This window comes from Nuphar pumila, chromosome 5, assembly GCF_984573655.1.
Source record: "Nuphar pumila chromosome 5, dmNupPumi1.hap1.1, whole genome shotgun sequence".
NCBI lineage: Eukaryota > Viridiplantae > Streptophyta > Magnoliopsida > Nymphaeales > Nymphaeaceae > Nuphar > Nuphar pumila.
In genome coordinates, this window is record NC_143253.1 from 26,440,246 (window position 1) to 26,512,334 (window position 72,089).

Genomic DNA, 72,089 nt, shown 5'->3' on the forward strand with positions numbered 1-72,089 from the left:
TTGATAAAGCCTCTAACCTTGTTGGGTGTAAGTGGATGTACAAGATTTAAAAGTACTCAGATGAAACCATAGCTCAGTATAAGACACGTCTAGTGACCAAGAGGTATAATCAACAAGAGGATATTAACTACTTTGAAACCTTCACTCCTGTTATCAAACCCGCTTATGTCAGGATAGTCTTATCAGTTAATGTTAGTTTGGGTTGGCCCATTCATCAATTAGATGTTAATAACATCTTTCTTCATGGTATTTAAAAAAAATATATGAGTCAACCCTTTGGTTTTGAATATAAGAGTTACCCTAATTTTGTATACAAGTTGAAATGTCATTTATGAAATGAAACAGACTCCTTGATCAGGGTTTAAAAGACTTTGTGTGTACTTAGAAAAGTTGAGGTTTATTGAATCCAAGGTTGATCCATCCCTTTCATTTGCCACAATACTAATTTTTATATGTTTGTTCTCATATAAGTTGATAATATCATTATCACATAAAAATTTTATGAGAATGTCAAGCATGTCATTCGCGATTTTGGAAGTAAATTATCTATTAAAGACTTGGGTCCAATATATTATTTTCTTGAAACTGAAGTAGTTCACGAGTCCTCTGAAATAGTGTTGTGTTAGAGATCAAAGAAAATATATTTTGGATCTCTTGCTCATAACATGCATGACAAAATATAAACATGTGGTTACTCCAACTGCTCGTGATGTGGTTATCTCTAGGCATGAGGGGACATTATTAGATGGCACCAATACAGAAGTATCGTTGGGGCCTTACAGTATGTCACATTTTATAGACCAAATATAGGCTACTCTATTAACAAGGCCTGCCAATTTATATATGAACTTACTGAAGGCCATTGGGCTCATGTAAAGTGAATTATGAGATATCTCAAGGGAACCTTAAATTTGGTTATGCAATCAAGAAGTTCGAATGCCTTTGCTTGTCTGCATACTCTGATGCTGACTAGGTAGGTTGCCCAGATGATCGTAAGTCCACCAATGGCTATTTGATGTTTATAAGACCAAATTTGTTGTCTTGCAGCTCTACCAAGCAACGTATGGTTGCCAGGTCCAGTATCGAAGTTGAGTATAAGGCAATAGCAAGTGTCGTTTCTGAGCTTAATTTTCTCAAACAATTGTTGGCAGGGTTGAACATAGTTTCAAAAGAAGCCCCTAACCTATGGTGTGATAATTTAGGCACAACATACCTTGTTGCTAAACCTGTGTTTCATGCTGGAAGCAAGAATATTGAGATTGAATATCACTTTGTCTGTGAAAAGATCTCTTAAGGAAATATTAATGTGAAGTTCATCTCCTCTCAAGATCAAGTGGCTGACATCCTCACCAAACCGTTGTTAGGATCTAAGTTCAACCAATTTAAAGACAAGCTCAATCTCAAGAAGATCGGCTTGAGGGGGCGTGTTAAGGTAATGAACCGTTAGCTGCGTCCAGCTGATCCAGATTCAACTTATCCATGTTTAGAGTCCAATGTGAATACCTACTCAGAGTCCCATATGATAGGTCCCAGTTAGGGGTGTCGACGAGCCTAGTTTACACAGATCTGACCTGAACCAAATTAACCCTATAGGGTTCTGCTTCGGCTAGTGATAAATAAGAAGACCTGATTAAGACTCAAGTCCAGATGCAAAGGTCCAATTAATACATGGACGTGGGTATAGTTTGTGAAATTTTATACCAGACTCATACCCGACCCAAGTTTCTATTAAGACCCATAATGTTTCAATTTATAAATGATAATAAAAATATGGTTTTAATGGGTATGGTCTGGGTTTGGTTCATGTAGTTCTTATTGGGTTTAGGTATGGTTTTTCTTATAGTGGACCCGATTAGACCCAAGTTGAGACCTGATACCATACCCGAAAATCTAGTCTAAGTCAGTTTTCACTTGGGTCCAAACCAAACCCGACCCTTTGACACCCCTAGTTTTAGTGAGACGACTCCCAATAAATTGAGTCGTCTCATTGAGATTCTTGATTAGAAGACACCACCCCGTAATGGGATGACAGGCATGGCCTGTTTAAATGAACTCAGTATGGACTCTAAGAAGATCAGTTACATGAAGAACCTCCCTCATGTATATGCCTGTTTAAATAAAGAGCACCTCCTCCCTCTTTGCATCTTTAGCTGTAGACTTGGGTCATGCTGGACAAAACCGCAAAATATCGTGTATGCCTATGTGTGTGTGAGTCCTAGATTTGGGTGAGTGTGAATCTTTTTATAGACATCTTATCGTAGGTATTTTGAAGGACATAGATCAAACTTCGATTATCCATCATCACAGGCCAAACAAGATTTCCTTTTGGGTGATATGGCTTTTCCTTTGCTACCACAACCTCAGACCAAGAGCGATGACGGGATGGCCCTTTACTGGGAGAGGACAGGCCAGGGCCATTGAAAGTTCCCTGGAAGGTATGACAGAGGAGTCTGGGGAGGAAGTGAGGCATGTTAATGGCGATCATCCTGACCCAGGCGACCCTCCTTTACTGGGAGAGGACAGGCCAGGGCCATGCCTGTCCCCGTAGCGCAAGGAGGGTCGCCTGGGTCAGGATGATCGCCATTAACATGCCTCACTTCCTCCCCCGACTCCTCCGTCATACCTTCCAGGGAACTTTCAATAGATTAGCTGTTATCTTTGAACGTCACCATTAATCGTTCAGTGGTGTATTGCTACCATTTGCAAAATTAAGTCACCACTATCCAATCTTTGATCCTTAGCAAACAAACCATGCCTAACACATCTATGTTCTACACTTATTTCGAAATTGGTGAACAGGCGCAACTGCCTCACTCGTACCTACGGTTATTACACGCCCTGTTTGCTCAACTTTATTGGAATGAAATTTAGGAAGTAATAAGAGTGCAGATCCAATAAAACACATTACTTAAAAAACATTTCTGATGGCGAAATCCTTGTTATTCGGTGCGTGAGGTGAACCACTAGGGAGCATTATTAATGCCTGAGCGAAATAAGCCGAGTGAATCCATAGAGGCTTGAATTTCTTCAAGGGTTCGCCCTTTGGTTTCTGGCACCAATGCCATCACAAAAAAGATTGCAGCTCCACAGAATGCAGATAATATGTAGAATGTTCCTGCAAAGTTTGGAATGATAGAAATGAGCTTTCATTCATCTTGATCGCAAGTTGATACTAGCAGCAATCAACAATAGTAGTCCTACTAGTGGCCTTAGCTTGGGGTGCAAACTGATCTGATTTGGGCCAAATCAGAAATATGCAAACAGTAGATCCTATGAGGTAAGGTTGAAGATGGCTTTCAGATCAGACAAGGTTGTTGTTTTAATTTCTTATGAAGCTTGACTGGGAACAGTAAGGCTCTGTTTGGAGCCTTTGTTGGGACCGGTGATGATGACATCAGTTGATTTGGCAACAGCATCCGCCTGAGGACGTTATTAAAATCCACAAATTTATAACACCATCTCCCCTCCCAACACTTCCCTCCCAAAACAGTTACAATCAATGGAGACTTTTTGGGATTTGGTGAATCCCCCCATCACCTCTTCTTGATATCTTGACCTATTTCTGGTTCTCAAGTAGGGCTGGTAAACAAACCGAACATGTTCGGGTTCGGCTCATTTACTAGTGGATTGAGCTTGTGGCTCGGCTCGTGTTCGTGTTTAGCCGAGCTTGAGCTCAGCTCATCCCTGAATGAGACGACCAAGCATGAGCTGGCTCGAGTAAAAACATTTCATGTTATTTATACATAATATATATATATATTTATATATTATACTTGAAAATATATATAGTTTTTTATAAATTATACTTAATAGTTCATATTTTATGTATATATTTTTCTTTCATCTTTATTTTTTTTATAGTTTTTATGCGTTCTTCCTTTTATATATTATACAATATATATATATATATATATATATATATATATATATATATATATTATCTATATATATATATTATCTATACGAGCACTATCGAGCCGAGCCGAGTTGAACACCTTGTGCCTCGACTCGTTTAAGTTAAATGAGCTTATAGTGGCTCTGCTCGCCAACTATACGAACCAATCATGAACGAGTTCATGACGAGCTGATCGAGTCACTAGCTGCTCGGTTCGTTTACCAGCCCTATTCTCAAGTGCCTTTGCATTAGATGATCACATTCCTTTTTAATTTATTCTTTACCTGCTTCACTCCAGTCTTCCATAAAGCTGAAAGAATAGGTAGTCGCCCAAGAACCGAACCAGCTCACTAAAGTCACCAGGCTCCCTGCTAAGCCCTTTATGTTTATGGGAAATATCTGCAATGGAGGGATATAATATTAATTAGCTGTTACAATTTGTTATAGACCAACTGTCGTGCCTTCCTTTCTTTGTTTTATATTTTATGTGGCGTTGACAGCCACCCATCTTGGCATTTCTCCAGATGGGTGTGGTATTCATCTTGAGAAATGTTGAGATGGGTGGCCCTCGGAGGCGCGGCAGCGGCGCTGCATAAAAAATGCCCTCTATATAAAATCTCAAATTAACTCACCTCGGACATCATAACCCATGGTATTGTACCCATGCCTGATGAGTTGAAGGCAACATACATCTGTTTACAAGATCCAGGATGAATCAGCAAGCATATACATGGTTCTCATGTCTGCTCAAATAATGGCTAGCTGTGGGTCATTACCAACATGCCAGTTAAGTTCATGATTGGGATCGACTTCTTCAGCCAGTTATTTGCCTACATCACAACCACAAGCATGAATGTGAGCCTCTCTCTCTCTCTCTCTCCTTTATTGGTACCTTGAAGAGAAAAGATGTTCCAACCAGAAAGCTGCCAAAGCATGTTCCGGCAGCAGTAATCTGAAGCATAATCATGAAAACAAAATCTGCAGAGTGTACTTCCGAAAATGTTCAGGTTAAAAAAAAGGTGCAAGGTACAGTGCCAAACACGTATTGCTATCTTATAAGCAATAGGATTAGAACTCTAGACTTATTGCTAGCTTGCCAAACACGTCAACCATCTTCAATATTCGATAATATAAAATATGTGTAAAATATATTTATTATTAATAAACGAGTCTATATGAGTCGAGCTGAGACGAACATTGGTTGTTCATGCTCGAGATCATCAAGCCTATTTCACAAGTTCGAACAAGCACTTTAAGAGCCGAACATGAGCCCATCAACGAGCAGCTCATCTCTTTTCTTAGCCCTACTTCTCAGTTTCCCAACGCTACCTATTTCTTGCTTCTGTGATTTAGCTGCTATATTTTACCTAATTTGGCCTTGACGTTATGATCTCATATGCTTCCCACATGATAGTGAGCAAATACAAGAGGTGCATGAGGTAGCTAGTTTAATGATCATTTAAAGATTTTTGTTAGCAATATCTTTCCACTTTTTAAAATAAAATTTTGAAGTAAATGAAAAGAATATTTCTTGAAAAGCAATGTTTATAAAAAAAATTATAATATATATCTCAAAATCATATATTTAATTAATCTATTGTGACATTTTTCTTTCAACATTAATATTTAATTAAAACTATTTACATGAAAAATAACATGAAATTTGATGGTTGTACTTTTGTTTGCACACGTGGAAGTCTTAGCATAATTAGTTCAAAGATTTGGGGCATTTGAAGTGGTGATGTTTTTTTCTTTGAAACTTATAGTCTTTGCTGGTCTTTATCAATATTTTAAACTTTTAGTCAAAGTTTTTTTTTTACTTTTCTCCAAATTGTGATTCTAAGCTACTCTAAAGGGAACCCTTTTTTTTATTTTACAGTCAGCCATTCTGGCTTGGACACTTATTGCTGCAAAAGCTGGAAAAAGGAGTTGGGAAATCTTTTACCATTTCGTCTACATTGAAAAATATTATGAGGAAATATTTGGTTTGTTTTTCCCTCACAGGTGTCACTTTGCTGTAAAGATCGAGGAAACAAATGATCAGTTGTTTTTATTTTGTAATAAATTTTGATCAGTTATTTTTCTTTTGTAATAAATTTTTTCTCTTAATCCGAAAAAAGAAAATAACTTATTTTTCATGTGTCTCTCTAAAGCACAATTTTGGGCACTTTCGGTACTGGGAGGTGGGCATACTTTTGGGCCAGGGTGGGCACTGACCACCCTGGCCTAAACCCCCATGTTGGGGTTTTTCAGGTCAGGTTGGGCACCCTAGCCCCAACCTGCCTCCTCCCCTAGTCCAATGGTCTATATAATGTGAACCTTTTTTCTATTGGCTAGGCCAAGGGAAAAAACACTCATCACCGACTGCACATTGGCAGGCCTTCGGTTGATAAAACCCTTCACACACACACACACTGGGGAGTACATCCAGGGGTTTCAAACTTATGACGTCCCGTCAACTTAGTGATATTCACAAGCCTCCCTTACCAGATGAGTGGAGCCGTTGTGGGTTATGCATAAACTTGAAAGTCATGTGTGAGCTAACTCAAGGCATCTAATAATTCTCTGAGCCGCAAGTAGACTTGACACCTCTATGAATTCCCTATAGGTGACTTGGTTAAGCCGTGTAAACTCAAGATTTCAGTTCACGAGCAACCAGAGCAATACAACCATAGAAGGTCCTTTATATATTGGGCGATAATTGAACCACAATAACCAACCTGCGGATACAAAAATCTCTGTTGCATAGAACACAACTGCACTGGCTCCTCCAAATTGTAGGAACACCATCAGACCGACTCCTACCTAGTTACCAAAAAAATTCAAATATCAGCCGCTTTATAAATTTCACATAATTAACTATTTGACAGTGAGAAATGGGTCGTACAAAAAACCAAAAAGAAGAGAGAAAAAAGAAAAGCTCACAATGACTGAGTGAGCATATTTCCTTTGAAACAGATCCCTTATTTCGGGCTTAGGAAGGAGTGCCTGGCTTTCTGTATATTCCTGCACATTGACGGTGGCAATAAAGTAAGCAATTTAAACTCATGTTTAACTTATATTTACCTGTCATTGATTGAATAATAGATACACCAATAGACACAAGGAATGGACACCTGCCCAGGTCGCGGAGTGGCAGCCGGGCTATGGGAGAAGGTGCAGACCCCTTCATCCCAAGTTCGACCCCCACTGGGCGTACAAGTGCCTTTAACTGGTGGGTTCCATAAGAGCTTTTGGGTGTCTGTGACCCCACCTAGGGATTACCCGCTTCGAGAGGAACTCAGTCATCAAAAAAGAAAAAAAAGACGAAGGAATGGATGGGAGTCCCTTCCCAAAGAATTTTGAATCGAAATTCTAGTCCAGTTTCCGGTTCTAATGTTGAGAACGACTGTTCATAAAGTTAAGAATGTGAACCAGAATTTCTGCTGCTTCTTGAGAAATATCAGCTTCTTTCCCCCGATAACTCTGTAATGCTGTTTGGAACTCATTTTTATTGCCAATTTTTGCCTGCAACACAGTCATGTATGTAAGTCATTGCATGAAATTAAATGCATTAATATATATTGCGTGATATATATATGCACATATGGAATGGAAACTAACCAGCCATCTTGGAGACTCAGGAACAAAGAAGAGGCCTATGAATTGAACCAAGCATGGAATGATTCCTGTACATAGGAAAAAAAGATTCTTAAAATCTATCATAACTTGAATCTGTTCTGATCTTTGGCTTCTTTTTTTCTCTTCAGTCTGCTCAATTCTTTTAACAAACAGTATAATCACTTTCAAATCTCCCAATCCATGTTCCAATTAGCCAATGTTGTGGGACCATGAGTTCCTAATTACAATTGAATGCATCCAAAGCCATTGTTTTCATGCATCCTCAACATAATTGCTTCCCGTGACTTTTAGGTTTCTTCTTTATTTGAAAAAGTATGTACGGTTACTCTTCAAGCTCTTACTTTTGGGAGAACATTTATGAAGTGCTCTGCCTAACGGGAGCCACGTAGTGGCTGCCCCCTATTAAAAGAAAGGGCACCCCCCATTTAAGAGGAAGGCCCTAAGTGTACTGCCCCTTCTTAAAAGGGTCAAACACTTTATAAGTGTTGGGAACCACACCTCCTAACTTTTTTTATACCACAGCACGTGCACGTGACATTGATGGACCTGAGAGAGGATCATATTGCACACTTTTAGTGTGTTGTTGCACTTGACCACCAACCATCTTTGGGATATAGCCTGTCAGTTCGTGTGAATGTGTATGCATGCATGTGTGATTTCTAAGATAATCATACATATGGTCTAAGGAAACCAATTGTTGGTGCAAACTGATCAGCAGTCCTTTCAGTATCTCTACAAGACTGGACTTGTGTTGAGTAATGTGCTAACTTAGGTAGTTGAAAAGTGATGTTAATGAGTTAGTTGGCAAGCGACTAGTCTAAAATTATCTATGAGTATTTCAATGAACCTAAAATGTTGTGACTAGTCTAGAATTATCTCTGAGTATTTCAATGAACCTAAAATGTTGTGCCTAGTCTAGAATTATATCTGAGTATTTCAATGAACCTAGAATATTGTGACTAGTCTAGAATTATCTTTGCGTATTTCAATGAACCTAGAATGTTGTACTTAGCTATAAATTAGTTTGAGATAAATGAATCAAGAATGAATCTTGGCTCCAATCAATTCTTCTCATTTCTTGGCCGAACACCCAACAAAATTGGTATCAGAGCCCGATTCCACAGCCTTGTTCATCCCCTAAAACTAAAAAATTTGAGTAATTTTTCATCTACATAAGATGGTCAATCATACTAGTGATGGTCCTCCAATTCTTATATTCTCCGGTGAGCATTATGATCATTGGTTTGTAAAAATGAAAATAATTTTCAGATCACAAGACTTGTGGAAATATGTAGAGAATGACTATAAAGAACCGAAAGGTGAAGAAGGTCTCACCAATCAAGAGAAAAAAGCTCAAAATGAGAATAGAAAGAAGGATGCAAAAGCTCTTTCATATATCCAGCAAGGTGTGACTCTGGATATCTTAATTCTCAAGAATCATGGGAGCTAAAAAAGCCAATGAAGCATGGAAGATTCTACTAAAGAAGTTTCAAGGGAACATCAAGGTAAAGAATGTCACCCTTCAAACTCTTAGAAGAGAAATTGAAAATTTAAAGATGAGTGATGTTGAAAATATTCAAGATTACTACACAAAGATCATTAAAATTGTAAATAAAATGAAAACCTTTGGTGAAGAAATTAATGAAAGCAGAATTGTAGAGAAGATTCTTGTTAGTTTACCCCCCAAATTTGATCCAATGGTGTTCATAATTGAAGAGACAAAAGATATCTCCTTAATGAGTGTTCAAGAGTTGTTGGGATCCTTGAAGGCTCATGAGAGAAGGATGGCTAGACATGCTGAAAAATCTATTGAAAGTGCTTTTCAATCAAATCTGAATTTCAACCCCAAGACCAATGAAAGAGAGACCTCTACTTGCTATCAAAGAGGAAGAGACTCACAAAGAGGTGAAAGATATGGCCGTGGAAGAGGTAGAGGTAGAAATTCAAGAGGAAGAAGCAACTTTCAAAGAACCTCTAATGCAGAAAATTTGCAGCATTGCAGCCATTGTCGCAAGAGCAATCATCTTGAGAAAGATTGTTTGCACAAAGGCAAACCAAAGTGCTATTATTGCAAGAGACTTGGCCATTTGAAGAAAGATTGCAGGTTCAAGACCAACCAACAAGCACAATTTTCAGAAAAAAAAACAAGGAGAAGGAAGCTTGTTCTATACCTGTCACATGGCCAACAAAATCAAGAATGATGTGTGGTACCTTGATAGCAGATGTAGCAATCACATGACAAGAGATAAAACTAGTTTTGTGGACTTGGATGAATCTGTAAAACATAAGTGAAGATGAGAAATGAAGTCATAGCTCAAGCACAAGGATTGAGAACCATTGAAGTCCAATCCAAGCAAGGTACGAAGTTCATTTGTGATGTTTTATTTGTTCCTGATTTGGACCAAAATTTATTGAGTCTTGGACAGCTTCTTGAGCATAAATATGCACTTAACTTTGATGATTATGAGTTTTGTATCTATGTCAAAAAGGATGGTAGACAACTTGTAATGAAAATCAAAATGCAAATCAATCAAAGTTTTCCAATCAACTTCAAATATAGTGGAACTCAAGCATTGAAAGCACATGTCATTGAAGATTCATGGTTGTGGCACAAGAGGTATGTCCATTTGAATTTTCACAGCCTCAAAGTACTTCAACAAAATGAGATGACGTATGACTTACCAAGGATTGATGAGAAACATGAAGTGTGTGAAGGTTGTGCACTTGGAAAACAACACCGGCAACCATTTCCTAAAGGAGTTGCATGGAGAGCCAAGGAAATTTCGAGGATAGTGCACAAGGATGTTTGTGGACCTATGAGATCCACTTCCCATGAAGGTAACAAGTATTTCATCATTTTCATTATGATTTTTAAGAATGACTTAGGTTTATTTCATGAAAGAAAAAACTGAAGTGTTTTCAATTTTCAAGAAGTTCAAAAGCCTTGTTGAAAAGCAAAGTGGCCACTACATTAAGACGTTAAGAAGTGATTGTGTCAAGGAGTATACTTCAAACAAATTTCAAGAATTTTGTGAAGATGAAGGCATGGAAAGGCAGCTGACCGTTGGCTACACGCCACAACAAAACGGAGTTTTCGAAAGAAAGAATCAAACAGTGATGGAGATGGCAAAATCTATGTTGCATGATAAAGGTTTGCCAAAAGAATTTTGGGCCGAAGCTGTTTATACAACTGTATATTTGCTCAAGCGAAGTCTCACAAAGGTTGTGTGAAATCAAACTCCAATTAAAGCATGGAGTGGAAGGAAGCCTTTGGTGAAACACTTGAAAGTTTTTGAAAGCATTTGCTATGCTCAAATTCCAAAAGAAAAGAGGTACAAGCTTGATGAAGTAAGTGAAAAATGTATTTTTGTTGGTTACAGTTACAAGTCTAAAGCTTATAGATTGTTTAATTTGAAGACTAACAAAATCATTATTAGTCTAGATGTTTTATTTGATGAAAATGCTGCTTGGAATTGGGATGAGAAAAAGATTGAAAAGTAGGATGTTTGGCATCATGATGAACAAGAAAATTCAGCAAATAAAGAAGTGATGATCATTCAACTCCAACAACCAGCCCAACTTCATCTCCAAGTTCAAACTCAAGTTCCTCAAGCTCAACTTAAAAGAAAATGAGGAGTTTGAGTGATGTCTATGCAAGATGCAACTTTTGCATTCTTGAACCAGAAAATTTTGAAGAAGCATACAAAGAAAAGGATTGGAGAAAGGCAATGAAAGAGGAGATAAATGCAATTGAGAAGAACAAGACTTGGAAGCTAGTTGAGAAGCCTTAAGACAAGAAAATCATTGGTGTCAAGTGGATTTACAAAGTCAAGCTGAATCCTGATGACTCAATTCAAAAGAAGAAAGCAAGACTTGTTACTTAGGGTTATTCACAACAGCTCAGAATTGACTACAATGAAACTTTTGCACCGATTGCAAGATTTGACACAATTAGAGTCCTCATTGCCATGACAACCCAAAAAGGTTGGAATCTCTACCAACTTGATGTCAAATTTGAATTTTTGAATGGAGAATTGAAGGAGGAGGTGTATGTTCAACAACCTCAAGACTTTGTCAAAGAAGGAGAAGAAGGCAAAGTGTACAAGTTAAGAAAGGCATTGTATGGGTTGAAGCAAGCTCCAAGGGCTTGGTATAGTCAAATTGGTTCTTACTTCATGGAGCAAAGATTCAAGAAGAGCAAGAGTGAACCAACCTTGTTTGTGAAGACTCAAGGTAACTCAAACATTCTCATTGTTGCTTTATATGTTGATGATTTACTTTATACCGATAACAATGAGAAGTTGATTGCTGATTTTAAGAAAGACATGATGAAAAGATATGAAATGAATGACATGGGACTGTTACATCATTTTCTTGGCATGAAGATTTATCAATATGATGATGAAATATTTATTTGTCAAAAGAAATATGCTGAAAATATTCTTGTAAAGTTTGACATGGCTGATTGTAAGCCTATGTCTACACCACTTGTTGTAAGTGAAAAACGTGTTTAAAGAAGATGAAGAAAAGAAAGTTTATTCTACTTTGTATAGAAGTTTGGTAGAAAATTTGCTTTATCTTGAAGCTACAAAGCCGGATATTATGTTTGCTTCAAGCTTATTATCAAGGTTTATGCACAATCTTAGTCAAATGCATCTTGGAGCAACCAAGAGAGTGTTAAGATACATCAAAGGAACACTCAACTATGACATTAAATTTAGCAAAGGAGTTCTTATAAACTTGCATGGTTATTGTGATAGTGATTGGGGTAGATGTCATGATGATATAAAGTGCACCTCATGCTATTGTTTTTCACTTGGTTCAGGAGTGTTTTTTTGGGCATCAAATAAGCAACAAAGTGTGGCACAATCATCCGTTGAAGCTGAATATGTCTCAGCAAGTTTGGCAACATCTCAAGTCATTTGGCTTAGGAGAATTCTTGAAGACATTGGTGAGAAGCAAAAGCAAGTTACAGTGATGTTATGTGACAACAAATCAGCCATTGACATTGCCAAAAATCCATTTTTTCATAGTAGAACTTGCCATATTATCATCAAGCACCATTTCATTCGAGATGCAATTGAAGAAGGTGAAGTTTAGCTGAAATTTTGCAGGAGTGAAGATCAAGTTGTAGACATCTTTACCAAGGCACTTTCAAAAGACAAGTTCAACTATTTTTATGAGATGCTTGGAGTTCAAGAGCAACACATTAAGGGGGAAATATGTTGAGTAATGTGCTAACTTAGGTAGTTGGAAAGTGATGTTAATGAGTTATTTGACAAGTGACTAGTCTAGAATTATCTCTGAGTATTCCAATGAACTTAGAATATTGTGACTAGTCTAGAATTATCTCTGAGTATTCCAATGAACCTAGAATGTTGTGACTAGTCTAGAATTATCTTTGAGCATTCCAATGAACCTAGAATGTTGTGACTAGTCTAGAATTATCTCTGCGTATTTCAATGAACCTAGAATGTTGCACTCAGCTATAAATTAGTTTGAGAAGAATGAATCAAGAATGAATCTTGGCTCCAATCAATTCTTCTCATTTCTTGGCCGAACACCCAACAACTTGGGATACCTTGATGATCTTTATCTTTGAATATTTTTGAAAGAAGTACTCCAATTTTTTTAAAGGACTACCCATCATGGTTAGATGAAAGATTAATGAGAAAGAAATGAAAACATTGTTATGTACTAACTAACCAGTGAGCGCCAATACACGCCAATTAACTATTGTTCCCAATAAGTAGGCTACTGCAGACCCAAATGCCACCATTACCTGCAAGATAAGCACGATGTAGTAGGCAAACAATATTAGTGTAATGGCTGAGAATTTGAAATTAATTACTGGAGTCTTTTGTTGATGTGAGTGCTCTATGAGAGAAGTTAGCACCCCCAGCAACTCAGACTGCAGGTCAAATCTTTAATGGTACCTACACCAACAGAATACTGCAGCAGTACATCTCAACATAATTGGTAGCCATGTTTGAATTGAAAGAACTGCAAATATTCAATTTGCTAGCACAAACCAACCCAAGGTTGAGAGGAAGGGAAACCGAAACCGAAACAAGAAAAGAGACTTTCTAAAGTTAATGTAAGAGGGGAAACGTGATATATATATTTGTGGAGCAATGTGGATGAAGAATATTATAAGTTTATGTAAACTTTATTTTTTTACTAATATAACGATAAGTAATAAGGATTGATATTTGTTTATAAAAAATATGATTACGTTGGTTACAACTAAAATAAGTAATTAAAATTTTGAATAACACAAAAATCTCATCTTTTTATTGAAAAACATGCAACACCCAAATAAGAGAAATGTGTGTCCAATATAAAATAAGTAGGTTTCCCACGTGATGTGAAATTAGTTTCTCACTCCATTGGGAACTGGTCTTTAATGCATTTTTAGAAGTTTCTCACAAGTTTCGAAAATGCATGGTTTTCCGTTTCTGAAATGGTTTCTCAGGAAACGAGTTTCCTACATGTAAGTGGAGTTTCCCGTAACCTTGAACCAAATTATAATGTAGCTTAAATGTATGAAAGAAATCCAAGGAGAACACATATTTCAAAAGCAAACAACCAACCAAGCACAGAAGTCTGCTAAATCTGCAACAAAATTAAAGCTTTGAGATGTCTAAGGTGAAATGGGTCTCTTATCTGTTGATGCCACATATGGAAAACAATGATAAAACAAGGTTTCCAGTCATCTTTACAACTCAATGACTGGGTCTCAAAATATGAAAGGAATGTTGTGTAAGATGTTCAAGGAGAAAGTTTTGTCAGTCAATGATGGTAAGCATGATTTTCGGAAACACCTAAACAAACCGACTGGAAAAATGGGTTTGGTTGGTTAGCTATCATGCTTGACAAACCTTGGGCGCGGGTCATCAAGCAAAAATTGCATGCACGGATGGCCTTGGGAATGGAGAGAGGGATCCAAATGGGTTGGGGTTCCGGTATTTGGAAATGAAAATTGACTACAATTATTAATAAAAATCTATTTCATGTGGACAAATCAAACTATTTGCTGCAGTCAGGGCTGGGCTAGGACTGGGATGGGCTACAAAAATGGATAAAAATCTATTTCATATGGAATCAGGGCTGGGCTAGGACTGGGATTTAAAAAAAAAAAAAAAATTTAACTGATTCGGGAGGCAGGACTGGGCTACAGCCCAGTCCTGCCCCCCCCTAGCTACGCCTCTGCCGGAACCTGTTTGAGAGAATTCTAAGACACATCATTACTATAATTGTAATATCACCACGGATTTTGTAGTTCATTCACGACGCTTCCTACAGTGAAAAGTATAGTAATTGTGTGGCCAACTGACACGAATTGAAACGGAAAAAGATCAGGTGTAATCGCATTGTACATTTCAAACGTGGTGCTGCACTTGAGCACCCACATATAAAAAATGTGGAATGTGATTGCACCTGATGCAACCTCACTTGAAATCAAGCACCTTCTATGTGCTAGACAAAGTGATAAACCCTGAAAGCTGGGGGGTGTTTGTCGAGGATGTGCCAGTCACACAGTTGCTTCCCACTGAAAAATGAACGGGGACACCTTTCCAAAGATCCCTTTTCTTGGCTTTTGCTCTCGGTCGTCCGATCTATATATTCCCTAGTTGGAACACGGATCTCATCGTTTGAAATAAGATGGATTTCATCGTACATTCAATTCTAGCCATCCAGAACCATCTAGTTGTTGATTGGATGACTAAGATTGAATGTATGATGCAACCCATCCTATTTAGAATGATGGGATCGGTGTTCCCCTAATTGCCGTTCATCCAGAGCATGAACGACTCTGAAAAAAATTTGTGAGACCCATCTAGAGCATTAGCAACAAAACCAAGGTGGTTACATGCCGTTGATTGTGGATCTGCAAACTTCATAGGCCTTTCTATGATGTGATGTTGGTAAAACTAGAATGGATTTTGTCAAGCAATGACATATTCTTGAGCTTGACCTAAGCCAAGACGACAGGAAATCGGTTCAAAAGAATGGGATTATGACTTGTATTCACATTATATGGAGCGTTGCCGCAAGGTGGGTGTGAACACCCCAAATTTTTCAAAGTTTTGTAAAAATGACCCTTCTACCCCTAACCCCGTTTTCTGAGAAAATCAAGTCATTTCTTCAGATTCTCTGAATTAAAATTCATATTGATATATTCAAAATCAACTCCGGATCCGAATCCAGCACTTTAAATCCATATTTCCTCAAAATCCGGATCAAAACCCATTTCTGAAAAAATTTTCTCAAAATAATTTTTAAATTCTCAGAAAAATTCCCTTTTGTAAATATTTTTGCAAAAACACAAAAAATTAGTTTTAATCTTTATTTTCTCATAGATTTTAGGATTTTATTCTAAAAATACAAAAAAATTGAAAAGATAACGCAAAAAACCAAAAAATTGAGAAAATTATGAGAAAACCAAATGAGTGTAAAAATCGATTTTTTTTTTGCTAAAGACCTCGGAAGCCCCTTTTTCGTAAAAATTTGAAAACTGAAGGGGGTCTTTTGCAAAGTAGGTTTTAGGGTTTTTCCTTCGTAAAGAAAAAAAGGGAAAGATAGCCGCCCCCCTTCCGTTCGCCCTTCTCTTTCTCTCTCCTCCATGATCGATCACGAAACCCTCTTCTCGGATGGCTTCCTCTCTCCATCGCCCTCTATCTCCAAACCATCTTCATCCTCTGCCCTTGATCCTCAACGGATTTCCTCCCGAACCTCCTTTGTTCCTCCTTAAAAGGGGATTCAAGAAACCCTAAACAGCCATCGTTTTTCACCCCTCCGCAGCTTCTTCACGCTTCTCATTTTTCCTCCTTCCTCTTTCTTCTTACCCTCTTCTTCGCTTCACCCTCCTCATTGGCGTCAGCTGGAGGAAGTAGATCAATCATCCCAGCAATCAGAGTGCTTCCTCTACAAGAGTTGAACGGGCCCTCTTCTGCAAGCGGCTGCTATCGACCCCTCTCCACGGTGTTTCCTCTACAGGTAAGTGACCTCATCCCTCTAGTTCTCTTCTTTTCCAGGAAAACATTTCTTCCCCTTCATTTTCAACATCTGTCTGTTAAGATTTTTATTTCTTCTCTTTTATTACAAAGCAAAAGGGGGGAATCGACCTGCAATGTGTGTAGGGTCGATCCATCCTGTGCAAGATTAACAGGAATGATCTCATTCCAACATTCCTTTGTCGATTTTTTTTATTTTTATTTTTTTTATTTTTTATTTTATTTTTAACGATCATCATGTCATCCACGAGCATCGCATTCCATTGCATTTCCCCCTCTCAATCTTCCTCTTTGATTCAAGAGAACCATGCCTTTTCCCTGGATTGACTGCATAGATCGGATCCCCCATTAAGCCGGCTAACAAAGGGGCATCGTATGGTAACAACATACTTGATATCGATGCTTTTCTTTCAGAACTCCGGAGATCGGTTTCCATCTTCCTCCGTTGAATAGAAAAGCTGAAGAAGGGTCGACCTGCCTATTGCCATGGCTACTGTGTGTTTTCTACTCCAACATTTATTCCTGTTATTCATAAATCATATCCAGACCTTGCTGATTTCGTATTTATTTGAACCTCATCAAATTTTTTTAATCATCATCCCATATATCACAAAATGTTTTAACTCCCTGTTTTCGTTTTTTTTTTTTTTTCATTATACATTTTAATCTTCAATTTACACTTGATTTCTTGCTTTGATTCTCCTTCCAGTTGCATTGGGTTCATTCCAGTCATTATATTTCATTAGTTGAGATTGCAGTTTTGCCTCGTGGTATTAGATTATGCACAGCACTTAACGCCCCTTTTCAAATTGATTTTTGGTCTGTATTTAATTTTTACATTTTGATTTCCTGCTTCACATCATCCATCCTTTTCAAACCTATTTCAGACCAACATTGAATGCTTGAGCACCAATAAACAGAACTACAACCGCACCTCAGATCTGCATATTACCCTTTTAGAAGTTTCTCACAAGTTTCGAAAATGCATGGTTTTCCGTTTCTGAAATGGTTTCTCAGGAAACGAGTTTCCTACATGTAAGTGGAGTTTCCCGTAACCTTGAACCGAATTATAATGTAGCTTAAATGTATGAAAGAAATCCAAGGAGAACACATATTTCAAAAGCAAACAACCAACCAAGCACAGAAGCCTGCTAAATCTGCAACAAAATTAAAGCTTTGAGATGTCTAAGGTGAAATGGGTCTCTTATCTGTTGATGCCACATATGGAAAACAATGATAAAACAAGGTTTCCAGTCATCTTTACAACTCAATGACTGGGTCTCAAAATATGAAAGGAATGTTGTGTAAGATGTTCAAGGAGAAAGTTTTGTCAGTCAATGATGGTAAGCATGATTTTCGGAAACACCTAAACAAACCGACTGGAAAAATGGGTTTGGTTGGTTAGCTATCATGCTTGACAAACCTTGGGCGCGGGTCATCAAGCAAAAATTGCATGCACGGATGGCCTTGGGAATGGAGAGAGGGATCCAAATGGGTTGGGGTTCCGGTATTTGGAAATGAAAGGTTCACATGCTTCCCGACTTTATTGATTCAATTTACGTATCAATTGGAAACAGATCCTGTACCCATCTTTGGATCAGGATACTTGACAAATGGATGGATGATTAAAGACATGTATCCTGCCTTATATTGGGCAGCTAGGGGCAAAAAAGCAATGATTGCATTTTTTGGGACAAATCATGCGGTTGGATGATCCAAATAAGAGGCAATCCATCACCTCTTATTTTATTATTTTTGATGAATGGATGCATCTCATGAAAGACTTGCTCCCTTTCAAGCCCAACAATACAAATGATGGGATATGTTGGAAGCACACTTACAATGGTGTGTCCACCATCAAATCATGCTATCGGTCATTTGGTACACCACATCAGATGCCTGTAAACTCTTTGTAGGATGCATGTTTTCCTATTCGGAGATCCATCAACGCATGGTTGATACTTCACAAGCTACTATCAGACCAAGTGCTTAAAAAGAGGAGATTCCATATTACAACTTTACAAGTATGTGTCACCTATACCTCAATGGAGCACCCCCAACAACCCTACTGAATGTGTTAATTTACACTTTTCAGTCAAGAGGCCAAAAGATTACCTTTGCATGGCGATGCTTCGTTCTTGCACGGAGATGAACAACAACATCACAACATTGTCGTCAATGCAGCCTATAGGGAAATGCTAACTAAGTGTAGCTTCAAAGGTCCCGATTTCAATGTACAACTCTTATTGAACCATCGGTTCCCTTCTCTTCTTCCGAGAGACCTCTCACTCAATATTGTAATTACTCTTTTCTATGAATACATAATATATTTTTTGTCAGAAAAAAAAATGTTTCATGTTCATGGAATCCTTGAAGAAGGTAGCAAACAGCAGCACATGATGGTATCATGTAAAATTCAGAAGGTGAGACTTAAATCGGTAATCTGACTCTTAACTTAACTCTTGGTGCCAGGGTTGGAAACTAGCACTGACATACATGTCATCAAATTCTGGAAGCCAAGGGCTAGAAAGTTATTGACCATAACTCATCACTGAAAAGATTGACAGATCAGGAGATTCGACAAAACAAAATATTTTTTTGTTTTGTTTTTAAATCACCACTGTCCAACCCTGCAATCAATATTATGCGATGTGAAATTATGATATCAGCCCTTTTGGTGGGTCTCACTGCTTGCACAATGAATGGTGGTGGTGATGATTTCAAAACATAAAAATAATTGTGTTTTGAAAAATCACCTAATCTGTCCTCCAAAAGACAGGACCAGAAGTAGGATTGAGTGCAGTATGATCGTATGCTGCACCTGTGCACCCACTTGGGAGAGTGCGGATGACATTGCACACGGAAGGTGTGCCGCTACACCTGAATACCCTCCATCTCTGGGTACCCACAGCTGTGGGTCCAACAGTGAGATGAAGGGCAGTCAGGTTCAGCATTGTGATTGCATTTGATCTGTGATCTGTTCTTTCTTTGAGATACAACCTATCAGCTGTGGTGCCCAACAGCAGACGGTCGGTGTCGGTGATCTGCTGCAGCAGCATGCAAAAAGTGTGCAATAACAGACTTCAAAAAGCTACATTTAATTGATTGTCTCTATACAAAGAGATACAACTGGCAACCTCCCATCTCAAAATTATAAAAAGGGCTGATCACAAAATTATTTCTCTGCAAAGCCCCTTAGTTGTTGCTTCAGTTTTAATTTAATGGGTGCCATATTGTCCCCTCACCCAACCAACACAAGCAAGAAGCAAATCCAGTGGCTGCCCACCTATTAAAAAAAGGGGCACCCATTATTGAAAAGTGGGGCCGAGCCTACGACACAACTCTCCCCCCACCCGAACACTTGTAAAGTGTTCGCCTCCTAACACTGGACCATGCCCCCACACAAGCATGATCCCCCTGTACGCAAGGAGATGTGCCGGCACACGATGATTTTCTCTATCACACTCGGCCAATTCTCTATACTTTTGTGTGGGTAGAGTACTCGGCCACGAGTACTGGAGTGTTTTTTTTTTTTTTTTAATTTATAACCCGGAGAAACCACACCCAACCTCAAGACCTGGTCATGCTGACTCAGCTTGCCATACCTACAGTCATCATCGTGCCAGCATCCGGGGGCCTATGCTTGCGCAGAGGGGTGACGCCCATGAAAATCAAACCTTGACTGCCTGTTTAGCAGCCAAGGCCCCACCCCCTTGGGCCGAGTACTGGAGTCTGGATTTGCTCTCTCATGACTGCATTTGGGAACAAAAATGACACTCTTTTGAAGCTTACTACTATTGTGAAAGTTTCATTATTGTATCCATTTTTCTCTATACAAATTATGTCCTAGCTTTGTCCAAAAAAAAATTATGTTCTAGCTCATTAAAAAACAATAAATAAGAAGACGATGAAGAGAAAAAGGTTTTGTTTGACACTCGATTAATAGACTAAACGGTTTGGTTAATTGTGGTGACCAGCCAACCATCCTGCCAACTTAGTAACCCACAATGAGGAGAGTAGATCAGGACATTGGCCCAATCCAATCTTGTAAAAATTGATTTGGATAGCAATCAAATCGACACATTATCAATGGTGATACATGTAAACCCTGGAATCTACCAAACTTTGGTCGATTCGATTGAAATGGGTTGATTCTATCTCGGATCGATTCACTTAACTGTTCTTTATTTTTATGAAGTAAAATTAAATAAAAAACAATTATTGAAATGGTATGTTTGGATATGATTTTTCACAGCCTCATGACAACTAATAAAAAGTGGAATGAAGGTGGATTAGGTACAATGATATTACACACTAAAAGTGCGCCAGTGCACTTGAGCTTCATCTCTAGGATACTGCCTGGCAGTTGTGTGCCTCTACAGTAAGATGGAGGGCCATGTCACAAAGGGACAAGGACATGTGATGACATGAGGTTGACCTGCAAGTTTGATTTTTTTTTTTAAATAAGATACGAGGACATGGAATTTTTTAAATTTTAATCATTAAAAAAATCATTTTTATATTTTTATGTTAGAAATATATTTTTTATTAAAATAATACTTTAAACATTAAAAATATTAAAATATTACTGTACTTGTCAGCGTCAGTCAAGTCGTGTCAGGAGGGATTACTGAAATGGCATGTCCATGTAATATAATGGAAGGTGCTCACATTTAAGTTCGAGTTTCCAAATCCAAAGGCAAATCTCATGGGTTTCCCTGATTTCAAATCAGACTTGAAATCTCATGTTCGGTTGAATATGACATTTCAAGCTTTTAGGCAATTTCGTGGGAATGAACCCAAAGTCTCCTTGAGGGTTCTTTGATGTCTTGTCCAAGATTAAATGAAATGAACAAACATAACGAAATACAACATTGGTTCTGTTCGTCCCGTTCTTTTTATTTCAAGTCCAACAAATGCCCTTTGTTTGATGGGAAAAGAATAAAGAAGAAGAAAACACCTTAATCAAGAAAAAGAAACCCTAATCAATAAAATTAAACAAAAACCCCTAACCTAAGAAAACCCTCACATATGAACACCTAAAAATACCATAAAAATAAATTTGATTCAAACCAAAAAAAAAAAAAGAAGAAAGAAGAAAAGAGAAAGAAAGAAAATGGAACCTCCCGGACGGCCTCATCCCCGATGACCTCGCATAGCCTCACCGGCGGCCTCATCCCCAACGTCGGTGAGGAGAGAGAGAGAGAGAGTCTCGGGGGGGCCCTACCCCTGATTTTTTTTTAACATGTTTTCCAGTTGTTGTTGTTGTATGTTTTCCAGTTGTTTTTATAACAGGCAAAGGAGTGTTACAAAAATAATACCTTTTTAAGGATGCAGTGGACACCGTTCCGAGCATCCACCGCATCGAATGTTTGTTGAAATCACCGCCCCCCGCGTTCATTTCATCCTATTTCAAGCGGGGGACAGTGATTCGAACATAATGTGCAATGTGATTGTACTTGATTTGTAGGGACAAGGAATGACCCTAGGGCCAAATGTAAGTAGCATGTATTGAAACAAGCAGGTCATCACAATTTCAATGAAGGGTGACAAGTTAGGGTTCAATTCAATTTGGATCGATTTTTTTGCAAACCAATCCACTTAATTAATGAACCGATTTGACAACATTGGCCAAATTAAATCACAGGTTATTGGCATGTTAAGATCAGCATGGGATCAACGGCTGCTAATGGCGCTTCTGCTGATGATTCCATGTGGGCCGTGAGGATATATGGGTCGCACTTACTTGCACGATGAATGGCTGAGATGGAGGGGACTGTCAGAACCTTAGAACACCGAATACCCCATGATTTTGCAGATGACCTGGTCTCTCTTAGCAACAAGATCAGTAACTTGATTTTGTTTTATTAAAAAAATTCATTTACCTGATAAGCTGTCGCGAACGCTCCCCTCGAGTCCTTGGGTGCTATTTCTGCTATGTACACCGGAACCCAGGGCCGTAGCTAGAATTCATGTGAGGGGGGGGCAAACAGGGGTGTAGCAAAAAAAAATTTATTTGTGTGATAGTCGGGGGTTTGGGGGCAGCGCCCCCGAAAATTTTTTTTTAGATAAAATAAAAAATGACTACAATTATTAATAAAAATCTATTTCATGTGGACAAATCAAACTATTTGCTGCAGTCAGGGCTGGGCTAGGACTGGGATTTAAAAAAAAAAAAAAAATTTAACTGATTCGGGAGGCAGAACTGGGCTACAGCCCAGTCCTGCCCCCCCTAGCTACGCCCCTGCCGGAACCTGTTTGAGAGAATTCTAAGACACATCATTACTATAATTGTAATATCACCACGGATTTTGTAGTTCATTCACGACGCTTCCTACAGTGAAAAGTATAGTAATTGTGTGGCCAACTGACACGAATTGAAACGGAAAAAGATCAGGTGTAATCGCATTGTACATTTCAAACGTGGTGCTGCACTTGAGCACCCACATATAAAAAATGTGGAATGTGATTGCACCTGATGCAACCTCACTTGAAATCAAGCACCTTCTATGTGCTAGACAAAGTGATAAACCCTGAAAGCTGGGGGGTGTTTGTCGAGGATGTGCCAGTCACACAGTTGCTTCCCACTGAAAAATGAACGGGGACACCTTTCCAAAGATCCCTTTTCTTGGCTTTTGCTCTCGGTCGTCCGATCTATATATTCCCTAGTTGGAACACGGATCTCATCGTTTGAAATAAGATGGATTTCATCGTACATTCAATTCTAGCCATCCAGAACCATCTAGCTGTTGATTGGATGACTAAGATTGAATGTATGATGCAACCCATCCTATTTAGAATGATGGGATCGGTGTTCCCCTAATTGCCGTTCATCCAGAGCATGAACGACTCTGAAAAAAAATTGTGAGACCCATCTAGAGCATTAGCAACAAAACCAAGGTGGTTACATGCCGTTGATTGTGGATCTTCAAACTTCATAGGCCTTTCTATGATGTGATGTTGGTAAAACTAGAATGGATTTTGTCAAGCAATGACATATTCTTGAGCTTGACCTAAGCCAAGACGGCAGAAAATCGGTTCAAAAGAATGGGATTATGACTTGTATTCACATTATATGGAGCGTTGCCGCAAGGTGGGTGTGAACACCCCAAATTTTTCAAAGTTCCTCTTGCATTTCCCCCTCTCAATCTTCCTCTTTGATTCAAGAGAACCATGCCTTTTCCCTGGATTGACTGCATAGATCGGATCCCCCATTAAGCCGGCTAACAAAGGGGCATCGTATGGTAACAACATACTTGATATCGATGCTTTTCTTTCAGAACTCCGGAGATCGGTTTCCATCTTCCTCCGTTGAATAGCAAAGCTGAAGAAGGGTCGACCTGCCTATTGCCATGGCTACTGTGTGTTTTCTACTCCAACATTTATTCCTGTTATTCATAAATCATATCCAGACCTTGCTGATTTCGTATTTATTTGAACCTCATCAAATTTTTTTAATCATCATCCCATATATCACAAAATGTTTTAACTCCCTGTTTCCGTTTTTTTTTTTCATTATACATTTTAATCTTCAATTTACACTTGATTTCTTGCTTTGATTCTCCTTCCAGTTGCATTGGGTTCATTCCAGTCATTATATTTCATTAGTTGAGATTGCAGTTTTGCCTCGTGGTATTAGATTATGCACAACACTTAACGCCCCTTTTCAAATTGATTTTTGGTCTGTATTTAATTTTTACATTTTGATTTCCTGCTTCACATCATCCATCCTTTTCAAACCTATTTCAGACCAACATTGAATGCTTGAGCACCAATAAACAGAACTACAACCGCACCTCAGATCTGCTTATTACCCTTTTACAGTTGAAGCAGAGTGACGTTTGATATGATCCGATGTTAGGAATTTTGGTTGAGCTAGCATTTTATCTGTAGTTACATTGGACCCATCCCACTGGCTGTTCATTTCAGCTCCTTCATTTTAACGCATTATGCTTTCTTTCTTTTTTTTTTGGGGTATTGGTATACTAGTTCACGGCAGTTCCCCCGTCTTTCAGAATATAGCACTTGATGTTTTCACAATCTATTACTTGATATTTCACCATATGTCGTTATATGCAGCCCTTATAATTCTGTTTCCATTAAGTATATACATCATCCTTAGACAAATGCCCACCTATGGCTTTATCAGCCATTACAGCAACGTAGCAGCCTCCAGCCTCATCACCATCAGTGGCTAGACCATCTCCCTCATATAAAGTTATCGCAGTCAATTCCGTGAACAGTGGAATGTCCACAACATTAGCTATTGTAACATTGTTTTTTTTTTTGCTACTAGCAATGTCTTTTTCTGTTACATTTGCACGTTAATAGTGCATTTGCATAGCTACTGCAACGTTTGCGCACCTTTGTTGTTATACTCTGTCACTGCATATCAACGGCAACACCCCTTTGATATATTCATCACAATCCGTTGAGAATCCTAGCTTTCATGGACAGGAGTTTTACTATGCGCATAAACATTGCCACGCCAGGTAAGTTGTCATATGCTGCCAGGTCTGGGATGTTTTACAGTGAATATACCATTTAGCAGTTTGATTCATTAATTAATCATTACAGGTAAAGCAAGCCATTCCATATGAATCGTACCTTCACCCACTGAGGGGATCATATGTGGCGTGAGTGAGGAATTCTCAAGGTCGGTGGTAGACCCGCGTAAAACTCAACTCACAAAGGGAAGATTATATCACTGTGGCAATCAATACAGGACTTGGTGAAAAATTGTGCAATATTTGTTAACTGTGGAAGCAACCTTGGATCAGGATCAACTGTTCAAGGAGATCCCGCTGGTGCAAGGAGCAAACCTGGCAGCGGTTACAAATATGGCACAGACATTCGTGTAGAATATCCCCTGGGACCTTTTGAGATTGGAATATGCCTTCAGTGACCGCTTTCCGCAAAGGATGGACACTCTCATGATCCAAGAGCAGGGCAACATCAGACTTCGTTCTTCAAGAAAACTCCTCAAAGTTCTCATAATTGTGAGTCGAAATTCATTCCTATTTGGCTTAGCTCTTCGAGCAGGTTAATTATTTTTGTTTCCCCTGTTCAGCGTTTTAGTTGCTTCATTACTACTCTGTTTATCAGATTCACATATGATATTCTGGGCCTTGCAATTTCCTGTCAATTTTTTTTTATATTTCTGTAATTGGAGTTAGATTAGTTCTGGGTTCAAGATATACATACTGTCATTTCCCCATAGAACTTTTGATCCCATCTTGAATCTCGGTGATTTTTTTTTATTCCTAGGAAAGCCTATTTGAATAGCTATGGAGCCCTGGGTCACCTTCTAAATATATGTTGAAGCTAGTTTTCAGTTCTTTCCTCTAGATCGTTTTCTTAATTTGTTGCAGTATTTGGACTTTCGGTGCTCTGGTTTACTAATCTACTCTATTTTGTTCTCACAAGTGATTGCTATACCTGCCTCCCTGCTGTATGCAATTCATCATTTCAGGGAGGCCATAATGAGCTCTTGACAGTTTGATAAAATCTGATATTGTGAAGTGATAAAATTTCTTTCTTTCTTTTTAAGTATTATTCAATTTATTCATGCTTGTTCATTTAATGAGGGGCCGATTCTGTCGCCCATAATGAAACCCCACTTGAATAAAGTTACAAACCCAGAACTATCATTCATTATTCCTGAGTATTTATTGATCCAATACATAGTCATGGTCATGGACTGTATACATCACAAATCAATTATGCTAGATCTGTCATCGATAGGAATGTGTCTATTGTGGGGAAGAAAAAAAATTCTGTTCAAAATTCAGAGGGCTCGGAGAAGTGGAATCAAGATCCAGGAAGCTTTTAACGTAAGACTTATTGCAGAAAATAAGAGAATTTAGACTTCCTGTTCAAAAATCTGTTCATTACTGTAGTCTGCACACTGGCAGTCATACCTCCAGCACCAACTGGTTATGCACAGCCCACATTATCCCATTATTATGCCAGCCGTTCCTTCACAGCAGCCACCACCTCCTGCTGCAACCTCATAGCCCCTGTAGCTGCATATTGCTACTGTCACCCTCCCCATAACACTACTATTTGTAGTCTTCATTGACATTCAGCATACAGTGATCATATTCCTATTCCAGCATGTATAATTATAGGTGTAACACCTTAGACCAAAGTAGATACATTTGCAATTTTTCCTAAGGAACAACATTTATCTTTTGCAAAATGTATTAATCTTTCTATTAGTTTTGGATATCTCAGGTATGTTTTGATATTCATTCGATCCATCATCTCAAGGTATGTCTTTGTTATTCGCGTTGTCTCCTCTTAATAAAATGCATGCACCCAAACATTCCATTAGTTGTATCTTGGGATTCAATGTGAAGTCATCACTTTCTATATACATACAGTATCATCTTGTACTAACCCTGTTTTGCAGGAAAATATGTGAAAAGGATCACTTTTGTTCTTAGCTTAGAAATTGTAAAATTAATTATTCCAAGTTACAATACTTAGAAGATAATAAATTTTCATGTCTTGCATTAAATTAAAATGTATGGGCATTTGTATATTCTAGAAATTGTTTGTTTCATCACATTTCACCTTTAATTTCTCAAAATTTCACAAATGGTAACACGAATGGCACGTGCATCATTTCGTAAGAGGTAAGTTAAGTATAAGTTGACGATTTACATCAACGGCCATAGTCGGGGTGTGAACAAAACTTAGAATTCTTATCTTTTACGAAATAACATTGGATCCACACTGGATCCACTTTCAAAATCCATCATATTTTCTCAAAATATTTTTTTTCCTTTTATCAGAATTTAACTTAGGATTAACTCAAAATATATACCAATGGCCATAGTCAGGGTATATTGAGGGTTGATTTCATTTTAAATTCTATAAAAGCACTAAAAATGTATTTTATTCTTCTTTTTGAATTTAAATATAGATTATCATATAATACATTTAATGACCATAGTCAAGGATGTATTATATTTTCAATCTTATTTTAATTCATTTAAAGAATGAAATAGCTTTTCAAAGTCCAATTTCAAACTTATTCAAATTCATTCATCATATAGGGTAGAATTGCATCATATTTTTCAAAATTCCTTCAAAAACCCAAGTGATTTTTGACATTTTTTCTATTTCAAATTTCAAACCTATCTCAATTTCAAAGTCCAATTTGACTTTGAAATTTCAAAATCATTTCATATTCAAACTTCAAATTTCCAAACTCGATTCAAAATTCAATTTCAAAATTCAAATTAACTTTGAATTTTCTAAATTCATCTTCTGATTCTAAATCCAGTTTTTTTCTTCAAAGTTTTAAATCAAAGTTGAGATTGACTTTTGAATCTCAAAAACCCAAACCTCCTCAAGTTCAAATCTGGATCTTAAAAAAAAAACAGATCATCTTTAAAAGTCCTATTTTGGACTTCTCAAAACCCAAATCCAAAATCAAATCCTAGTCTCAACTTGGATCCAGATTTCCAAGTATAGGACTCCATTCCACTTTGGATCTCCAATCACGGATCCAAATTCCATTTAGGATTCAAATCCTTATTCTACTCTGGATCTCCCATCACAGGTCCAAATTCCATTTAGGGTCCAAACCCTTATTTCACTTTGGATCTCCAATCACAGATCCAAATTTCATTTAGGATCCAGATCCTCATTCTACCATTGAATCTCAGATTCAGATTCAAATTCCAATTCTTAGGATCCAGAATCCAACCCTACTTTGGGATCTCAGATTCAGATCCAAATTCCAATTCTTAGGATCCAGAATCCAACTCTACTTTGGATCTCAGACTTCAGATCCAAAATCCATTCTTTAGGATCTAGAATCCAATTCACCTCGGATCTCGGATTTCAGATCCAAGCCCATTTTAGGATCCAGAATCCAATTCTACTTTGGATCTCAGACTTCAGATCCAATTCCATCTTAGGATCCAGAGTCCAACCCTATCTCAAATCTCAGATTTCAGATCCAAATACCATCTTGGATTCCAAATATTGAATCCAATTCCATTCAAAATTCCAAATCCAAATTCCACTTTAATTTCAATCCTTAAAAACCAATTCCATTTCATTCTAGATTTTAGATCAATTTCCCATCCTAAATTCAAAATTCAACTTTGAATTATATTCAGAATCCAAACCTTGGATTCGGATCCCAACTTTTAAATCAATTTCATTTCTCAATTCCTTTAGATTTCCCACATTTCCTTCTAAATTCAAAACTTCAAAGTTAAAATTCAATCCCATTCCAAATATTCATCCAAGTTCAAACTTCTAAATTCAAAGTCCATTTATGACTTTGAAAATTTCCTTCATTCTCTTTTTATTTCAAGACTTCAAGATCAACTTCCAAATTCCAGATTTATTTTCCCAAGCTCCTGATTATTCTAAAAACTTAAAACTTTAAGCTTAAGTTCTAAGTTAGAAAACATTTCTTCACTTTATCGGATTCACTTGGGATTTCTTCAAAACATTTTTTTCAAAAAGAGCATATATCTTTGCATTTGCACAAACATGATTCATTGTGCATTTTTTTAGGATAAATACTTAGATAATTTCTTAGCAAAACAAAAGGCATTAATTCGACCCTTGGTTCGATTACCCCTGGTAAAGGCGCCAGGAACGGTCGAACCTCGTACCGACGAGCGGATCCCGTCTCCCAATTTTCCCGCAAATATTTAAAAAACGGAGGCGAGTTATTTCAAATATTTTTAAAATTAAGGTCAAGTGAGACCCGCAAAAGAGTTTCTCTTCTCTTCTTTTCTTTCTTTTCTCTTCTCTCTTTCTTTCCGTTCTTTTATCTTTTCTCCTTTCAAAAAGGAGGAAAATAAGAGGTTGAAAAGGAAAAGAGAAGGAAGAGAGAGAACATTACGAGAGGAAAAATTTTGCGATGATCACAGTGGGCATGCCACACATCTTGGCATTTCTCGAGATGGATGCAATGTCCATCTCAAGAAATGTTGAGATGGATGATCATCGGCGTCGGAGATGCATGCTAGCACCGCTGCATAAAAAGTGACTTGGACTTGTTGACTTAAAAGTTATTGACAAACGGATCAAATGGGTCCACCAATAACAAGTTTATAATTAATAATTCAATATATAAAGTAATGGGTAGGTGCACGCTATTAATGCCTATCACTTGGAAAGATTGTTTTTATTTTTTTCTAAAATCTGACCATACCATATTTTTTGATTTTGTGGATAATCTACTTTTAGATTGTCTGATTCCAACACAAGCTAGGTTTTTACAAGATTCAAAACTCAGCAGTCTACAATTTAAAAAAAAAGCATTCATTGCTTAAAAATCATCTTTTTTCTCAAAAAAAACAAACAAAAAACAAGCATGATCCAAGTGTCATTTTCTAACAAATCTTCATGTAAAACACATCGGTTAAGGTCAGATTTTTGAAAAACAACCTGAAAACTCCTGTCCAAGCAAACACTTGATAAGCACAAAAAGCATCAGGCACCTACCCATTCCTCTCTCTCTCTCTCTCTCTCTCGATTGATTTGTGGCGACAAGCCCAACACATATCCGTTCCCAATTGAAACTCTCACTCTCTCTCTCTACACACGAAGATTACCACGTAAGAGCCAAGCCCAACTCCAAAGCCCAGAGACAGTCGTCCCAGATCAAGAGACCAAACACCCTGTGGAACCAAACTGATCAGTCTTAACAGCTGGCAAAGCTTCTTCTTTAAAAGAAAGGATGCATGTATATATAGCAACACTCTGCAGGAGAGTCAAATTAAAGTCAATTGAATTGTTGTTGTACAAAAAACCTTAGAGGCGGCAATCGCGATCCATCCAGCAATGTAGAAGGCGGAACAGATTCCCATTGCCTGCTTTTTTTTGTCAACAGAATAATAACGAAGAAGAAAAATAAAACCATGAGAAGTAAAAACAAATGACGGAGAAAGGAGAGGAGGCCATGTCGACGCATTTTTTACCCCTTTCCGGCCGATATAATCGGTGATTCGTCCGCTCGTTATTGCACCAACCATTGCACCGACCGTCAATATGGAACCGAAAACCGAGTACTGAAGTTCACTCAACGAATTCAGAAATAAAGAAATGGGATGGTGGAAGTTGCGAATAAAACTTTGAGCAAGCTCGTCCAGTTGGCTCGCGAGTCTAAGTTCTGAGGTTAGATTTGTAGAAGTACAAGGAGAAAACAAGAAGAAAGAAATTTGTGGTTGAGTTGGGAGAGCACCTGAGACGATGTGAGGTCGAGGTCGGTGATGATGGCAGATTCGGTGGGAGAGGAGTACCCCGTCTGAAAAACAAATTGATCAGCACCAAAGCTCAGAAAGGCATTGTCGGCAGTAGAAGTTTTTCTAACCTCTCTCTCTCTCTCTCTCTGCACACTGTGGTGTGATGGGAGGAGGGCCAGGAGGCTAAGGGATGCCTGTAAAGAGAACGAGTTATTCAGTGGGAACTCACAGATAATCCGCATTCGAAGGAGCCGCATACGGCGACGAATGTGCCGAGCAGAACCATCCTGATGGATCCTCTCTTTTTCGGGAGAAGCGGCGTTGCTGCTGAGCTCTCAACCACCATTCTCTCTCTCTCTCTCTCTCTCTCTCTCTCAAGCACTTGTTTTTTATCATATGATTGCATTTTATAATCATGGCGGGTGATGAGGTGCAGCAGCGCACATCGCATTGTACCAGATCTGCCCTCGGGCGGCATTATTGTACTGGGCCTGGGCCGAGGAAAAAGGTGGTGACACTTTCATCCCAAGTTCAACTCTCACCGGTGTGCCGGTGCTTTTTAACTGGTGGACTCCATAAGGGTTTTAGTGCCAGTTATTATCGACTCCAGTTCCAGTCTTGGATCCATCAAGCCAAACGACTTGGCAGTTCCAGAAGCTTCTAATTAATGGTGGAAATGCAGGACCAAGGAAATCTTATCAAGAAAGATTTTGAGCAAGGCAGGAGTCTATCACACACGCCCATTTGGTGGTTCCCTCATCTAGTCCAAGATAACACGTCTATCACCCTGCAGAGTCCTCACCTTCAAGTCAAATGAAGATGAAGCATTAGGGAATATTCTCTTATCTAAATGTAAATACGTGGAATTACCAAATAGTAAAACGCAGGAAAAAATGAGACGTATAAGTTGTAAAGGCTTAGGCCAGGAAGAAACAAGCCTCTCCCATGGACGTAGGCCCATATTGGCCGAACCTCTTCAAAATCTCTCTCTCTCTCTTTCATGTTTCTTATCTCTCCCTTCAGGAGCCAACTTCAGGACAAAAACCCTAATAACAATAGGTGTGTGGGGTTTTAGAACCAAAATAATAGGTTCCCTTTTCAGGAACGTGGTTTCATGCATACGGGGAATCAATCATCCCCCTTGAAATTTGTAATCAAGGTTTTCATTTTTTGAAATCCCACCCCATGAAAATTGTAAAAATGTTTTTTTTAATTCGTTTTCTGGAATCCTGCCCAATGAAGATTGAAAACAATATTTTTTTTTTTAATTCATTTTTTAAATTCTGTCAAGCTCAGCTCAGCTCGAGCTCAGAACCGTGCCGAGCTTGGACAGCATAATTGAAGCTCGCCTCGAAGCTTGAGCAATGGTATTTCTGTCCAAGCCGAGCTTGAACAGCCCAAGCTCGGCTTGTGTGCATCCCTACCTGTGAATGTAGGCCCATATTGGCCTTAAAAACGTGTCCCTCTCTCTCTTCTCTCTTAGCCTTCGATTTTCCAAAACATTTACGGGTGACATTAATTAATGGGAAGGAGGCAAGCTCATTAAGTGGCCTGGTTCTTCGTAAAGGTTCCTCATTATAAAAAGAAGCCAAGTTGGCTGCATTGCTCCCATTGATGCTTGGGACATTCAAATGTTATTACTCCGGCACTTCTACACCTGTTAACATTAATTAAAGATTGATAACCAACAACACAAAATTTTCTGCATAACAGCCCGTCACACACTGGCATCACGGACGTTTGGAGATCCACTGGCTCTATTAGTGGCAGCCCAGATCCACCGACCTTTCCACTTACCTTCTATCTGTGCATGGCCTATCAAATGGCAGCATTTTCAGTGGAGCCTACCTGATCACCTTGTAATATGACGTTGCAGGTTCAAAACCCAATGGTATGTTGAATAACTGGTGGGGGTATGTCTATCTAAAAAAAACTAGGGAAGGCGACATAAGCACATGGGCGGTTAATGGTGTTATATGTATTGATGACATGATGTAAACTTAGCTTGTGCTCATCTTGCAATTTTCTTGTCAACGTACTTATTATTGTATTTTGATGCAATGTTTAGTTGAAAATTTTGCTATAAAATGTTTGCCTGCCGCTGCAATTAAATGATTAAATGAAAGAAATTCCGATCAGCCCGTGAAGTGTTGGTCATAAAACCAAAAATGTTTTTATTTCTGTTGCACTTCCTGCTGCTTCTTGCATCTACTTGTGCACATGTGCTGTCTGCAGTGAGTACTCCGCTTGTTGAATAAAGACCACAATCTAAATTCTAAAGGGTAAATATAATTTTTTTGAAAGGCAAACTGGGGTTAGGCAGTTATACAACTATACCATTGGGTTTTGATCCTGCAACGTCCCAACACAAGGTGACGTGCACTAGCTGCTCCTACCAGATAAGCGCAAGCCCCGGGTTGGTACTAATGAAGAGACCAATCTATTGAGCTGAAACTCAAAAGGTTCAAGTTGACCACATAGTCGTGTTCAATATGATTTGTTTGCTAAGAATGTTTTAAGCCAACATACATTGTGGACTATTGAGAGAGAGGGAGCGTCCTGCTTACCGCAGGCTACCATGGGCGAACAGGGGTTTCAGGTTGTTTCCTGCAAATGTGACCCTGCAGATGTGTTCAGCATGATATATCGATCTGTTAGGAAACGATACTTGGATCTTGTTTTGGATAAAAAAATATGATTTTTCAGCCTTGAATATTTACGATATTGATAAAAAGTTTACACCATTGATTTTCAAACCTCATAAACACCCACACTCATGTCTGAATTAGATGATGCAAGAGGTCGATTCCTACAAAATCAAGCATATACCATGCATCTGTTCAAACTTCATTCAGATTAAGAAAAACACGAAAAAGCGCCCTCCAAAAGCTCTGTAGTCTGTGATAGGCACGAATCAATGTAGACAAATACTCTCTCTCTCTCTCTCTCTATATATATATATATATATATATTTGCTACAACCGATTGCACCTGCAATCGAGTTGAAATCTTATGATGAGAGCTGGTTTGACTTAATCTAACCTTATAGATGTATTCAACATAATTGATTTAGTAGAAATTGACTTTTGGATCATGTTATTTTTATGCAAAGACATGTTTTATGAGTCAAAAAAATTATTTCATTCATAGCCGTTGATTTTTGGATCATCGAGAAAACCTATATACAGATCATATTCCAGCTATCCAAAAGTTGGTTTCCACTAAATAAAACATGTACATTGCATCTATGGTGTTGGAGGTGAGAAAAAATGCCAAAAAGGGGTTCCACACATTTGTTAGGTCGATTGTATTTACAATCAAATGCATAAAATATATACCTTATATATATTTGGTAGTGAAGGCACAAAACTATTGAGTCAAATTTTATGGATGTGACTTACAAGGTTTGTTTAGTAGAAAATGAGTGTTAAATCATGTGATTGTAACACGTAAGCAGGTTTTTCAAGAGATTAAAAAACCAATGGCTCACAATGCATTAAATATTTCATGACTGAAAAAATTATAATTTTAAATCGAGATAACATGATTCAAGGTTTGGTCCTTAGCAAGCAAACCATGCTGAACACATACATGGTTAGATTGTGAACCTGTGATTTCTAAATCAATAGTTTTATGCCTTCAATAGCACCAAATATTACCCCCCCCCCCCCCCCCCCCCACACACACACACATATATATATATATAGAGAGAGAGAGAGAGAGAGAGATTTACGTGAACCAGCAACAATAAGCCAAGCTCGAGCAGCCAAAACATGAGCATGAGCCAAGTCATGAGCCGATCAGATTGATCGGCTCATGGCACACCATTAGGTCCTAACATTGGGAGTTTATGATGTATTATTGTTTTGTGTTTTGGGGGCCTTTTGTATGGAAGAATGAAGCGAAAACTTTTTAATTTATTAACATATTTTTAGTTGCCTGTTACCTAAGTTGTCTTTTTGAATTCAAATCATCTTCAATTTTTTATTTAATCCAACTCGCCCAAGATTTAGACCAATTTCTAGTTAATTCATATCCTCTGTTGGATTTATTCTGACAGGATTTTCATGATATTTCGGTTTGGATTTCAGATCCATTGTTTATGTCCTATCTCATTGGTTTCATTTACTGCAATTATTCAACTGTTTGCTTTCCCTATAATCTTAGCTCAGATTTTGGAATTAATCATTATGTTCCTTTGCAAGAATTTATTTCATATCTGGTTTTATTAGTTTCATATATAACCGATTAATTTTATTTCGTTTAGTAGGTTTAAATCAATATATTTGTCATTAGTCAAATCAAAGTTATCAAACTTATCTCAAAGCTACGTTAGAAAGTGCAACTTACTTCAGATATGGTTTTATTCGTCTAATGTTTAAATCATTTTATTTGTCATTATTGTCTTAAACCTAGATTATAAAGTGCAAGTTAGTTAAGATATAATGAACATGTGTAGCATTGTCATTTTTTGGAGATAGTGTTGCTGCAAATTAATGCGAGTAGCATATTGTTAAAGTAACAACGTGCTCTCTCTCTCTCTCTCTCTCTCTCTCTCTCTCTCTCTCTCTCTCTCTCACACACACACACACACACACACACGAGATAGGGTTAATGTGGTTCGACCAGGTGTTGGTCTATGTCCACGAGGGAACCAATTTTCTCTCTCTATCTCTCTTCAACGTTTTTCAGAGATGAGAGGTTCCTTTAATAAGCTAGACATTACATTTAATTAGGAGACTGAGTTTTCTTAAGATAAAGATTACAATTAAAGTGAGCATCTCTAGAAGTTTTCCTGCTCCATTTGGCGTCATCTCCTTGTAGGAGTCTTGTAGCACCAGAGTCCTTCTTGGTAGCTCTTTGTAGTTGAGAACTTCATTATGAATCTCAAGTACATGTTCTCTAACCATTTGATGTATCTGAACTTCATTTGGAACGTCTACAGTGGAGGAGATCGTGGGAGAACTTGTGGAGGTAGGACTCCTTGTGTGGGTTGCCTTTGGAGTCTTGGTAGCCGCCTGTTCATGATCAGATCAAGATCCAATGTTGGATCTTGATCTGATTTCACGTTAATAGCCCCCTCAAGCTCAACGACGTAGGGAGGGTGTTGAGCTTGTCCCAGAGAAGATTAAACATGGTAATAGACAACGGCTTGGTCATAAGATTAGCTAGCTGGTCTGCAGATGAGATATATTGAACCTGAAGATGCTTCTTGGCAATATGGTCATGAATAAAGTGAATATTAATATCAGTATACTTTCTGTTATGAAAAATAGGATTGACAGACAGATATGGGGCCCCAATATTCTCACACCATAGAGTAGGAGGTACTGAAATAAGAAAATGTTGATCCCGAAGTAAAAATGTTAGCCAAAGAACCTTTACAACAGTGTTAGATAGTGATCGATATTCGGCTTTAGTGTTGGATTGGGCGATGGTTTGCTGTTTGCGAGCAAACCAGGAGATGAGTGAGAAAAACTACAAAACCACCTATAGATTTGCAATTATCAACATTGCCAACCCAATAGACATTTGAAAAGGCAAAGATATGAAAGTCATAGTCTTTGGAATGAGGAGACCAAAGTCTAAGGTGTGCTTGATGTAATGCAAGATCTGTTTGATGGCAGTGGATGGTGATAGGTGCAAACCTTATTTACCACATAAGCTAAGTCAGACCGAGTCAAGGTAGATATTGAAGAGCACCTACCACTTGTTTGTATTGGGTAGGATCTTCAAGAGAATCTCCATCATGAAGAGCTAACTTAGTGGAGGGATCCATGGACATGGAGAGTGGTTTGGCACCAGTCATGTTGGTCTTGTCCAATAGATCAATCATATAATTTCTCTAAGACAAAAATAGACCATCGGGAGTATTTGATTCAATACTCAATTAGAAGTGTAGATCTCTCATATCTTTTTGAGCAAACTCATCACCCAATGTGTCAATAGTACAAGTCAATTAATTTGTAGATCTGCTCATAATAATAATATCATCAACATAAATGAGAACATATATCAAGAGATGATCATGACAAAACACAAAGAGAGAGGTGTCAAGTTGAGAATCCATAAAACTAATACTGACCAAAAAAGAACTCGGGCATTGAAATCAAGCACAGGGGGTTGTTTGAGGCCATACAGGGCTTTATGTAATCTGCACACATGGTTGGGAAACCGAGAATCAATGATGTGTTGTGGTTGTGTCATATAGACTTCTTCAATGAGAATTCTATGTAAAAATGTATTATGAACATCAAGCTGGCGAATGGACTACCCCCGGGCACAACAATCGTGAGGACAATTCGAACAATGAGAGCTTTAACAATAGAACTAAAGGTCTCAAAATAATAAATACCTACTTACTGGCTATAGCATTTCACACCTAGGTGGTCCTTATATCACTCAAGAGTACCATCTACCATCATTTAATCTTAAAGATCCACTTACACCCAATAATGTTGGTATGAGTTTTGGATGGGACCAAACTCCAAGTACTATTTTTCAAGAGGGCATTTAACTCATCTGACATAGCTTGACGCCAGTGGGATGACTTATGGGCATGCGTGAAGAAGGTAGGTTCCACATCTTGGGTTAATTCAGTAAGAAGGACTTAATGCATAGTTTTGTGTTCCTACGTGATTTAAAGATGGTAAGTCATTATTTTCAGCATGATCAAAATAATATTCATTTTTTTCATTGTATTTACAGTATGAATCATGCTTCTCTAAATTTATTTTATATGTTCTATGATGATTTAGCTTGCTAGCATCGCTCATACTTGATGCGTAGGTACTATGTATATGGTCGATGTATGATTGAAATTCAATATTATACATTGATGCTTGTATTTTCCTTATATTTAGCATGTTTTATATTATGATGCACATGATGTCATGATTTCTACAACCGATTCTTTGCGGTATAATAATTATAGCTTGCAAACTGAATCACTTCTGGTCAAATCCTTTTATGGAAACCTATACATCTGGGAGGTGTCTCCGAAAAACATTTCACTACAAGAAAATACGTTGTTAGCGACGGAAAGATTCCGTCGCTAGTTAGCGACGAATTGGCGAGCGACAAATATTCGTCGCTATTATCACTGAATCTTATGAAAGTAGCGACGGAAGATAGTCCGTCGCTAATTAGCGACGGATGTTGCGACGGATTGTTTTTTCGGTACGATCGCACCATTTACCGACGACGTTAGCGATGGAAACTAGTCCGTCGCTAACTAGCGACGGATGTGGCGACAAAATATAATCCGTCGCTATTTTCGCGAATTTGATTTTACGTTGGCTTAGCGACGGAATTAATCCGTCGCTAACTTTCGAATAACCCTAATCCCAACCAGGTTTTCCTTTTCTTCTTTCGCTGCTCCTGCGCCGGTCCCGCTCCCGCCGTTCGCCGTTCGCCGGTCCCGCTCCTGCCGTTCGCTGGTCCCGCCGTTCGCCGGTCCCACCGTCCGCCGGTCCCACCGTTCGCCGCCCGGAGAAAGGTAACGCCCTCCCCCTCCCGGTTCACGCAGGGGGTTAACCCCCTGCCGTTTCCGGCAGGGGGTTAACCCCCTCTCGTTTCTGGCAGGGGGTTAACCCCTTGCCGTTTTTGGCAGGGGGTTAACCCCCGTTTTCACGCAAAGGGTTAACCCCCTGCCGTTTCTGGCAGGGGGTTAACCCCCTCCCGGTTCACACAGAGGGTTAACCCCCTGCCGTTTCCGACAGGGGGTTAACCCCCGTTTCCGGCAGGGGGTTAACCCCCGTTTTCACGCAGGGGGTTAACCCCCTGCCGTTTCTGGCAGGGGGTTAATTAACCCCCTCCCGATTCACACAGGGGGTTAACCCCTTGCCGTTTTCGGCAGGGGGTTAACCCCCATTTTCACGCAGGGGGTTAACCCCTTGCCGTTTCTGGCAGGGGGTTAACCCCCTCCCGGTTCACACAGGGGGTTAACCGCCTGTCATTTCCGGCAGGGGGTTAACCCCCGTTTTGACGTAAGGGGTTAACCCCCATTTTCACGCAGGGGGTTAACCCCCTGCCATTTCCGGCAGGGGGTTAACCCCCTCCCGTTTCCGGTAGGGGGTTAACCCCCTCCCAGTTCACAGGGGGTTAACCCCCTCTCGTTTCCGGCAGGGGGTTAACCCCCTTCCGGAAAACGGAGGGGGTTAACCCCCTCCGGAAGGGGGTTAACCCCCTCCGTTTTCCGGAAGGGGGTTAACCCCCTGCGTTTCTTGCAGAGGGCTAACCCCCTGCATTTTTCGGCAGAGGACCCTTGCCCCTTGCCTTTCCGGTAGGGGGTCGACCCGGGCAGGGGGTCGACCCCGGGCAGGGGGTCGACCCCCTGTCGGAACAGCAGGGGAGTCGACCCCTTGTCAGAACAGTTTTTTTTCCGTGGTGACTTCATTTTAAAAAATTGTTTTTTTGTGCAGATTTCTCAACGGAACTCGTTTGTGCCCCGCCACCCGTGGTAAGTAAGTGACAAAAACAATGCAAATCGGGTAAATACCCGTGGTGAGTAAGTGAGGCAAGCACATCACATGTTATTTAATTTATTGAATGTAACACTTTATTGTTCACACACTCACTTAGTTGTTGATATCTAGGACTGCTTTGTTAGAGTTCAGAGATCATGCTGAGCATGATTTTAATGTATGAATATGGAAGTGTTCTTATTTTTGGAGTACGGAGTCCATGCTATGCATGGTAGTAGTTAGTGAGATATTGAAGTGTGTTTGCTGCAGGTACATGTTTGACATTTGTTTGATATGAATTATTTCGATGTATTGCAATGTTTGATGTGATTGTATCCATGCTTACATGTAGTTACTTTCAATTTGATTATGTCTTCCATGTGAAATTGTATACTGAAAGCATGCTTCAAATGAATGTATCGTGTCATGAATAGTTTGCACATGAAAATATTAAGTTATCAATGCATGCATCATAATTCTTGTGATTGTATGACATCATATATTGCATGATAAATTTGATATTTTCTTCATCATAGCATTCTGATGGTTCTCTTTTAACTGGTTAGGATACTATTCGTAACATCATACGACAAAATGACTGCAAACCGTGAATGGATGTACCGTACGATAGTGGACAATGAGTTATCGCATGAATATATGGATGGTGTCGACAGTTTTATTGAATTTGCAATGGCAAGTGTCAGTACGGTAGATCCCACAGGTCGGATTAGGTGTCCCTTCAAGATTTGTAAGAATAATCGATTTATAGAACCTCATGGCGTTAGACATCACCTATACAGGAAGGGTTTTGTGAGTGATTATCAGAACTGGACGTTTTATGGAGAAGAATTTAGAAACGATTTTGATGCACGGGTGAATGTGGTGCACGATAATCCATATACGGATTTGATATTTGATGCTGCAGGAACAGAACTGGGTTCTGCTATGAGTTCTAGTGATGTAAGAACTGCCGTAGATGAAGAATCACCAAACGATGCAGCTAGTAGATTTTATGATTTACTTAGAGATGCTGATGAGCCACTTTGGAACGGTTGTGAGAGTCACACTATCTTGTCTGCAGTTCTTCAACTAATGAATTTGAAGTCCGAGTATAATTTGAGTCAATCATGTTTTGACCGTTTGTGCATGATTGTGAAGAGTATGTTGCCTAAAGATGAGAAATTGCCACAAAATTTCTATCGTGCGAAAGTTATGGTCAACGCTCTAGGTATGGGTTACAAAAAGATTGATGCTTGTCTAAATCACTGCATGTTGTATTTCAAGGAGCAGGAAAACGACATATCATGCCCGTCATGTGGGCATCCTCGGTTCAAGCCAAAGACAAGAGGCAATGGTAGCACGAGATCAAAGGAAGTTTCATACAAGTCGCTCCGCTACTTTCCTATCACTCCTAGATTGCAGCGATTGTATATGTCTTCAAAGACAGCTAAACACATGAGATGGCATGCAAATAAAGTTCGACACGATGAAAACAAGATCACGCATCCTGTTGACGCTGAAGCTTGGAAGCACTTTGATCGTATTCATCAGAACTTCGCAATGGAAGTGCGAAATGTTAGACTCGGTCTATGTACAGATGGATTTAATCCATTTGGGGGTAGATCAACTCCATACTCATGCTGGCCAGTATTTGTAACTCCATACAACCTTCCACCAAGCTTGTGTATGAAACGTCCAAATCTTTTCTTGTCTCTGTTGATCTCTGGTCCGACCTCACCTGGCCAAAATCTTGATGTATATCTAAGGCCATTGATTGATGAATTAAAAGTACTGTGGGATGACGGTGTTACCACGTATGATGCCCACAAAAAACAAAATTTCAACATGAAGGCCGCTGTTCTATGGACAATCAGTGACTTCCCTGCATATGGTATGTTATCTGGTTGGAGCACACATGGGAGGTTGGCTTGTCCGTACTGCATGGAGGATTCCAAAGCTTTTAGATTGAGGCATGGAAGGAAGCCTTGCTGGTTTGATTGTCATCGTCGATTTCTACCCAGCGATCATCCGTTCCGACGTCAAAAGAATGCATTTAAAGCAGGCACAACTGAAACGGAAGGTCCATCCTCAAGATTGTCTGGTATAGAGATTCTAAGAAGATTGCGATACTTTCCAGATGTATTAACAGATGCCCGCAGTCCTACACCCTTCCATGGATTTGGGAAGGATCACAATTGGACGAAAAAATCTATTTTTTGGGAACTACCGTATTGGCCGACCCTATTGATACGACATAATTTGGATGTGATGCGTGTAGAGAAAAATGTGTTTGATAATGTGTTCAATACAGTAATGAATATTAAAGAAAAAACGAAGGATAATCTGAAGGCTCGTATGGATTTAAAATTAATATGTAAAAGACCAGAATTGGAACTCAAAGAGTATAATGGCAAAGTACTGAAACCAAAGGCGAAGTACGTGCTCGGACCTAATCAAATAAAACATGTATGTCAATGGTTGAGACAACTGAGATTTTCAGATGGATATGTCTCTAACATTGCTCGGGCTGTGAAGATTGACGATGAACAGTTATATGGGTTGAAGAGCCATGATTGTCATATCTTTATGCAACGATTGATACCCCTAGCATTCCATGATATGTTAGACAAACCTATATGGGGGGTATTGTCTGAGTTGAGCGGATTTTTCAGAACATTGTGCGCACGGGAGGTCGTTGTATCAGATGTAAAGAATCTCGAGGACTTTGTCATCACCACTGTTTGTCTGTTAGAAAAGATATTTCCGCCAGCATTTTTCGATGTTATGGAACATTTGATCATACATCTGCCATATGAACTAAGGGTTGGTGGCCCTGTGCAATATCGATGGATGTACCCATTTGAAAGGTATATGTTTTTTTATATTTGTCTCTTTAGTGACAGATATTTAAAATTTGAAATGTATATTCTTGTCAGATGCATGTTCGACCTAAAAAAAAAGGTTCGTAATAAAGCAAGAGTAGAAGGCTCTATTTGTGAGGCGTACACTTTAGAAGAGATTTCAAATTTCTCATCTATGTACTTCGAACCTCATATTCCAACACGTTACACATGCCCGCCCCGTAACGATGATGGAGAACAAGTAACTGTAGCTGACAAGCTCTCGATATTTCAACCACTTGGGCATGCATTTGGTAGTTGCCGATCAAGGCTATTGACAGATCGAGAGCAAGATGCAGCACACATCTATATTCTTTTTAATTGCTCAACGATCGACCCATACATCGAGTAAGTATATGTATATGCAACTCAATTATAAATCCTTTTATGTTCTATATGTGGATGCATGGCTCGGTAATATAAGTATTTGTGGTTTGCAGACGATTTGATCTGGAGTTGCAAAACGAAGTTTCACATCTCACTGATGCAGAAGTACAAAAAGAACATGAAACTAAGTTTGTGGAGTGGTTGAAACAGTTGGTAAAGAAGCTAACATAAATTTTGTACTTATAAACAACACTAAGTTACTTAATTGATCGTGATCACAATCATTGTTTATGTTGGTGCGTAGGTTCACAATGGTGATGTTAAAGATCAAGGAATATGTGATTTAGAAAATGGTCCGACCAAAGTTGTACAATGCTATAACGGGTATATCGTAAATGGTTATCGATTCCATACAAAAGACTACGATATAAACAAATCAACGATAAATAGTGGCGTGTGTGTCAAGGGTAGCAGCTACGGTGAAAATGAACATGATTACTACGGTGTTATAGAGAAAATAATGGAGTTGACTTACTTAGGCATGAATAACAGGGTTACGATATTCAAGTGTCATTGGTTTGATCCAACTGCAACAAGACTCGACAAAGCTTCAGGCATTGTGGAGGTGAATCATAAATCCAGGTTTGGAACATATGAACCATTCATATTAGCCTCGCAGGCTCAACAAGTTTATTATACTTCATATCCAAGTATAAAAAAGTCAGATAGAAATGAATGGTGGGCAGTTTGCAAGGTGAAATCCAAACTATACCCCGAGTATGATCAGTTACAGGAAGATGAGTTAGCTGAAGACAGTGATTACTATCAATCAGATGATGTCTATGACTTCGCTTATGGTCACGATGTTGCGCATGATATGCATGTCATATCTCCATTGGCCGATGAAACATTCATAGAGGAATGTGATCCAAATGATGTACCAAGTGGATGGGCAAACAATGAAGAAGAAGAAGAAGAAGAAGAAGAAGAAGAAAGTCAAACTAGTGACGAGGAAGAATTCTCAAGCTAGTGAGCAAAATCTTATACTACAAACCTCTATTTAAATGCATTGTAATACTTGATGTGAGTTGTATTGCAATACTTGGTGTGAATGATCATAAATTTTATTTAAATGTATTGTAATACTTGATACGAATGATTTGAATGCATTGTAATACTTGATGTGAATGATTTCAATTATCTGAATGTATTATAATTTATGCAATTAACGAATGATTTGAATTAGTGCAATACTTGATGCCAATGATTTGAATTATTTGAATGTATTGCAATGCTTGATGTGAATGACTTGATTGCATTGTAATACTTGATGTGAATGATTTCAATTATCTGAATGTATTATAATTTATGCAATTAACGAATGATTTGAATTAGTGCAATACTTGATGCCAATAATTTGAATTATTTGAATGCATTGCAATGCTTGATACGAATGATTCGAATGCATTATAATACTTGATGTGAATTATTTGAATTATCTGAATGTATTATAATTTATGCAATTAACGAATGATTTGAATTAGTGCAATACTTGATGCCAATGATTTGAATTATTTGAATGCATTGCAATGCTTGATGTGAATGACTTGATTGCATTGTAATACTTGATGTGAATTATTTGAATGTATTTTATGACATATGTTATTTGTTAGAATATGGTTCATGGAGGTTATAGTGGTCGCTCATCCAGTAGTAGCCAGGCTCAGCCTTCATCTTCACGGGCTCCTGTGATAGGTATATCATATAACTAATTAGATGCTTGATTAGTTCAAATGCACATTCTGAGAATTTCTATTGTATTTTTTTACAGATGATGTTGCGCCTGTACACGACCCACCTACACCAGTTGATCACACAAGTCAACAGCCAACACAGGAAACAGGGTCTTCTCAGGCTGGCACAAGAAGACTCATTCGAATAGTGTATATCGATAATCGACCGTAAGTATTTTGTTTTAAATTATTACATATCTTTTAAATATTTTATATTGATATTTACTGTGTAACAATTCATGTGCAGCACGAGGTTTGAGCCACAAGAAGTAGTACGGGAGATTAGGAATTCACTTCTTCAACATCTACCAGGACCAGTTGCTCAATGGAAAGAGTACCCAAAGGAGGTGTTAGACAGATTGTGGTCCTCATTCATGGTATACAGTTGTTCCTCATAGTTAATGTGTTTCATATTTAATTTATTTAAGCAATGTCTACTAACTTTCTGAAAATATTTGTAGGCTTCGAATCGCTTCATAACTACGGTGGAAAAAATGATGCAAGGAAGGTGTGGCAGAAGGTGACTGCCAATCGATTTGCAGACATGCTGCACACTATGAAGACTGCAACAAAAAAAACATCTGACGTAGTAGATGATCCATTACTGTGGAAGGGCCATGGTCCTATTACTATCAGGAGAGATTACTGGGATGAAATGTGCGATAAGTGGGCGGGAGATGCATTTAAAAATCGCTCTGCGAAGGCTTCACAAAATCGATCGAAGATGCCCGAAGCCCATCTACACACAGGTGGATCTAAGACATTTGGGAGCCACCTAAAGAAAATGGTAACTCATCAATATATAATATTAATTTTATAAGTATTGTTGCAAACTTGTGTATTAAATCTTTTGTCATTTAACTTCGCAGGAAGCAGAAAAAGGAGGCAGTGTACCATATAAGGATGTGTTTGTAGAAACACATAAATGGAAAACCACGGGAGTCTTCGTATCAGAGAAGGCGAGAACGACAACGGTATGTATTAATTCTATTAATAATCATTGCAATATATATGCAAGTTATCATAATGTTATCATTAATTATTAATGAATACTTTAAACATTATTTTGTAGGAGGCATATGAGCAACAGATGGTAGAGCGATATGGCGAAGACGCTACTCAGCATCCATCATTTGATCCTACAGCATGGGTGACTGCAGCAGGTGAACCAAAAAAAGGTCGCGTGTTCGGGTTTGGGAGTAATATGAACACTTCACCAGTTATTGGTTCTTCCAGTTACGGCTCACCGACTTCTTGCGCCGACATAAGCTCCAAGCAGCCGACTATTCTTTCTGGTGATGACGTACGCGAGATCATTAATGAATCACTGAATAACTACTTTCAATACACCGTCGCCCCCTTTCTCCGAAATGAGATCAAGGACGCTGTTCAGGATAGGGGATCTTCGATTCCAGGTCCCTCTCAGGTATAATCACATATTCAGTTTTTTGACTGCCTTAGAGCACATATGAGCATGCTATATTCACATATTCAATTTTTTTACTGCCTTAGCACACATACGAGCATGATCGAATCACATATATAGTTTTTTGCCTGCCTTAAAGCACATATGAGCATGGTAGAATCACATATAGAGTTTTTTTAGATGGCTTAGAACACATATGAACAAGCTATAATCACATATTCATTTTTTTAACTGCCTTAGAACACATATGAACATGTTATATATCATTTATGATAGAATCACATATAAAATTTTTGGCTTTGCCTGCCTTAGAGCACATATGAGCATGCTATATTCACATATTCAATTTTTTTACTGCCTTAGCACACATATGAGCATGATAGAATCATATATATATATATATATAACTTTTTGTCTGCCTTAGAGCACATATGAGCATGATAGAATCACATATAAAGTTTTTTTTACTGCATTATAACACATATGAGCATGCTATAATCACATATTCAGTTTTTTGACTGCCTAAGAACACATATGAGCATATTATAATCACATATTCAGTTTTTTGACTGCCTTAGCACACATATGAGCATGCTATAATAACATATAGAGTTTTTTTACTGCCTTAAAACATATATGAACATGTTATATATCATTTATGATAGAATCACATATAAAATTTTTGGCTTTGCCTGCCTTAGAGCACATATGAGCATGCTATATTCACATATTCAATTTTTTTACTGCCTTAGCACACATACGAGCATGATCGAATCACATATATAGTTTTTTGCCTGCCTTAAAGCACATCTGAGCATGGTAGAATCACATATAGAGTTTTTTTAGATGCCTTAGAACACATATGAACATGCTATAATCACATATTCAATTTTTTGACTGCCTTAGAGCACATATGAGCATGATAGAATCAAATATAGAGTTTTTTTATTGCCTTAGATCACACATGAGCACATGACAGAATCACATATAGTGTGTAATTTATTTATTATATTTTGTTTATCAATATTGACTGTTCTTTTCTTGTGTAGGTTGCTAGCGATAATCAGGGTAGTGGAGCTGAAGGGACAGATAAAGACAATGAACAAGAAGACGCACAAAATCTTGGCGATGATTAGAGGACTGTGTTGAAGAAGTTCTATTTTTTTTATTTTTCCTAATTGTAATTGTTGAATTGTAAATAATTAAACTTCTTAATTTTAAGGTGGAACGATTAATTGTTGTAGATTCTTGTTATATGAATTTTTTTGTGTGGTTTGTTTTTTATTTACAGGAAATATAAATTATACAGGAAATAGAAACTGTACAGTTCTCGGTAATTAATTTTCAAATAATTTTTTTTTTAATTTTTTTTCGTGTTTGCGACGGATTAGCGACGGAACCATCCGTCGCTATTCATATTAATATAGCGACGGCATAGCGACGGAAGTAAATCCGTCGCCAAGCGGTGGTCGACGTTGAGTACCGGCGGATTGGCGACGGAATATAGCGTTCGTTATTCTGTCGCAATTAGCGACGGACCTGGCGACGGAATAATTCCGTCGCCAGTTAGCGTCGAAATATTCGCGACGTAAGCATACTGTCGTCTCGCTGTCGCTAATCCGTCGCTAACCATGTTAGCGACGGAATGTGGTCGTCGCTAATCTACTGCTTTGTTGTACTGTTTGGCTCCAGTTGTGGTACAAAATTTAGAGTTATGGCTACTTCAACACAAGACAAAAATTTGGTCTTGTGTGCAAACTGGATTCTTTATCACTCATAATTCCAGAATGAATTTAGTCCATAAATCTCAATGTGGTTCGATCGATTATGATAGACTGGATTTTTTGTCATTGCAATAGCAAACTTATCACAATTGATAATGGTTGGTCCTTCGAGCTTCTGTTGCAAGTCCAAAAGAATTCTTCGTAGCCATATTGCTTCACTTGTTGCGGTAGTGGCTGCGATATACTTTGTTTTCGCATAAGACAACGCAATAGTATTCTACTTCTTTGATGACAAGAGATTGCTTTCGTTCCTAGGCAAAAAATATAGCTAAAGGTACTTTTTTGATCATCGATCGATCTTGCCCAATCACTATCGATATAGCCAAGTAGTTTTAAATTGTTCTCGACAACATACTTGATTCCAAAACTTTTTGTGCCCTGCAAATACTTCAAAATTATTTTTGCTACAACAAGATGGAGTTTGCTTGGTTCACTCATGAACCTGAAAACCAAGCTTACTGCATTTACGATTTCAGGTCTTGTATTGGTGAGATAAATTAAAGACCTGACCAAGCTTTGATACCTCCAAGCATCTACCTTTTTGGTCCCATCATTTTTTGATAGCTTCTCATTTACAACCATTGGTGTGCAATTCACAATACTGAATCTTTTCAACAGATCTTCAGGATATTTTTCTTGAGAAATAAAAATTTCTCCTTCTTTTTGCTTCACTTGGATTCCGAGAAAATATTTCATAATCCCTAGATATGTCATGTAACACCTATGAATTTTATTTAATTTAACTTTTAAATTTGAGCAAAATTCAAGTTAAAATTAGGTTAAATTCAGGTGAAATTTAAAAAGTTTAAGTTGAACTACAACTCTAGTTAGATCTATTATGGGCTGCAGTGATTTGAGATATCGGTTGGTTGAGAAAATGCATTTTTCAAAATGGATCGACATTCATTTTGAGTTTGCCAAATTGGATCAGATCCATAATTGGTTTTTTTAAAATTGACTGGACTGTATTTTGGACTCAACCTAGAGTCCTAATACGATGCCACAATGGCATATGGGGCCCAGAGGATCACATCCAACCTAGTGGAGCGCCACATGTCAATGTGAGGCCCATAGGGGGCGTGGAGGTGGCCAGGGCGATAATAGTCATTTGCACCCTCTCTATGCCAAGTAGCAATTTTGAACACGTAGAGATCCTCCAGGTGGATCCCAAGTCATTTGATATTATTTTAAAAATAATAAATTCTAGATAGGTCATATATGGATCTAAACATTAGTATTTGGATCAAATACGAATTTGGATTAATTAATAGATTTCAGATTTATTGAATATATATCTAAACTATATTAACTAGATCTAATATGAGTTTGGATTAGATTTTGGGTTTGGACTCTTAATTAATGAGTTTGGACTAGACTTGATTTGGTCATTTGATTCAATCTCAAATAGATTAGACTTATAGGGTGGGATGCTTTGAACAACATCATTACTTTTTTGACAGAAATTTTGGTCGATTGGTGGCTCACTTATTAAATCGAAGTTGACCATGACGCTCCTTATCTTGTGATGATCAAGACCAATTATCTATACACCTAAATTGCTGGTGATTTGAGTATTCTATAGTCGGTTGAATTTTATGCCTAATTGCATGTTAGAAATAAACATTTTTTTTTGTGTTGACTATTTTTTTTGGCTGATCTGTGTATGTATGATTAAATCTAAGACCACCACGATTATCTACTTTTTGAAGGTTATCAAATTGACTATTTAAATATTGAATTATGTTGAGTCTTTGGGTGGGTAGGTCTCCCAAAAGGTTATTGTCACTGGAGCCCAAACTAAGGTGAAAAGTCTCCACCTTTCTTCTCTAGCTTAATTAATTTTGAAATCTAATAAGCTAGGACCCATAATTTATTATTTTGTTTTATTAATAAAGAAGGTTAATAGATATTGGCTTCTTATATTAGAGATAAGACTCTTATTTAAGCTCACCTATAAATAGCGGTCCTCATGAGGAGGATTAACATGGTTAGTTGTGGTCATCGCAAAATTTTTCCTCTCGTAATGTTCTCTCTCTTCCTTCTCTTTTCCTTTTCAACTTCTATTTCCTCCCTTTTGAAGGGAGAAAATAAAAAGACGGAAAGAAGGACAGAAGAGAAAAGAAAAAGAAAAGAAGAGAAGAGGAACTCTTTTGCGGGGTCTCACTTGACCTTAATTTTGAAAAATTTTGAAATGACTCGCCTCCGTTTTTTTGAAATATTCGGTGAAAAACTAGGATACGGGATCCGCTTGTCGGTACGAGGTTCGACCGTTCCTGGCGCCTTTACCAGGGGTAATCGAACCAAGGGTCGAATTTATGCCTTTTGTTTTGCTAAGAATTTATCTAAGAAATCATTCTAAGTCTAAATGCACAAAGAATCATGCTTGTGCAAATGCAAAGATGTATGCTCTTTTTGAAAATGTTTTGAAGAATTCCAAGTGTTTCTGAGATAAATCTGATAAAGTGAAGAAATGATTTCTAACTTAGAACTTAAGATTTAAAGTTCTAAGTTTTTAGAACAATCAAGAACTTTTGGGAAAAATAAATCTGGGTTTGAAAAATGATCTTTGAAACTGAGATGAGAGAAAAGAGAAGAAAGGAACTTTCAAAGTCATAAATGGACTTTGAATTTGGATAGATATTTGGATTGGAATTGAATTCTATCTTTGAAGTTTGAAATCAGAAAAAATGTGGGAAACTTAAAATAGAATTTGAGAAATAGAATTTGATTTGAAAGTTGGAATTTCAAGATGAAATCTGAATCCAAGATTTGGATTCTGAATAGAGTTCAAAGTTGAATTTTTGGATTTAGGATCCGAAATGGGACTTGATTTGAAGTCTGGAAATGAAATGGAATTGGATTTAAGATTTGGAATCCCAGATGAAATTTGGATCTGAAGTCTAAGATCCAAGATAGAGTTGGATTCTAGATCCTAAGATGGAATTGGATCTGAAGTTTGAGATCCAAAGTAGAATTGGATTTTGGATCCTAGAATGGATTTGGATTTGAAGTCTGAGATCCAAATGTAGGATTGGGTTCTGGATCCTAGAATGAAATTTGGATCTGTAATCTAAGATCCAAGGTAAAATGGGGATCTAGATCCTAAGTGGAGTTCTGGATCCTAAAATGGAATTTGGATCTGAAGTCTGAGATCGAAATGTGGAATTGGATCTGAAATTTGAGATCCAATGTAGAGTTGGACTCTGGATCCTAAAGCGGATTATGGATCTTGAAATCTGAGATCCAAAGTAGAATTCGAGTTCTGGATCCTAAGATGGAATTGGATATGAAGTTTAAGATCCAAAGTAGAGTTGTATTTAGAAAAAAACTGGATCCAAGTTGATCTAATTTTGGATTTGGAATTTCCAAAATTGATTTGAGAATTTGAATTTTGAATATGCTAATGAATTTCAAAGTCAAAATTGGACTTTGAAGCTTGAATCTGGAATTCAGAAGATGAATCCATATTTCCAATTTTGAATTGGATTTGGAAAATGAAATTTAGGAATTGAATCTTGAATATACAAATGAATTTCAAAGTTAAGTTAGACCTTGAATTTTTGAATTTGGAATTTAGAAGATGAATCAAGAGTTTCAAAGTTAAAATTGAACTTTGAGTTTGATTAGAGTTTTGAATATAAAATGAATTTGAAATTTCAAAGTCAAATTGAACTTTGAAATCTGATTTGAATTTTAATAAAAATGACTTTGAAATCTCAAAATTAAATTGAATTTTGAGATTGAAATTGAATTTGAAAATGAAAGGATGAATTGGATTTCATAAGAATTGAAGATAGATTGAGGAAGATATTTACATCACTTGGAGTTTTTGAAAAAAGAGTTTTGAAAATATGATGCAGTTCTATCCTAAATGATGAATGAATTTGAATTTTTGAAATTTGGATTTTGAAAAGCTATTCTATTCTTTAAATGAATTAAAATAAGATTGAAGATATAATACATCCTTGACTATGGTCATTGAATATATTATATAATAATTTATATTTAAGTTCAGGTGAAGAATAAAACACATTTGGTGCTTTTATAGAATTTAAAATGAAATTAATTCTCAATATACCCTGACTATGGCCATTGGTATATATTTTGAATTAATTTTAAGTTAAATTCTGATAAAAGAAGAAAATATTTGAGGAAATATGATGAATTTTGAAAAACGGATCCAGTGTGGATCCAGTGTTATTTCGTAAAAGATAAAAATACTAAGTTTTGTCCATACCCTCACTATGGCCATTGATATGGATCATCAACTTAGGATTAATTTACCTCTTATGAAATGGTGCACGTGCCATTCGTGTTTCACCATTGTGAGGATTTGAGAAATAAAGGAAAAATGCATGAGAACAAGCAATTTATAATGTTTACAATGCTCATTCATTCTACCTAAAGCAGGAAATGTAAATTATCATTCAAATCTAGCTATTACAACATGTGAATTTAATTTTACAACTTCAAATGATGATATCTTCCATATGTTTCCTGCAAAACACTTGATTAGTATGGGAGATGGAAGGGAAATGATATATATCACATGAATTTCAGAGATGAAGATGGTAGGATATACATATCCCATAATGTTCATGATTTAAAATATAAGATGACGAAAGATAATGTATGTTTACATACATATATGTATACACACCAACGGATATATATATATATATATATATATATATATATATATATATATATATATATATATATATATATATATATATATATATATATACACTCGTATATACAGGTACATATCATATATGTGGCATGGGTGTGGCTGTGGAGAAGTGCAGGGGATACTGTTAACAATGGTGCTTATGGAGCAGGAAATGAACAACATATGGTAGATCCAAGACTTGAAGTAATATGTAGAGGACATAGAGCCATAGTAATTTAGACTGAACTTCTGTAAGAAGAAAGAAAGAAAAGATGAGATTAAAACAGGGGAATGCTGATGGCATTGAGATCTGATTGAGGTTGGGTATTAAGGTAATAAGAAAATAGATCAGTGAAGTGCGCAAGTGGCAAACGTGGCAGATGTTATTGTGTTTCAGCAAATAGGTGCTGTGGTGTTTCAGCAGGTAGATGTTGTGCATATGCTGTACACAATGGGCATGAAGAGTGTAGCAGGTGGAGGGCTTTGAGCTGGAGGGTGAGGTTGCAGTAAAGGGCTGTTGAGGTAATAAAGGGAAGTATACCTACAACAGTATAAAGGTGTTTACAGCAACACTGTAGTGGCTGCAAATACTTAGGTGATGGAAGGGTGGGGTACAACCACAGTTGGAGATGCATTGCAGCTGTAATGGCACTGCTACAGGCATAATGCTTGAAAGATTAGAGACTGCTATGCTTGATAGCAGCTCCAACTATCATTTCACTTTCATGTACATAGGAGTCGATGGTGGAGGCAGCAAGGTGAAAGCAACAGAGGGTTGTTGTAGGTATTGGTGCCATAGCGGCTGGAGTGTTATCAGGAAGATGTTGGTGCATCAATGAAGGTGTGGGTGCAAGTGAAGGTTGTGTAAGCCTATGCAAACATGGAGTGTGCGCTGTATGCAGGAGGTTCAACAAGTTATGGGAGCTACTGTGCAGTTACTGCAAAGATGAAGCTTGATAATTGATGACTGGTGCCATCAATGGATGGGGTAATAATGGATTACAGCAGGGAAATATGCTAAAATAGGAAAGGGGAGTGTAATGAAGGATACAAGCACAATGTTTTCATGGATATTCAAACCTTGATTCTATGTGTTAAACAGAAACACATCGATATATCCTTCACAGTGCAACCATACATGCTAAAGCAAAGGGAAGAAATAACAAAAGAAAGGTGTAAAAAGAAAAGTGAATCAGAATTCGATACTTACCAGCAGGACAGTTCTCACAGGTATTCGGCTCACAATGACTAAGCTCAAATAAAAGCCTTCAACTATCTACTTAAGAGATACTTACCAGCAGGACAGTTCTCACAGGTACTCCAACTATCTACTTAAGAGTATCTAAGTGATCAACCTACATAAATAAGTTAGACCTTGAAGCCTTGAATGTGATTTTCAAATTTTCTGGTGGGTGGTCTACCCGTCTGCTCCATGTAGGGAATTGGATGCTTCAAGAATAGGCCTTATAAGAGGTCCCTTATCTCATTGAGATTAGTGGCATTAGGGAAGTGACCAACATCGTGACCATTTTGAGCATCATCTTCTTTAGAAGACAATATTAAGGAGATGAGTGTTGTGGTGGCACTCATCTCCTTCATCAAGGATTGAATTAATGCACAACGATTGACAGTTGTTTGGCCCAAAAGTGATACTTATTCCTGTCAAACCACAGTTATCTTCTCAGTTGCCCCTTTTGATTGTCATGTATCAACAAATAATACTTCAGAATCTTTGGATCTATCTCACCTTTATTAAGAAGAGAAAGCAATTGATCTGTGTTAAAAATGTCCACAGATCTACTGGTGGGTTGATGATTTTTTTTTTTTTTTTTGAGGACACAACTAACAGGCATACGACTGGATGATCAAAGGTGCCATGGAATTGCAGATGCTCCAGGTGGAGGAACGAGATGTGAATGAACACTTTGGTTTTTGAAGACTCTCACCAACCAATTGGTTCAAACCTTTCAATTGACATATCCAGCAGGATTCGATCTAAAATTCTTTGCATGAAACACAATGTAAATTATATTCACAAAATACAGCAATGAAATCCAACTTTATGAACATCGCCCTCTATGATGTTAGATATACAGTATAAAACAGAGAATGATATCTAAAGAAACGAAAACAAACGAAAGAAAACCACTCTTAATTGAACCTAAATTTAAAACTGGTTCCAAAACATATCCTAATTTTGATAAGTTCATTGGAGACATCCTAACAGAAGAGGTGATGGTTTCAGGTGAGGTTTTGAAGCTTATTTTAACTGCTAGGCAATACCTAATTTTGAATTTCAGTAAACAAGTTACCACGAGCAGTTTCAGCAGAGGATCAATCCTCAGTCTTGATTTTGAACATATTCTTCAAAGAAAGGGAAAACAATGAACATATATTGAACCAAACTAGTATGGTTGAAGACGAGGCTGCACATTTCAACCCAAACAATAAATTCAAGAATGAAGAATCCTAGAAGAGATAGGACGTTACCAGATCATTCATCCAGATGAGTGATTGATCTTAGGAACATGATATTCAGGTAAGATATCTTCGTAGCAATCAGATTAGTGTAATTCAAGTATGCTAGTGCCATGGAGATCTGATTTTAACGCAGACCCGAAGTTAAGAAACTTGCAGGCCTGCGATTGGATGGCAATGCCGATAACAGGTAATGTAAGCATCCACTATCACGACGCCAACAACATAAAACGACTAATAAAAAGCAAAAGCAAGTTAAATGTCAAGAGTAGAGATTATAAGACCACAGAAAATCCAAAACCCGTGAAAAAGATAGTGGCAAAAGCTGAGAATCAACATCACTGAATCTGATATCTTGAGCCAAAATAAATTACTGAACAAACGAAAGAAGTAAAACAAAAACCAAAAAAAAAAAGTGTTGGAATTATAAAATTCCATTCTACTATTGCAAGGGATGGGGTGATCCTGCTATATGCAGATCGACCGCAACATTTTGCTAAAAAAAATGATAAAAAAAATAAAGGAGGAAGAAAATCTATGGAGAACCGGAGAGATCAGTTACTTACTTACAGCTCTGCAAGGGATTCAGATATCTTTCAGATGACTGCAGAGTAAATGTTTTGCGAAGATGCTCTTCTTCTCGATATTGCAGGGACTTGGATAATGGATATCAACGAACAACAACGGATGGTGGATTAGTCGAGACTTCCCCGACCAGGTGAGGGATGGGTATCGGCAATGGATCTTTCAGCGAAGCCAAAGAAAAGTTGTTGCGTCCAGCTCTCCTCTTGGGGTGGAGTTGATGATGGATTAGCAGGAAGAGCCTTCGATGCATTGGGATGGAAAAGATGTCTATTAATGGATGAGAAGCAAAATTTCTGTAGAAAGGTTAATGAAGGTGGGTTATAATGGATATTTCCCTCAGAGGAAGCGTCGATCAGAAGAAGTATCGATGGAAAGCTGGATGAAGCTCATGGGTTGTAAGATATGTAATTGATGGATGGTAAGAGATGGATCTGAAGGAAGGAAGAGTCGACCTCCAGGAAGATAATGGATGCCTAAAGACAGGAGCTCGCCTCTTCTTAAAGGGGGAATGGAAAATTCGAGAAGAGGAAGATCAGTTGAGAATTGAGGGTGGAGATGAAGGTATGTGGTTGTAGATCGAACGCGGGAAGAGTTTGTTAAAAAAAATTTCCAAATTTTCAAAAAGGTGGTCCTCTTTTAGAAAGATTTTTGAAAAGTGGTTCAAGCTGAGGTTTTTGGTAAAAATGGTTTAAAAAGTTTTGAAAATCATCTGTTTTCTTTGTAGCTTCTCTCAATTTTTTTGATTTTTTATGTTATTTTTCTATTTTTTTGTATTTTTAGAATAAAATCCTAAAGCTTTACGAGAAATCAAAGATTTAAAATATTTTTTTGTGTTTTTGTAAAATATTTACAAAAGGGATTTTTTATGAGCTATTTTGAGAAAATTTCTTCAAAAAATGGATTTGTGTCTGAATTTTTGAGAAATATTCGAGGTTTATAACTTCGAACTGAGAAATATAGGGTCGAGGATCCAACAAAGTGCCGGATGAGCTGCCCGAGCCTTTCAAAATCATTTTTTGGTATTTTTGTGATTTTATTTTGGAAATTGGACAATGGGGCTCAGATTTGAATTTAAAATACTGAGTTCAGACCCGGAGTTGAATTTGAATATATCAATGTGGAATTTAATCCAGAAATCTGAAGAAAGACTGAAATTTAGCTTGGAAATCACTTTGATCTTCTCAAAAAATAGAGTCAGGGGCAAAAGGGTCACTTTTACAAAACTTTGAAAAATTTGGGGTGTTCACATTAGTTCTCTCTCCTTCTCCCATTTTCATTAGAATTCTCTAATCTTTTTCTATTCTCTCTCATATTCCTTGTCAACATCTCTCTACCATCTTCTTCTTCCTTCTTCTTCTGTCTTGGAGTTTTTTCAGCAACCATTAAAGCTGCTCCAAGGTGCTAAGATGAGAGACAAAGGTGTTATCACATCTGGGAGCGTGATTTAGGTAAGATTCATCTCACTCATAATTGTAGATTGAATCCAAGCACATAGATCGTGCACCTTGCTGATTCTATAGGTTGGTATATGGTGAATCAGACCTAGAATAAGTTAGAAAAGTATTTTAAAATTATTTTTGAATTAATACCATGCTTTGAAAATCGAGTAGTGTAAAATGCATAGTTTTGTGTTTCTACATGATTTAAAAATGATATGTCATTATTTTCAGCATGGTCAAAAGAATATTTATTTTCTTCCATGTATTTACAATACGAATAATGTTTCTATAAATTTATTTTATGTGTTCTATAATAATTTAGCATGCTAGCATCTTAACTGGATATTATGTACATAAATCATGAGTTATATATAAAATTTAGGATATGATGCATGTTTTATGATCATGTGATGTTTTGTATGAGCTTACTTGATGCATAGGTATTGTGTATATGGTTGATGCATGACTAAAATTCAATATTACACACTGATGCTTGTATTTTTCTCATATTTAGCATGTTTCATATTATGATGCACATGCTGTCATGATTTTCCTAACTGATTTGTTGGTTTTTCTATGAAATCAGATTCATTTAAAAGCTATAAGTATAGCTAACAATAAAAACTTTAAGCGGCTGAGAGTCCTTCTAGATTGGGTTTGGTTACTGCTCCTTTGTGAAGAAAATTTTTGTCTAGTTATGATAGAACTAAAAAAGTAGTTTTTGGTCCATGAATTTCTACGGGCAAACAAAATTGGTTTTCTTTGAGCTATCACTTAGATATGATAGCTAACACCCTCTGGTATGACTGTGAATTTTTAGGGTTTGAATATTTTCGGTATGATAGTCTAACAGACCCATGCATATCATACAAATTTTGATATATGTAGTTTTTTGTTTGGGACATATTATGTCTTGTGAACTTGCCTTGTTTTAAATTTTATGTTTGCTTATATAGAATTTTAATCATGTATTTTCTAATATGTGATATTTCATATTTATGTTGTATGTAAGCTTGTTGATTTATATATGATGATATATGAAACTGCATGTTAACATATGAGTTTTGAGCATGATAGATGGATCATGTAGTGTGGATTGGCATACATGTGATATTTTATGTAATTCATGGTTCATACTATATTGAAATGAGTCTCATGCATCATGTAGTGTGGTATGTAGCATGTGATATGTTGTAAGTCATGCATTTACTGGGCTCGTGGGTGAGTCAGGTTCAATGAAACCAGAGGTGCTAGTGAGCACCAAGTTAAACATATGATTGACATACTCATACACACTTAAACCTTAAAGCGGCATTGTTGCCTCAAGGGTTTTGAATGACTACAAATGACATGTGTTGTGTTGCTGTGCTCGAGAGAGACTGGGCTATGAGAGTTTTAGTGTTGGGAGCACTTAAACAACCTTAATAAAGAACACCAAGTAGCCTATTCAAACCATGATTACCTTGGAGAGGGTGGTCGATATACACAACCGAAGAAAGTCTTGTAAATGCTTTAGGAGAGAAAAGGCATCTCCATGGTTTCCCCATCCTCGAATGTAGGAGACCCGAGCTACCGAAAAGGCCTAAGTAGGTAGCTTAGCACTCCGCATAGTAAGAATCGAGATTCCGCATGGTTCACTGTAGGTTCTCATGGTTACAAGTCACCCTAGTAAAAGTTTGCACACTCTTTAGATCTTTGGGGTAACTAAAACACATAAAATAATAAACCTTTCAAATGATTGTTGAGTAGGAGTTAAGTACTGGGAGTGTACCCTTGAGAACAGAAAGAGAAACAATGCCTTAAAATATTCACAAGTACATCAGTGTCATATGATGTATGCATGTTTATGCATTCCATGCATATTTTATGATTACATGCATATGTTTGAATATTGGCATACTTGGTTCTATATTTGCCTATGATCTGGATTTCTAATAGGTGTGGTTGCATGTGCTCTTAATATTTGATAAGATTTGTTAATTTTAAATGCATGTGTGACTATTGCCTATTGTGAAATCTTGATCCTTGTTGTAATTGTTTGTATGCTATGAAATTATCAATGTTTTGGATTATGGGAAGATGTATGAGATATATACTATATTCTTTCTATGCCTATGTTGTGTTATATTTTCTACTGGGGTCGTTGTTAATGCTCATTAATTTAATATTTTTTGATAGCGAGTAAGCTGACTGGTGATGGAGGGAGGCTCAGGGTGGTGCCAAGAGAGTCATGTTTCTTTTAATCTTATGAGAGGACTTTATTTACTTTTATGATTTGATTATTTCATTGAACTTGTAAACTCTGATTAAGTGAAACTAGTGCTTTAAGTTATTTCAGTTCAATTGATGATTTGATTCAGTTAATTCTAGTCTTACATGTGTGAGTTGTTAACTGTAACCCACCCAAGGCTTGAACCATGTTTAAAAGAGTTTTTGTTGTATTTCTTGAAAATCATGTAATTTTTTTTTTTTTAAAAATCCTATTTTTTTTGTTTCAAAAATTGTGGCGTTACAGTCTTCTCATATTCTTTTGTCATGGCTTCTTTGAACTTAACAACCATTTTCACATTTGATCCATCATAGATAAAATCATCTATATATAAGCACACAATCAAAAAATCTTCTCCATCTCTTTTCACATAGAGCGATGGTTCACTTGGATGTCTTTGAAAACCATTTTTTTGAAAATATTGATTTATTTTCATGTTCCAAGCTCATGGTTCTTGTTTTAGGTTATACAAAGCCTTTTTTTGCTTATAAACTTTTTCTTCACTTCCTTTCTCTCAAATTCAAGAGGTTGCTCAACATTAATTTCTTCTTTGAGCTCTCTATTCAAGAAAACATATTTCACATCTAGTTGGTACACTAAAATTTTTAATTCAGTAGCAATGGCTAGCATAACTCGAATTGTCTTCATTCTCGCAACTGAAGCGAAGGTCTCATTGAAGTCTACTCCAAATTTTTTAGAGTAGCCCTTTGCTACAAGCCAAGCTTTGTGCTTTTGAATTAAGCCATCTTCATTATATTTTGGTTTGAAAATCCATTTTTGGCCAATAACATCTTTTCTTTTTTTCCTATCCACCAACTCCCATGTATGATTCTTTTCTATTGTAAAGATTTTGTCATTCAAGGTAGTTTTTCAAATTTCATCTTGGACTTCTTCATAATTTTGTGGCTCACAGAAAAATAATGCAAAATCACATGAATCATAGATGTCTGCAAGAGATCTGACCTTTCGTGGAGATGACTCAGATTCTAAATCGCTTGAGTCAACATCTTCTTTTTTTGTAGCTAGATCTTTCTCATGTTATGGTAACTGCATTGAGCTTATTTTCAACTCCATTCACTTTCTTCATCAAATATCATGTCTCTCAAGATTATCAATTTCTTCAAATTTAGATTAAAGAAAAAATAGGGTTTGGAAATATCACTATAGCCAATAAATATGAACTTTTTTCCTTTTTTGTCAATTTTTTCTCTATTTTGAGAAAGAATTTTACTGTAAGCAACACAACCAAAGACTTTGAAATAGCTTACCTTTGGTTTGTGCTTATACCAAGCCTCATATGAAGTTTTTTTTGAATGAATTTTGTAGGAGCTCTATTCAAAATATGCATGGTAGTGTTCACAACTTTGGACCAGAAACTATTGGGAAGAATCTTTCCTTTTAGCATGCTTCTTGCCATTTCCACAATAGTTTTGTTTCGGCACTCGACCACACCATTTTTCTTTAGTATTTTTGCCGTAGTTAGTTGTCTCTTGATGCCATGCTTTTTGCAGAAGTTCCAAAACTCATTGGATGTGAACTCTCCTTTGTGACTTATCCTCAATCTCTTCAGACTGTAATCACTATCTTTTTCCACATAGGCTTTGAATTCTTTAAAGACGAAAAATGTTGTTGACCTTTGTTGGAAGTAAGAGACCTACATCATCCTATCGTAATCATCTGCGAAGAGTAAAAAATATCTCTTTTCAATATAAGACTCAGTTTGCATTGGCCCACAGATGTACGCATGGACCAATTCGAGTGGACGCTTTGCCTTATAGGATGAGTTTGAGAATGGCAATCTATGAAATTTGCCATAGATGCATCCTTCACATATTTTCTTTTCTTCATTGATATAGGGGAGGTCAACCACCATATTTTATGCTTTAACAATTTCAAGCTTTGATAATTTAAATGACCAAAATTTAAGTGCCAAAGATTTGATTCATCTAAATTTTCAGCTTTCAGAGCTTGTCCTTCACATGGTGTCATAGTCAAAGAAAAAACTTTATTTGCAGCCATTTTCACTTTGACTATCACTTGTTGACTCTTCTTGTCAACTATAGTCCATTGTTCAATTTTGCATAAGTTGACCAATACTTGATAAATTTTGAGCTAAACCAGGGACATAAGAGATATTATAGATAAGTTTAGTCTGACCTAATTTAGTTTTGACAGTTATAACTCCTTTGCCTTCAATATTTTGAGATTTGTCATCTCCCATCCTTACTTTAGAGGTGGCAGTTTTGTCAAGGTTGACGAACCAGTTTTGATTTTCGGTCATGTAGTTGTTGCACCTGCCATCCACATACCACGTCATGCGACTCTTACTCAACATTCATGCAAGAGAAGAACATTTTATCATTTTTATTTTTTATAAAGTTGGTTTCATTTTTTTCTTGAAACCAACAGTCTTTTTGGGAGTGATTTCTACTTGGCATCTTGTGCACTTAAATCGACAATCCCTTGATATTTGACCAAACTTTTTATACATATAGCAATTCTTTTCAGATTACTTATGGTTTTTAAGCTGATTAGAATAGCCTTTTCCTCGACCCCGACCTCTAAATCTTGGATTTTTTCTCTCTCTTGCAAAATGAGATTTTTTATTGGCACCTTTTTCTTCATCGATATTGAGCTTTGGTTGGAGTGCATGCTTAATATTTTGAGATTCAGACCTTGAGATCCATTTCTCATGTGCCTCGAGAGAACTCATCAACTCTTGTAATGACAAGGTTGTTAGGTTATTTGATTCTTCTATGCCAGATACAACATAGTCATATTTCATCGCAAGCTTCTTAGAAATTTTTCAATGATTTTTTTTCTCAATTTTGTCACCATAGCTTCTGATTTGATTTATGATTTTAGCAACTCTTAAACAAAAAATTTGAATGGATTCATTGTCTTTCATTGATAATGTATCAAAATCTCTCTATAATGCTTGAAGCTTGATGAAGATGATTTTTTCAGAGCCTTGGAATTCAACTTTTAAAATATTTCAGGCTTCTTTTGATATACATGCATTTATAATTCAAGAAAAGATCAAATTGCAAGTTGGATGCATAGAAGCGCATTTGTGTCCTTCTTTTTGTTCTCCTTAAACACTTTTTGTTTTGTTAGAGTTCATGATGCAAGAGTTGCATCATCAACTGGTTCTTAGAAACCAACTTCGATAAGCTCTCAAAGTTCTTGTGAGGCAAATAGAGTCTTCATTTTAAGACTCCAAAAACCATATCCTTCACCATCAAATACGAGCACTAGGAGTTGGAAGAGATTGATGACAGAGTTGCTTCAGCTTGTGGACATAGTTTTGGTGCAAGTATAATTTTTTTGGACAAGGCTCTTATACCACTTATTGAGATTTTGAGAACCCAAATAACGCAACGAAAAGTGGTATGACCAAAAAGGAATACGAGAGAATGTGTGAGTGTAGGAAAACAAACACTCAACACAAATCACTCACACACACTTATTGTACACACTCACTCTCACTTAGTCACTCAAGAGGAATTTCATTCCATTGCTTGATGTTTCAAAAAGTGTATAAAGGGGGTTTATATAAGACTCAACTGAGCAAGAAGATAAGGGCGTTCCTGTTGAAAACATAAGCTAGTCTCTTCGTTTCCTCCCTCATTTACTTCCTGGGAACTTGTTTTACATTAAGGCTATATGCAGCTTTTCTATGCAAACTCTTTGGGTTCCTCTCCCATTTATTTTTTCTCCTTGAAAATGTAATAGCCTTTTAGTTTTTCTATGGTACGAATTTACTGTGTAATTAAATTCTGGTTGGGCTTGAATGCTATATATATAGCAGCCGCGTATCATCATTTTGATAAGTCGTTGGACTATTTTGAAGCCATTTATAGTCTTCTCCTTCTCTAGCACCATTTCTACATGTTTTTTTTTTCTAGAGAACAATCTTCTTCTCTAGATTGTTGTTTTATTTCCAACATAGTGGTATCAAAGCTAGGATGGCTTCCAACTATATGATGTAACCACAAGTTCCTTGCTTTGTTGAAAAAAAATATAACAAGTGGAGTATTCAAATGGGACATTATTAAAAGTGGCTTCGATGAGATGAACAATGTGGAGGGCATCACTCAACGACAACAAACTGAGTTGAAGGAAAACCAGAAGAAGAACAATAAGGCTTAGTTCTATATTTATCAAGTTGTTGATGAAGCCATGTTCGAAAGGATATCTATGGCGAAATCGACAAATGAAGCATGGGATACTCTCTATACAACATATAAAGGAGAAGACAAGGTAAAAATGGTGAGACTCCAAACTCTTAGAAGTGAATTTGATTCTTTAAAAATAAAAGAATCTGAAACTATTGAAGCATTTTTCAATCAAGTCTTTTTCATTGTTAATCAAATGCGAGTAAATGGTGAAAAACTTGAATATCAAAGAGTTGTTGAAAAAATATTGAGAAGCTTAAATCACAAGTTTGAATATGTTGTTGTTGCTATAGAAGAATCCAAAGACTTATCCACCATGTTCATTGATAGTTTAATGAGATCACTTCAATCCCATGAACTACGTATAAAGCAATTTGATTCTTCTTCAATCGAGCAAGCTTTTCAGACACAACTCTCTATTCATGGTGGTGCTCGAGGATGAAGAAAAAGAGGATATGGAGGTGGTAGAAATCAAGAGACGAAAGAAGAGGATTGTGATTCATCTTATTCTATGCGAGGAAGAGGTCGAGGTCGAGGTCATGGTAGTGGTCGCTCCCTCTCACAAGTTCAATGCTTTCATTGTCAGAAGTATGGTCACACCATAAAGTTCTGTAGAAAGAGATTGGCAGAAGAAAACCAAAAGGAGGTAACTTTCATGCATGAGAAAAATGAAATTCTTGATGATGATATTCTCTTTCTTGCTTGTGATACCAAAGAAGAAACACATGATAAAGTATGGTATATTGATAGTGGTTGTAGTAACCATATGACTGGAAATAAAAAATTATTTATGGACTTAAATGAAATGGTCCAAATTGAAGTTAGAATAGGTGATAATAATAGGCTTGCGGTTAAGGGACGTGGTGATATTCTTGTTAAAACTAACCTTGGCAACAAGCATGTCACCGATGTTTTCTATATTCCAGGCCTCAAACACAATCTTTTGAGTGTTAGGCAACTTATTCTAAAAGGATATGATCTTTATTTCAAAAGAGAAATATGTGAAATCAAGGATAAGAAGAATACTCTTATAGTCGAGGTGAAAATGACTCAAAATAAAATGTTTTCATTTATATTTCAAAGTGTTATTCTTCCTTGCTTCAATACTATTAGTAAAGATTCATCATGGTTATGACATCTTCGATATGGACATTTAAACTTCAGTTCTTTATGTCTTATGTGCAAAAAATATATGGTCAGAGGCATGCCTAACATTCATCATCAAGACAAAATTTATGAAGGTTGTGTTCTTGGAAAACATCACAGAGACTCTTTTCCTGGTGGCAAATCTTGGCGAGCATCAAAACCACTTGAGTTGGTTCATTTTGATCTATGTGGCCCTATGCGCACCGCATCTATTGGAGGTAATCGTTACTTTTTAACATTCATTGATGACTTCAGTCGGAAGACATGGGTTTATTTTCTAAAAGAAAATCTGAGGTGTTTAAATATTTTAAGCAATTTATGACATTTATTGAAAAGCAAAGTGATCTCTCTATTAAAACCTTGCGTACTGATCGTGGGGTTGAATATATGTCTAATGAATTCGAGAAATTCTTGAAAGAGAAGGGCATCCGTCATCAGTTGACTACTCAGTACACACCTCAACAAAACGGCGTTGCGAAAAAGAAGAATCACACTATCATGGAAATGGCAAGAAGTATGTTGAAATCTAAAGGTATGCCTAACATATTTTGGGTTGAATCAGTGGCATGTGCTATCTATCTTCTTAATCGTGCCCCCACTAAAAGTGTTCAAGGCCTAACTCCTCAAGAAGCTTGGAGTGGACACAAATCATGTGTTGCTCATTTGAAAGTATTTGGCAGCATATGTTGAAGGGTAGGGCCCCACTGTTTTCAAGCCTTAACCTTCTGTTAAATGAAAATGGGAGATTATCCTTTCCAAACAAAATGTGCTACTCTTATACACACTGTCCTCGTTAAATAAGCTTCAAGAGACAAAGGTACAACCTGATCCTATCTGGCCCTAAAGTATTATTTTTCAATAAATACATGAACTTTTCTTTCCCATTTTCATTTAAGAGTTTTCCAAGACAAATTTCACGTCCTGTAAAGGCAATGGAATCTTGTTTCAAGACAAAGCGCCCCCACCACACATGGAATGATTCATATCTGAGTTTTTACTTTGAACCATAGATAATTGTTTAGTATCCACGCCGTTGATGAATTTTGCCAAGTCATGATAGTTACCACACGCATATATATATATATATATATATATATATATATATATATATATATATATATATATATATATATATATATATGCTATCTGCCCCTTAACTTGTCACTAGACCTTGTAATAAATACCAAAAGGTTGGTGCACGCAAAATTTTGTTAAAAGATCTTCTAATGAAGTTACTCTCTTGATAGATGTGGCATCATCAAGTTGAAGGGACGTCATGAGTTCTAAACTCGCGAGAGGCATCTTTTGTTGTAAGGTGGAAGTTGGGTGTACTCTCTGGTTGGTTTTGATAGATGGAGTGTCCTCAAGTTGAGGTGATATCATGAGTTCTAAACAGTCAAGAGGAGTTTTTTGCTGTCAGGTCGAAGCTAGGTGTGTTAAAGAGGATCCAAATCCAGAGTGCATACAGGATCCATACCTAGGCCATCCTGCATTGTGTCTCCAATAGTCTGATCCACACGTTGAAGCAAATCGGTATGTGGATTCAAACACTTAAATCAAGAGTCCCAATCATCCCTCTCATGTGAGTGGTTATAAACAAGGATTCTTTATAATCAAGAAGACTAAAGTAAAGAAGGAGTCTTGTAGACAAGAACCATGTAACAAAGGCCCAAAATTTGAGGAGCCCAAAACATGTGTACCTTGACATTGAGAATAAAAGGGAAGAAATTCTCTCTTTGGGGTGTGAAAACCAAAAGTGAGAAAGAGAGAGAGTCTATAGTGGACATAGGTCATGTTGACCGAATCACTCTAAAATCGTTTCTTATGTGTGTTTGTTGTGAATATCCAAAATTGTGCTTCAAGTTTTTACATGGTATCAGAATCAGTACCTCTATCGAGCTCTGTGTAGTAATTTATGTCTCTCCTCACTCAAAATCCAATGGCGTCAAGCTAGTCCTCCCTGATTTTAAATTTTACCATTCAATAGAATGTTTTTTCTTCACTTGTGTCAATGAAGCTTGATCAAAACAACTACCTGATATGGAGATTCCAAATCAAATCTGTCATATATAGTCAAGACCTGATCAAGTTTGTCGATGGATCATATCTCGCTCCTTATTAGTATGTGACTAAATGTGAGCAACTTAAAATTAGTCCTGATTATGTTGTTTGAAAATGAGCATACCAACTCATATTGAGTTGGATTAAAGCTATTGTCATTGAAGTCATTTTGGGGCAAATCATTAGAATTTTCTATGCTCATGACACATGGATTGCATTGTAACAAACATATGCCTCTCATTCAAGTTTCTAGATTCTTCAATTGAAACATGATCTCTAAAATGTAAAATAGGAGGACAAAAGCATGATTGATTACTTGAATCATGTTAAGTTTATTGCGGACTCCTTATGTGTTGTTGATGAAGTTGTCTTTGATGGAGCTTTAGTTCAATATACTCTCAATAGTTTAACTCATGAATATGAGAGTACCTTTATCCTTAATAAATTGTCAAAGTTTAATTAATTTTTTGATCTCCTTATAAACCAAGAAAAGACGCTTCTGAATCATCAACCTCCTCACCAAGCTGAATCTTTTATGATTGTCTTCTTCTCTTAAAGAAGTCGTGGTATAGGTCACGGTGGTCGTGGGAGAGGGGATGGTCAGTTTAGCCCTCTCTTCCAAGGTTAATAAAATTCAGGTCCAAGAGAAAATCAGTGACAACAAAGAACCCCTCAATGTGATGGTAGGGATGGACAAGTGGTCTATCAATTTTATAGGCGAAAGAAGCACACGACATGAACATGTTACAATATTCCAAAGGCTTTTGCAGCCATGACCTTAAACAGTATACAGGACAATGTGTGATATCTAGATACATGAGCCACATATCACATGGCCACAGATGATCAATGCATGATTAACAAGGCTGAATATCATGGTCAAGATGGTGTCATGATTGATAATTGTGCAAACTTACCAATCACAAGAATAGGTAATATTTTATTGAATCGGTTTGGTCTTTTAGATGTTCTTCATGTTTCTACTATATATAAAGCAAAATCTCTTATATGTTGCCAAGTTTACTAGACATAATAATTGTTCCTTTGAATTCAATGCTGACGGGCTCTGTGTGAATGATTAAAAGAACATGATTATTCTCTTAAAAAGACTACATAAAGGAGGATTGTACTCTTGGCCTGGAAAAACGCCCAGTAGGAAAGAATATCATGAAGTGATCGGCGCAAAAACTATTTTTGCTTATATTTCTCACAAGTTTTCTAAAATTGTGTGGCACTATCATTTGAGGCATATTAATTTTAGAAGTTTAAACTTTCTTGAAAGAAATAATTTAATTTTATGCAAAACACAAAAATTGTGTGATGATGGTTTGTGGTTCAGTTGCATTGTAAACAAAATTCACAAACTTTCATTTAAAAGGACAAAATTTTATGTCAATTTTCTAGTTGAAGTTGTTCATGCTGATTTGTGGGGGCCCACCCCTTCTCTTTTCAAAGAAGGATATATGTATTACCTACTTCTGGTTGATAATTATTCATAGTTTTTATGGATTTTTTCTTTGATCAGAAAATCAGATGCCTTGTTTTGTTTTGCAAACTTTAAGGCTATAGTTGAAAATCAGCTTGATAGAAAAATTAAAGTTTTTCATAGTGATGGGAGATAAGAGTTGTCAATAGTGCTTTTCTGAATTTTTGAATAAGCATGAGGTAAAAATAAGGCTCAATAAAATAGCATTGTTGAGTATAAACACAAAAATGTTCGAGAGACAGAGATGAGTCTTTTGATGCATGCATCTTTAGATGATTAATTTTGGGTAGATGCTTTTTGTACTATTGTATATTTGATATATCGACTTTCATGTCCAAACCTAAGTGACAAGTCCCCATATGAATTATTGCTTAACCGTGTTCTTAGATATGAGCATATCAAAATCTTTGAATGCATATGTTATTCATATTTGAAATAGTATATTGACTCAAAACTCACCCAGGTCCAAAGCATGCATCTTTATTAGATATAGTTCAAATTAAAAAGGCTATCTATACTACGATCATGTTTCCAGGAAAATGTTTATTTTTAGGCATGTTTTTATGAATCTAATTTTTTATATGTTGGGAAAAATAATAAAAGACATGCCGATAACAAAGAACTCTAAACTTGGACACAAGAATCTTCACCAGGTCAATTTCTTAAATCGTATTTATTTGTTGTCCTGCATGGTCCCATGCTAACTATTCTCAATCAAAGTCATCCACAAGAGTAAAAAATTGAAGTCTTTGAAAATGAGGACTCTAACCCCAACCCATTAGGATTGTCCCATAGTGCGTCACATATTGGAACTGACCCAACACCTGTCCATGAGACATCCAGTCTAGTGTTTATCCATGAATCATCTAACCAAGTTCCTATTCATTCATATTTGATCCCTTCTAGGATGCGCCATATGGTTACCAAGTCTCAGGATGGCACGTTGAAACCTAAAACTTTTCTCTCCATAAAGTACCTTATTCCTATGTATTTATTAACTAAAGTATTATAAGAAGAAAATGAATTATGTGACCTTAGCCAAGCCATATAGGACCCAAAATGAAAAGAAGAGATGGACAATGAAATTCATGCCTTATATAAAAACCAAACCTAGACCCCTTATTTCTCCCACTAATAACCTCAACCTTATAGGATGTAAATGCATATACAAGATAAAACATGATGTTGATGGAATAATTATCTGGTATAAAGCTCGTCTAGTTGTCAAGGGGTACAGTCAGCAGGAATGTGTGGATTAGTTTGAGACTTTTAGTTCTATCATTAAACTCATGTCTATTAGAACTGTGTTTTCTATTGCGATAAGTTGCGGTTGGTAGGTTCATCGGTCTTCTTATATGGGTTCCTAAAGGAAGAAGTATATATGAGACAACCTCTAAGTTTTGAAGATAGTTAACATTAGAAATATGTGTGCAAGCTCAATCAGGCCTTATATTGCCTAAAACAAGCTCCACGAGCATGGTTTGAAAGGTTGAACGTGTATTTGAAAAAAACTTAATTTTAGAGTCCCATGCCAACTCATTCTTGTTCATTCATCGAGAACGTGGTATAAAAATATATATTTTAATATATGTGGATGATATCATAGTTACTAAAAGCTCTTTACAAAAAGACAAAAATATTATCCAGGCCTTTGGTCAAGAATTCTGAATTAAAGACCTAGTGTCATTACATTATTTCCTAGGCATTGAGGTCATCCACAATGTGTTTGGCATATCATTGACTCAGAGAAAATACATCAATATCTTCTAATTTAGGTATGATATATGGTTACTCCAACAACAACTAATATTTCTCTCTCAATTTTTTTAAAGAAATTATTAGAAAATCCAACTTAGTATAGGATTATTGTGGGAGCCCTTCAGTATACTACATTTACTCACCCAAATAGTCTTTGTACTAGATAAGGCTTGTCAGTTTATGTATGAGCCTACACAGGATCATTGGACCTATGTTAAACAGATCATGTGATATCTAAAAGGAACTCTCAATTATGGCTACGTATAAGACAATCCTATAATCTCAGGCTTATTGGATCCTCTGATGCTAATTGGGCAGACTGCCCAGATGATCAAAAGTCTATTAGAGACCCAATCTTCTATCGTGAAGCTTTTTCAAACAACACACGATTATCCGGTCAAGTGCAAAAGCAGAATACATTATCTGGCAACTACATATTTAACAATCAATCATGTCTTTCCTGTCAGGACAAAGCACATAGAAATCGACTTCCACTTTATCAGGGAAAAGGTGGCCCATGATAATGTTGAAGTTCAGTTTGTCTTGTCCGAGAACCAATTAGCAAATATTCTTATAAAAGCCCTGTCTGACCCAAAATTCCAGTTTCTTAATGGACAAGTTGAAATCTTAGAGAGATTAGCTTGGGGGGCATGTTAAGGAAAATCCAAATCTAGAGTGTGTATAGGATCTGGACCTAGGTCGTCCTGCGATGTGTCTCCAATAGTTTGATCCACATGTTGAAGTAGATCTATATGTGCATTCAAACACTAAAATCAAGAGCCCCAATCAGCCCTCTCATGTAAGTAGTTGTTCCAAACAAAGACTCCATGTAAGAAGACTGATGTAAACAAGAATCATGTAACAAAGGAGAGTTTGATTGTAATTGGGTCTCCTAAAATAAGAGGAAACCTCCAAAACACGTGTACCTCGACATTGAAAATAAAAAAGAGAGAGACCCTCTATCTCAGGCGTGAAAACCAAGAGAGAGAGACCCTATCACGAACGTAGGTCACGTTGCCTCTTGTGTGTTTGCTGTGAAGACAAAAAACTGTGTTTCAAGTTTTTACAGGGTGTACCCCACGGTTAGTAGGAGACAAGGGTACAAGGTTGTTAAATGCGATGAGGCAAAGCGAGGCGTTGAGCCTGCGCTTCGCCTCTCACAACTGGACTGGAAGTGAAGCGGTGGGAGGGGAGGCAGTAGGAGAAGGACCACGCGCCCAGATGGTACGGAAGCGAGGGGGGCCCGCATCCGGTGGTCGGAGAAGACTGAGCAGCCAACGGCGAAGTTCACCACTGGGGAATTTGTAACCGGGGAACTGTGATGAGGGGCAATTTGCGCATCACAGCAACGCCTCAGTACCTTGAGCGTGCGCCTCGCCTCTGAGGCGTACGCTTCAGGTACTGAGGCGTACGCCTCTCACAACACTGCAAGGGTATTACCAACCGAAGGCCGGCCAAAAATTGCAATGGGTGATGGAGAGGTTTTTCCTTGACCTAGCCAAAAAAAAAACGTGGCATTGTGGAGTGAATTATTGGTCCATGTTTGACTGCGCCCTTAAATCAGGAAGAAAAAGACAGATCAAAACACAAATAGGTGCGAGTTCTTTCACCCAAGTCATGTAAGCCAAAATCCTACTAAAGTCCAGTTTCTCACTCTAGGGTTTAGACACTATGTTTGTACATATTCAACAGGACAAGGATTGGTTTCAATAAGAAAATTGAAGAATCATTGTTTACGGTTCCCCACTGCTGCAAAGTTTGTGTTACTTTGCTCGCAATGTTGGCTCCAGTACCTTGGCATTGGTGCTGCAGCTGTCGATGATTGACCCTCCAGCAGCAGCATTATAGGTCCTACGCACCCCCATGAATTCATATATGGCTCCACTAGGTCCTAGGCTTGTTAAAAATTCCCCACTTATCACATCGCATTAAAAGGCAGAACTAGCCGTTCTTGTGCTTCAAAACACACATATACTCTCTCTCTCTCTCTCTCTCTCTCTCTCTCTCTCTCTCTTGAGATCCTTCGTTCAAGGAAAAGCAAATCTTCAAGCACCACCATCTTCTACTTCGAATGAATCGAAAATATTTTACCAAATAATCAGAAAAAAAGAGGCTGTTTGTGAAAGTGAGATTTTCTCAAGTTCTTGTGATTATAAATCACAAAAGGGACACAAATATGTGAAAGTTGAACCACAGGCTGAAGAATCAAAGCCATGATTCTATACACCTTTTGGCCTGAGAAAGTTGGTCACAAGCGCTGAGAATCACAATCATAGCTGTGGCCAAAGCAAATGACTGATGTGTACAACAACTTTGGGGGAGATGCCCATGACCGAAATTAACGTCCATCAGGATTAATTTAATCAAAAAAATAATGAAGATAGGACATGGTACACATAATTGGTAGACGTTGTTTTTTCCCCAATCAACAAGCTATGCTCCAGTGTAGGGATTGCAACGGGTCGGGTATCTGACCCATCAAGTATCACCTGAACCTGCTCAAATAACAACCGTCGGATCGAAAAAAAAATGAAATCCCAACCACGCTCATGTAATTTAAAAAATAT

The 72,089-nt window shown here is 37.3% G+C and overlaps 1 protein-coding gene across 1 annotated transcript; it reads right to left on the bottom strand.

Moving 5' to 3' along the window:
• Positions 1-2,963: 2,963 nt before the first annotated feature.
• LOC149837196 (sugar transporter ERD6-like 7) lies at positions 2,964-31,041 on the bottom strand. The gene is made up of 16 exons (XM_090007991.1): positions 30,985-31,041; positions 30,755-30,817; positions 30,492-30,581; positions 30,324-30,383; positions 30,126-30,191; positions 22,419-22,496; positions 13,223-13,298; positions 7,499-7,563; positions 7,310-7,402; positions 6,821-6,901; positions 6,616-6,700; positions 4,788-4,873; positions 4,672-4,725; positions 4,528-4,587; positions 4,180-4,294; positions 2,964-3,115 (listed from the first exon to the last, which is right to left on the bottom strand). Exons 1-16 carry the CDS (start codon positions 31,039-31,041, stop codon positions 2,964-2,966), a joined length of 1,281 nt encoding a protein of 426 aa, XP_089864117.1.
• Between the last annotated feature and the right edge of the window lie 41,048 nt (positions 31,042-72,089).

What these genes read in the sequence shown, in the direction of transcription:
- LOC149837196 (XM_090007991.1), bottom strand. Translation starts at nt 31,041, where the DNA reads ATGGTTCTGCTCGGCACATTCGTCGCCGTATGCGGCTCCTTCGAATGC. An exon ending in TTGGGCTTGGCTCTTACGTG is followed by an intron (nt 22,497 to 30,125) that starts GTAATCTTCGTG and finishes CATGAATTCTAG; the next exon opens with CTACGGCCCTGGGTTCCGGT. An exon ending in TGAACTTAACTGGCATGTTG is followed by an intron (nt 4,588 to 4,671) that starts GTAATGACCCAC and finishes TCTTGTAAACAG; the next exon opens with ATGTATGTTGCCTTCAACTC.